At 40.9% G+C, this 64,739-nt stretch overlaps 1 protein-coding gene across 1 annotated transcript; it reads left to right on the top strand.

Annotated features, from left to right (window-relative positions):
- The first annotated feature begins 5,253 nt into the window (after positions 1 to 5,253).
- Positions 5,254 to 46,624, top strand: mrpl23 (mitochondrial ribosomal protein L23). Its single transcript, XM_075469505.1, has 5 exons — positions 5,254 to 5,366; positions 6,620 to 6,742; positions 20,723 to 20,805; positions 23,654 to 23,727; positions 45,659 to 46,624. The coding sequence occupies exons 1-5, from the start codon at positions 5,347 to 5,349 to the stop codon at positions 45,821 to 45,823; spliced, it is 465 nt and encodes a 154-aa protein (XP_075325620.1). The 5' UTR covers positions 5,254 to 5,346; the 3' UTR covers positions 45,824 to 46,624.
- Positions 46,625 to 64,739: the final 18,115 nt, after the last annotated feature.

The following is a 64,739-nucleotide window of genomic DNA, read 5'->3' as shown; positions in this document are numbered from 1 at the left end:
GGCATACTGTATATAAACTCAAGTTAACTTTCTTCCATGTTTTGGCAAAGCATCCATTGACGACCCGATTTAAGGGATAAAATGGTCCTTCTTCGAGGGCAGCTGAAGTGGCCTCAGCGAGAAACACAACAATACTAGATCTTGTTAAAGCAAAACTATTCAATATAGCTTTCAAACTCTTCCAGCTTTGTGTCTGGATCTTTAATTTACTGTTTTTTTTTCCCCCCTTCACTAGGATATTCAATACCGACTACTTCTCTGACTGCCTGAGAGTCAGAGGGGGAAAGTTTCCATGTGGCCACAGTGCCTGATCTTGGCGGGACAATCCCACTGTAGACTGAACTGTTTCCGTCTATCCACCTCTGCTGCTAGCGCTCTCCCTCCTCCACCCAAACTTTCTCCCATTTTTGCCATGTCACACAAACACTTTCCACTGCCCCAGACGTCAACCTTACTTATTTTTCGTTTACACATAGAATAAAAATGCCTGCTACATAAAAAAGATAACCATTCATCGGAATATGACTTTGGCTCTACCAATTCATGAAATGCAGCAAAATGTATTGCCATCGTTTCAGTGATGACCATCAATTAAGCTATTGTATTATAGGATTTTAAGCAGTCATTCAAAAGGCATATAAAACTGAATAATCAAGTTGGTATTCTTATGGCAAATAGTGAAATTAGATAGGTACAGGGTTACAGTTAACTTTACTGTGCTCAAATGAGCCCAGTTGTGCCCATTAATAAATAGGAGAATTGCATCTATAAATGGCAGAGTTGGACAAGAGTGTGAGACCAGACCTTTGGCTGAAAGCTGCACTGGTTCATGTTGCAGGCCCCCTGTACTCCCCCCTAAACCTGGCCTAGTCTGCACTGGCTGGTGCTTTGCTAAACTCTGGCACCCTGATGGATGCAATGGCTGCAGCTACTATGACTGCTTCTGCACCCACTGCAAGTTCCCAGTCTCAGGCCAAGGAGAGATAAGGGTTGTACATTTCAAGTAACAAATGTAGACTCACAAACAAATGTCTTTCAGTAAGATAATAATTCAAAGCTTTTCCATGGAAATCTGTGGGCTGTACCCTTAATTTATTTTTCCAATTAAATGCCACATCACATCTGGAGTTTATTCCATGTGACATTTGTACTTGGAAGCTGTTGCTGTGAACACAGAACATGCAGTTTAAGTAGCACCCGATCCAAGTGAAAAAGGCCATACTTCTGTTGCATGAATACAACAAATCTAAAACATTGTGATAAATCACAAAAAAAATCTCCTGTCGTGTGTAACATAAAAACACCTGGATTGTCCACAGTAGACACCATGGGTGAATAATCAGGTGATCCGTTTCGTGGTAAAGGAAAACACCCTCACAGCATCCCGTCAACTGATGAGTTAGAAGGAACACATCCAAGTAAACCATTAAGAGTACACCTCACCAAAGGCAACACAGAGTGTTCACCAAAAGGTGCAAACCATTCACCTCAAGAATGGAAAAGCCAGATTAGTGAAAAAAAAGCAGCGCTGGACCAGCAGTCTTTGATCAGATTAAGCAAGCATCAACCTGTATCAAGATGATAAGAAATATATAAAATCATATGTAAAACAGGTGGAAGCAGTTCGAAGGTATTAGGCTGTATGATCTCCAATGTCATTGGACGACTCGCATAAATTAAAGATGTGACAAAAAAAAACAAGTAGCTGGATGAAATTCTGTCTGCTCACATTAAACCAAAAACAGCACATTTAATTTGACAACGGTTTACACTACAGAAGGACAATGACCCAGATTGTGAGGGCTACCCAGGAGTTTTTGATGGTAACCAATACATTCTACAAAAATTAACATTGCGTCTATTTCTTATTTTAATTTTTTTAAATTATATACACAACTCCAATTCCAGAAAATTTGGGATGCTGTAACAAATAAAAATAAAAACAGATCTCAATGATTTGCAGAAATCATAAACCAACATGAATGAGTATAAAGGTAGCACCTTAGAGAGGCAGAGTCTCTCAGAAGTAAAGCTGGGCAGATGTTCAACAATCTGCAAGGAAAAGCATCCAGAAATTGTTGAGCAATTTTGAGAATTGTATTCCTTGGTGTAACAGTACATTATATTACCAAAAAATTCAGAGAATCTAGAGACATCTCTGTTTGTAACGGAAACGATTAAAATCAGTACTGGGTGGCCATGATCTTCAGGCCCTCAGACAGCACTGTATTAAAAACAGGCCCAAACCTGTTATAGAAAAATGTGCCATCAACAAATTCAGGTTAGAGCTTTATCATTCCAAGAAGATGCTATGTGGAAACATGATCCAGAAATGCATCTTCTCCATCCTCTCTGGGCCACTGGACTGAGGTGTGGAAAATTGTTCTTTGGTCAAACAAATCAAGTTTGACATAGTTTTTCAAATTTAATGATGCTGTGTTCTCTGGACCAAAGATGAGAGGGAACACGCGACTTGTCAGCGCTCAGTTCAAAATCATGCATCTCTGATGATATGGGGGTGCATCAGTGCCCATGGAACTGGCAGCTTGCACACCTGAAAAGGCTCCATCTGAAAGTGCTGAAAGCTACATACAAGTTTAATAGCAACATATGCCTCCATCCAGACTATATCTTTTTCAGGAAGCGCGTTGTATATTTCAGCAAGACATTGCTAAATCCCATATCAGAAAAGAACAGGACAACATTGCTCTCTCAAAGGTGCAACGACTGGTCTCCTCAGTTCCCGGACATTTAGACTGTTAAACAAAGGGCGGATGCTACACAGTGGTATTATTAGATCTCTCTTTCAAACCTGGTGTGACGTTATGTGTGCTTTCATTTTTCAGTCCTGAGGCAACTTGAGCATTTCATCATAATTTTCAAGACACAAGAACATTTTATCTTTTTTATATTGACAAGCATAGGAGCAAAAACAATAATTTACAATAAAGGATAAAGGTCTAACCTCCCGACTGTTTTTGCTTTAATATTTAGTGTTTTCAGAAGCTGAGAAATAAAGATTTTGGTGAACAGTTTTTCAGAAAACTATCAGGATTCGGGAGGACGTAGCCAAACAATGCCTTGTTTTAAGAATGTTTAGTCTTAGGTTTTAATATTTTGGTAATCACCTAAAATAAAAAAAATAAAAAAAAGGAAAAGTGCATGGGTCCAAATATTTATAGAACCAAACTCAACATGATCATATGCAGAAGCACCTTTACACAAATCATCTCATGCAAATAGCTCCTACTAGTGGTACTGGAGGAAAAAGTGAGTGTTGAATTTTAAACAGTTTTATTACATTACTTAAAGGTTAGTTTATTCATTATTTTTTTTTACCCCATGAGCATAATTTGAACTAGAACAAATTGTTGAGAGTTGATTTAATCCACATGGCACCTTTACAGAGCGCGGTCACATGGAAATGGTAAAAATGCCTTACAGCTACAGTATGAATGAGGTAATGCAAGTTAATTTCCAATGCGCTGCATATGACTGCCATTACATAAGGCAGTGTTTGCTGTGGGATAAATCTGAGGGGCTTTTGCATTTCCCCAGGTGAACTGAATACAAAATGTTCATCTATATTTTAGAACAGTGGTAATCAACTTGTGTTCCCTTATTCATGCTGTGAGTCTGACAATAAGCCACCGACAGTAAGGCCTGTGTTTACTGTTTATTGCATCTTGAGGCTCATTTTCCTCTTTCTGCACTCCTAACCACACCTGGTCATGGAAGTGGTTGGGGTTGTATCATAGTACTTGGCAAAGGTAATTTTCACTTTTGTGATTGCTGCATTCATATGAAAAAGTATACTGAAATTTTAGAGCAACATATCTGGCCTGACCTGTGTGCATTTTTCAACAAAATAATGCAAAACCACATTCTGTATACTATAAAGGCATTGCTGTTGAAGAAGAGGGTACTGGTACTGGTCTGGCTTGCCGGCAGTTTTGACTTGTGTCCAACAGAGAAAGTGTGTTGAAATATGAAACAATGAATGTGACAGAGGTCCACAAAGTATTGTGGGTTCACATTCTCCTTAATGAAATCAAATTCAAAGTAGATGTAACAATCGCTTTTTGTTTGTCTGTTTTTGCATTTTTCACATCGTCCCACCTTTTCCTTATTTGGAGTTGTATTGGTAATAATCTATTACTCAAGTAGATTCTATTCCTCGCTAATTCAAGTATCTGAAACTGCAACCACATCACAGCCCATAAACACTCTGTGTGAATGTACAAATACATTTATTCAGAATTCATTGTCCTTAGGATTTATGATATTCAATTCAACCTAACAGTTTGTGTTACAGAATAAACGTATGTTTTAATGTGTAATAAGCAAGGGCCATTATACATCAAAGTATATATTTTTAAAGCAACCTCCCTCCCCCCGGCTCACCATGTCCATGATTCTCCCTTGCTTTCTCATATCAGCTGTCAGATGAATCGGTTCCAGAGCAACACACAACAACAAATGGAATCAGGCATTTCCTATTCTCGAGGAAGAAAAAGCCTCATTTGGGTAACTGCTGGGATTACAGGACGTACTAATACAGTGTGACAAAATGCCTGTATCAACTGGTTGACATTACAACAACTGCATAACAATCCAAAGCCTAACTGCCCTCCACACACAAACACTTTATGGCATCTTAACTGATGGAAACTTCCCTCCCTGCACAGTGTAGGTTGTCAGTGTGGTCCATTTCCTGCCAGGTCTGAACCAGTTGAGCCAGGGATTCATGTTCCACTCAGGGGGCCTTCAATCATTCTCACCCTTCCTGCAGGTGCTCTGAGACTCTGGGGCACAGCGGCTGGAGCAGACATGGAACAAGGTCTCCCTCTGCTGCCGCAGGACCAGACTAACTCTGAGAAAACAATTCACAGCAATGGCATTCCTCAGACCTGTAATCCAAGGAAAACATCTGGGACAAAGCGGAAATAGAGTCAGAGTCAAATGGGCATTTATGGAAACCTCTACCTCTACATCCATCCAGCTGTTCTGAATAGACAATGTATGTGTTTTTTTCAAAGTGATATGTTGTGTACATGCATAAAATGCTTGAAGTTTCGTGTGTTTATCGCAAATGGTAAGCTAGTTAGCTAGCATGTAAAATAGACTTAAATTCCCTCAGGCTTTACCTAATTAATATGAGCTAACAAGTTGAGTACCCATTGAGTTCAATCCTGCAAACTTTACTTGAAGGGCACAGAGCGAATACAGTGCGCTTGCGCATTGTAATTGTCACCGGAAGCACATCCTTGCACGTGTAACGTTCGTCAACCTTGAGAAACTACAAATCAACGAGCCAGCAGCTTATGCCTCCTGACAAACCGCATCATGCCAGTAACAAGAGTGTTGTAAGTAACAAGCGCTTATATCAAGTGTACAAACAGGCTGCGACACCTCGTCTCTGCATTGTTTGTCACATGATGTTTTTGTTTTGTAACGTAGCAAACCCAGCTAAGACTAGCATGTCTCAAGTTGGTGGAACTTGTCCTCTGCATCCCAACGTGGTCCTGAGCACATGCTGTTTTTGTGGATATAATACATTGATAACACGTTTTAAATGTGTGTTTCCTCTCTCACGGTCACTTGGATTAATTTACGTGGCGAGAACGCTGTTAGCATTAGCCAGGGATGCTAAAAACAAACGCCCGTTAGCATGCAGCCTGAGCCGAAGTACACATGCCTCACGGGTCGTTATCATGGTCAGCAGAGGGAGAAGCAACTCAGCTGTATATTTTAATGAATTTGGGCCATAATGACATTATTCTATGAGTTTAAGCCTTGTGCTAAAGTAGGGATTTGATGGATTACAGTAAAGTGTGATGGCTGGGAAGATTTGTGATGCTAGGCTTTGCAGTTCTGTTAATAAATGGAGTTAACATCAGTCACTGATACTTGACTTTCTCAAGTATCAGTTTTTTCTCCACATCTCTAAATCAAGCCATTTTGTCAATTCAATCAAGCTTGACGCATGCATGATTAGATATGAACATTTAATATGTCTTCTAGGTAGAAAAGCATGGGTTTGAATCCAGTGCAGATTTCCTTCACAGTGCCGCACATTAAACAGACGTTTTGAAACACTCAATGAAGCATATATTATAGCTAAATAGCCATTTTGCTTTAATACAGCGTGGTAGGTAAATGTCACATGAAGCTGCATTGCATAGTTTGGATAGAATGTAGCAAACCAAGACAATGGTCACATCCTCTGAGTTTTTATTTCATAGTATGATGATAAGGTAAGTTCCATCTCTCCTTTCATTTTCTTCCACTTATTCGAGGTATGGGTCGTAGAGACAACAGGTCTCCCCAACGACACTCTCTAGCTCCTCCTGGGGCAACCCAAGGCGCTCTGGCACCAGAAGAGATGTGTAATCCCTCCAGCGACTTCAGGGTCTCCTCCCAGTTGGAAAAAAGAAAACTCTAAAGGGAGCAATGATTGCCTTTGTATCTCTAATGTCTTCTTATTATTAGTGTTGATCCATGAAACATTACAGGTTGTCCCACCATTCTGGAAATATTACAGGGTGTTTCAGACAACCTGTAGGTTTTGGAATGATGACTATAGATGATAAGAGTCTGCCTTCTTGTCTTTTCTCAGACACCCTCTCTACCAGTTGGGGAACCCCCAGCTGAGGATCTTTAGACCCAACTGGTTCCTGACTCTGGTGCGGCCAGGAAAAGAGCAGCCTCCTGACACTGTCCAGTTTCGTATCCCCATGGAGTAAGTCTTTGCTTACAAATGTTCTCTTTCATTGTATTGTGGCACATTAAATAATCACACTATTAGCCTACCTGGCAGATTGCTCTGTGTTGGAGATCTGCTTTTTCTCGGTTCAGAACCGATACCTAAGCTATCTGAATTTAGATATCTGCTGATAACAATACATTTCAATACCAAAGGTATTTTGCTTGAACCGTAATATTAAGATATCATCATTCCTTGTTTAGCCTTCCAGTGGGGGGCATTGCTATGTTATAGCACAAACCAGCAGCAAAAAAGTCACCTTCAAGCAGAAAAACAAGATATTTAATAAGGACAAACAGAAAGAATATTTTGAAAAGTAATAAACATGAACAAGTTCGGTTTAAAAAAAAAAAAAAAAAAATGGTTGTGCAGCTATTGAAAGATATTGCAGTTGGGGGTCGTATTTTGGAAGATTACATGTGGCTTTAGTAAACAACAATGAATGTTTACAATATTATAATGTTATCTGTTTACATTAGAAGAATGTAATGATCCTCTTTTACGGCCTTGTCAGCTACAAAACTTTGCTGTCCTTTGAGCCACACGTGATTTGGTCATGCACAATCACCATCTCTGGTAAAGTTTTCATATAAACCTACCCAGGACCTGACTACAGACTGATTTTACCACTTAACATCATTGGAGGAAGTAATGATGGAGGAAAAGACAATGGTTTTTGGGTGGTCATTTATTGTGACGAGCAAACGCAATGTTCGATGGTGATGCCCAAAAAAAAAGAAAGTGAAATTTCTTGGTCAATAGATTACCAATTTGTTAAAAAAAATAAAAAATAATTTCCACACTACATTCGGGGCTTTTAGATGTTATCCTAGCATGCATTCAGTACTTTCTTCTGCTTAAAATGGCCTTAAAAAAGTTAGTTGCTTACAGGGACACACAAAAGTACATTTTGCCCTAAAATGTCATGCAAAACCCCAGCTGGGATTTAAACCAGGGGCCTTCTTGCTGTGAGGCAGCATTGCTAACCATCACACCGCTGTGCAGCCCGCACCCCTTAGTTTTTGAGGTGAAAAACACCCTAATAGGTTGATTTTCAGCTAAACTTGTCCATCCCCTACTTTGTCCATAAATATTTTTAAAATGTCCGCCACATTGATTAACATTAACTCTACAAAACAGAAGAAACCTTCAGAACCAAACTAATTCAATTAAGAGACTTTCTGATCTAATAAGAAAATTCTACATAAGTTTCTATAAAACAACACACTGGTTTTCTTACATCAAAATCAATCAAATGTCGGATCAGGTGAGAAACAGATGGCGGAGAGCAAATGTAATGCCAGAAGTGCAGCCGCCTGGATCTCTCAATGTCTCAAACAATACCTTTGCATGTATTGTTGAAATGTCAGAGTGAGTCAGGATCAAGTTGGACACAAATCTAACTGTATGATTTATGCGCCGGTTGCCAGTGATAGATTCTACAGAGGTCTGGCTCATCTCAAATAAGCCTGGCTGCGTATGAATGCCGTGAATTATTACAGCATGTTCAAGTAATTGGATTTTACTGATTTAACCGTACTCTGCACCATGATGGCTTATGTCTTTCTGTCTTGTGTGGTTTCAAACTGTTGCCTGAATTTAAGAAATATTTTTTCCTCTTAAAAGATTTGTCTCTTGTTATATTTGACCCTAACTATTCAACATACCCTTGCATAGAGGCTAATAGATGCTTGTATTTTTTATGTGAAAATGTGAATGAAAATGCATCCCAATGGCCAATCTGTTACCTTTAACTTGTACTCCAAGTGTTTCCAGTTGAGAACCTGTAAGCTTCCTTAGACAAAGGATTATTTGCTTCAATTCTAACCAAGATGCTCAATTAGTGCATTGTGTCTTTGTTGTGTAATGCATTGCAGCACTACTACTGTGCTGATTAAGCAGATGTATAGGGAGGCAGTTAAAAAATCTCGTTGTTCTTTCAATTGTTAATAACTTGTTAAATTTGTGCACCTACACTGACACGGAAAGCCACTTGCAAATAACGACTGTAAGCCATAAATCAGCTCTGTTTTTAACTTTAAGTATGTCTAGATAAAAGAACAATTCACTTTATTAAAGGCAACTGCATCCTATTAAGGTAACATATTTATAGCCTTCTTTGTACAGTTATGATCACTCTCCAGGGACACTTAGCAGCCCAAACCGCCTGGACAACATCACGCAGTTGTGACAGCTGAGTGTTTGGGGCGCTATTGGCGGCAATGAGCGCTTATCAGTAAGAAAAAAAGCAATAGGGAGAAGAAAACCCGACTCATTGATTGGCTCGGACCCAAAATGGAAATCCATCCCATTCAGCAAGCTTGTTCACAACAAGCAAACCCCCCAAGCCACAAGCAGCCGCAATATTTAGTCTTGTGACCATACAGCAATAAACACCTGCACCTCCTCACTGCTCCACGTCTGCCCGCAGGATATTTTCCAACTGCTTCTTTGGTTTCACACTGTTGGCTTTGTTGTTGTTTTTCTATCCAAAATGCACTGCCCTCTACGTCACTTCCTCTCTTTGGTTCCCTGGATAGTCTGTGGGGTTTGTTTGCAAGTGAATTGAGACCCACGTTTTCAGGTGGACCAGAGTTGGCTTGTTTGGTCCGCACCGGAGTTCAGATTAGCTTAAACACCTGCCCAAAGAAGCAAGGAAATAAACTCTGGTCCGAACCAAACAGCGACAGTGTAAAAACACACTTAAAGAGAGTGAAACATTGTTACGCAAACCTTCCTCAGCTTTGATTTTCTTGCTGTGACAAGTCAAAAAGTCACAATGCTGTAAAAGAAAGGTTAACTACTACTTTTCATTAAAATATCATTAGTCTATCACTGGCCACCAGTGTCTTTTCGTTCGAAGTCAGGTAATTGCTCCAGTTGTGGATTTGTAAATGTTGTAACTTAAACAAAAACTGCCAATCACCTTACTTGTGTTTATCTGTCTTCTTGGAAGCCATTCTGTTTAAGGGTATGCTACACAGACCAATACCAGCTTTTCAGAGCTATAAACTCTCCACCTTCTTTCATCCCTCCACACAGGTGTTATATGACCGCTTTGGCCGAAAGCATTTTGTATTTGGGTTGACCATGGTGCATACATCCATGTGCCGTTCCACAATATTACTGGGCATGTATTGTTGTAATGTTTTAAATACTTGAACGCAGTTTTTCTAGAGAAGATAATTGCTTTGTATATGGGAGTATCGTCCATTGACTCTTTTGGGCTGTCACATGCGCGAGCATACCGACAACAGGTAAGTGACATGCTGTTTATAAAGTTGTTTTGTAACGTCCCCATGCCAGTAATGTGAGAACCATGCATATGGTTTTGATGGTAAGGCTTGTGACTTTATTGTCGGATGGTTTATAAAGTGGTGTGACGTTTCTGCAGTGTGCAAGTTGTTGTTTTACGTGGAAGGTTTAGCACTTGCCCCTTAGCCACCACGTATTTGGCTAGCATGACAGGCTGCGCAAACAGCGCAATCGCCGCACAGGGAGCGCCGATTTGCAGCAGTCTGTGTCCTACTGTAAGTATTTGACAACCTCTAGCAATGGGATTGTGCTTCAAATGCCCCGGAGTTCCCCTTTAAAGGTAGAGAGGGTGTCTGCATCCTAGACGTATACTGGCAGCTGGTTCCACAGAGAGGGGCCTGATAACTGAAGGCTCTGCCTCCCATTCTACTTTTAGACACTGTAGGAACCACAAGTAGACCCTGCAGTCTGAGAATGAAGTGCTCTGTTGGTAAAATATCTGACTATGAGATCTTTTAGGTATGATGGAGCTTGGTCATTTACAGTTTTATATGTGAAGAGCAGAATTTTAAATTCTATTCTGAATTTAACAGGTAGCCAATGAAGAGAAGTCAGTAGAATTACAGTAGTCCAATATTGAAGTAACAAGTGCATGCACATGTTTTTGATGGATGGATGAACTAACTACTAAAGATCAAGAAGATCAAGATTACTGTGATCTCACAAAATACATTTTTGGCCACAAATCAAGATTTCTTCCACTGTTTAAGCAATATGATAGAATTTCAAACAGTGTCTCATATGGTAAATGCGATTTTATGTCCAGTCTGCTTCACTGTAGCGTCATAATGTTCTTTGAAAGCGCTGTTCTAGTCATTATTCAATACCATATTTTAGGAACAGAAAGATGGATCAATGTAGATTATTCTCTGAGAGGTTGGTAGAGCCAGACAAGTGCAAGATGATCATTTTTGTTCTCATGTTGTTATATATATCACAAAAGTTTGAACCTCGAGCTCGAGAAATCACCCTCCCAGTGAGTTAAAGCAAATTGTCTGAAAACTTTACTTTAGGTTTTTGGTTTTGTTGGAGTATGGTAGACTCAGATAAACCTACGATATAATTAAATGAAAACGCATTTTTCTTCAACCATTAATATAGACCCGAGTTGGGTATCCCGGCCACCAGGTGGTGTTACAGCCTCAGGAACAGAAAACTTGCCTTGGTCCTTGGTAATGTAGACACTTTGTCATGCTTATGACTACTTTTGATACTTGTAGTTGCAGTGATGACAAATGAGAGGCCGTCATGGGGAGGGATTTAGGTAGTGATGTCCAAAGGGCTTTTATTTGGTTGTGGAGCTGAAGTTCAGACAAGGTTGTAAACGTCAAGACACTGGGGCCAACCTGGGACCAATATAGTAGTCAATACATCACACCACTTGACTACCTCAGCAATGAATGCATCTAAATAAGAACAACATTACTGAATTTCTGTATGTGGCCTTAGTTTGATGGGTTTGGACAATACATATTTAGTCCGACAGCACTTCAGAAGGCCCTTACATGTCAACACCAACAGTGATGAGCGGATTTTTGACTGTCTATCAGCCAAGGTTACTGGGGTTAGCAGTGCACCTCAGGCGAAGAGAGGCCCAGAACCCTCACTAAGGAGTAAAAAATTGAAGTTTGTAGCAGATCATCTATGTGTCTCTGGTGGGGTTTAGACCATAATCTGTTCATCCAGGTGCTTGGCCTCCCACTCTTATTTTTGCCTCTTCTCTGCCAAACTCCTAGGGTGCTTATGTAATTGTGTGCGTGTGTATGTGTGCACACTTGTCAGTGTGAATAAGTCAGTTTGTGAGAATGGTGTGTGACTTTGTGTATATATGCACAAAGGTGGGTAAGTGCAGGGTGCGTGTGTGTTTTATAAGGGTGTGTAAGGTTATTTTTTCTTGCAGTCTTTGATGCCTGCAAGAAGTGTACGGCAGATTGATAGGATGCTGGGGCCTCAGTGTGTGCTTGAAAGATTGTTTTTTTTCTCTATTCATGCAAACGATGTAGTAAGAGGACACACATGGTGAGACAATGACACAAACCAAATATCACTCCCACTCCCAGCTTATTGATAAGTCTGAGTCATAGTGGCAGTGAAAGCTGTTGTTGTAGTTATAATTCTCGAGGGTAGGCGGTGTAAGCGTGGGTAGATTCTTGAGCCAAGCAGCTGTTAATGAGAAGTGGTGATGCTGTCTTGTCAGGGAAATTACACAAGGTGGCCTTTATCTTAATGACACCTGGGAGATAGATATCCTCAGTAGCTTACCTTCTTCTTTGTTGCCGTCTTCTATTTTTCCTGATTTTCTTTCTTGTGCTCGCATTCATTTCATAGCGTCTGTTCATCTTTCTCTGTCCTTTTCTTCTCTTCCACCCCAGGCTCTGCTGTTTATTGTGCTTTTCTAAAACGCTTTGCTACACATCCACAGCCAAACCCTTTTTGGCGCTCGTTGTTAGAAACACCTGGGCAGCGTTTTCTCGTAATTCTGTTTCTACCTGCTGGAGGGAAGTATTTGTTTGTCTACAATTGTTCAAGGACTTTTAGTGCTCTGCAGGTATTTCTTCTCTGCTCTAGGACATCATCAAATTTCTAGGTTTACACCCACACATACACCTCTTGTACCTCACCTGGCATGGCTGGATGCCAATGCTGACAAACACAAAGAAAAGAACACATCCATTGAATTTTTGTGTTTGGTCTACAACTGGGTCACATTTTGTGCAATTTAGACTTGTAGCCATGAAACCAGACAATGCTGCAGTTTGTAAGTGTAATCAGACTTATGACAACTGACCCGATTACTCAGCAGCTCGCAGTGTCTTACCACACTGACAACTGTTCAGTACTTGTTGGGTAAGTGTAATAATCTTCAATCATTAGTCCTTTTCACAAAGTGTTCGTGCCATGTTGGCACGAAAAAGACCTTGCAAACCTGCTGCTGTTCCCCTTTGGTAATTCATACAGAAAAAAAAGAGGTGACTTACTGCCACATCTGTGTGTGCCTTCAAATAGCAAGTCACTGGTGCAGAATTAGCCGGATTACACTATCGTCATTGGTTAGGGTGGTATCTTCTATGAGCCTTCACAACCTTACACGCACACCTTTGTACCTGAAAAATAGCACAACAGGAATGCGCATCATTCCTGTCTTGAACATGTTGTGTGGAAAGGGCTCCTCACTGTGTCTGCTCACCAATTCCATGTGGTAAAAGTAAGGTGGAAAACCAGGTCATTGTTTAGGCTAATAAACTTTAATTAATTATAATGTGACGTAGTTATAACAACCACTAGATGAGTGTGATTAGCTTTCCTGACCTGACTCACTGTAACAAGTTAGGTGACACCTGATGACTCAGTCTTTGATCCGTTTCTGCTTTATTGTAAGGCCAAAACCCAAACAATGAAGGTAATCCTTCACACGCTGCTCCTTTACTCTCAACTTCTCAATTGTCTCTTAGCTCCCTAAATCTCAGGTTCCTTTATGGCTTCCACCGTAAAGAAAGTCTTCTATTATGATCTTGATACTTAGTGTTGAGCAACTTCAGTGCATATATCGTCTGTGTAGATGGGAGGGTTAAAGTAGTGTGCATATCTTAACCCAGCCCGACAATGGGTTGGCCAACAATGAGGAGCGGCTTTCTTTTGCCTTTCATCTGTGCAGAACACAACTCTCCTGTTTCATTCTCACCGCTAAGCCACCCTGACACAATTTACTTTGATGTTGTGTGCGTGCATGTACTGTATATGTGTATGGACTGTTTGGTGTACCCTCAACGTTTATATATGTTTGTATAGTGTGTTTACAAAGGTTGCACGTGAAGTCTGCAAGACTTATTAGAACAAACAATATTACATGTCAAAGAGACAAATTTAGCTGTTTTTTTCTTGTGTTCTTTTGAAACCACAGGTTGTATTCAAATTTTTGCTATTTATCAGTCAGTGATGGTAAAAATGTGCTGTGTGTCTTTGAAATGTTCCTGTGCTTGGCATGTACAGTTTATCATCATGGTATTTTCCACTTGTACATTTCTGGAACTTTTCAGTATTTGTGCACTTCAGACAGTGAGTTCTGTCTACAGTTTGATATCTGTGTCAACGTTGATAGGGTTTGGCAGTCACCACTGTTGTAACAGGTTTTACAGGGCAATATAGTATAAGTTGGCCAGGTTGTTTCTGATGAAGTGTTAAACGAGAGAGATCCCTCCAGAATGCAGTAACGGCCCATCGTCTGTGACTCTGCAAGTCTGTGTGTTGCTGCATCATCCTCCATGCCATTCCCTGGTCTTTCCTAAACTTAATTCACCAACCAAACAGCGCTATAAAAAGCCTCAAAGTAGATTTAGCTCATTTATATCAAACAAGAAGCCACAAAAAAGGCCTTCCAGTGGTTTTCCAAGTCAAGTTGCTAAAACAGGCAACCTTTCTAAGGGAGGAATCATGGTAGCCACAAGAGGCATGATGGTCACTGAATCATCCCTGCATGTACAAAGCAAAGTTAATCTTGAATCAAGGAAGATATAACAAGAGCAAACCTCCATTGTTGGGTACAAATGCTTGATCTTTACTTGGATCTTCATTAAGCTTTAAAACTCTAACTCTAGTTACACAGAACCTGGACCTTAGCTGACAGATGTGACCTATGTCATTGTGTGCGTTTATGTTTGTGTTGGTAGATCTTTGTTACAAAAACACTGCCAAAACACATGCTGGTGACAGGGTTTCAGTGCCATTGTTTTGATTTTTTTCATGTAATGGAAACAAGTTACTACAGCTATACAAGAACATGTATATCTTTGGAGATGGTCCGTTGACCCGATTGAATCTACACTTGGACTGGCAGAGCTATGAAAATGAGAAAGTGACCTCACATACAGAATATTGGTTGTTGTGTTTATTAAGAGCAACCTGGGTTTTATTGCAACCTATTATATATAGGAAAATGTATTTTTACAGAAGCATTATCTTTGCACAGAGCATAACATGGCGTTTGTCATGGTGTATGTGTCGTAGCAATGTGTATTTATATTTCTGGATAGGTGTATGTGCGCTACAGTATAAGATTCATTGGTGCTGTTGGTACATTGCAGTACTTTAATCAAGTAAATTAAGGAAGTATAATCCAAACTTTAGCTACCACCAAGGTGTTATTATTGTAATTAAAAATGTACAGTGACAGTGGCATTGAATTTTGTTAACTGAACAGTGGAATCCACACAACATGAATCACCATGACAAAAACATTCCACCCAAATATGAAACGAAACACCAGATCAAAATAGTGTTTCACACAATATTTATTCAGCTGCCCACTGTCCACCTGCTAAACCAATTGTTTTGTTGCTAACCAGATGATTTTTCTTTCTCTTCACATAAAATTTTAACGTGGCTTTTATGTCATTTTAAAGCATTTGACTTTAAAATTTATGGTCAAGGCTATGTTGTATGTCATACCCACTTCAGCCTCTTTGTGCAACATTAATCCTTTTACTGCCAACTGTCCAATAAAAGCCTAAATAACCTGGCATTGAGACATCTTTTTAACACCTACAAATGCTTTTCTAGACCTACAAATGTTCAACATGCAAAATCTTTTTGAGTTGGTGTATGTTACGTTTTGGGTTTGAAGATCACCGTAAGTAGATAGCTGTAAAGTCTGTCCTTTACAATACAAGGACTTCCAAAGCTGCCTCTGTCTTTTATTGTCTTTTTTTTTTTTTATACCGTGCCCTTTCACCTAGTTCTCTCATGTGCTTTCAGGTAGAAATCGACCGCCTTAAACAACTGGAAATGATATTCACAATCTTCTCCGTTCAGTGTGAATTAGCTAACATTAAAGAATAGGAAATACACAGAAGCATGTAGATTCACTGCTGCTGAGGGATTACATTTTAAGGCAATGGATATAGGTGTGTGTGTAAATGGTGGTGGTGGTGTTATACACAAACAAGCAGGGCACAACAAAGACGGTGAGTTTATTTCATCCATGTCCATTTTCTGTTACTTTAAACACACAAAGTTGAGGCGCTACACCTGCGTCTGCATTTTCCCCTTGAATAATACAGAACAATATAACTTTTAAAATTATTTTCTGACAATGAAGCTACTGTGGCTGACTTAAACCTGCTTGGCAACAACGGACCATAATTGAAACTAATCCATCGTCTGCGTCATCTCGTGCCCCTCTAGGTTTTGTGTTTGCAGTTCTTTCATCATCTTGGCCGAGGAATCTTTGTAGCATGTGTGTTTGCATATAAATATATACCAGTTGCTGAGGAACGATGCTGTTAGCGATAGCAGTTGCTTGAGACAGGTTTTCATTCTTCTTGAGAGGCAGAAGTGTGAAAGGTTAGCTGGTGGAGTCAGATGGGTGTTTATACTGGGATGATGATCATATGCAGCCTGCATCACTGTTGGAGGCACCACGCCCTTTGGCTAAGTTTAGCCTTGTTTATGTACACTCTTAACTTGACATTTTCTCCCCAGCTTTCAACCCTAGACTTTCTCTCAAAGTGGCTCATAGTTTGTTGCTAAGATGAGAGTCACTTATTGAGTCAGGTCAGAGAGAAAACAACTCTCTAACGTAATGTCTTTAAATGTTTTTCTATTGTATTGATTTGTGTTTGCAAAAATTTTACAAAGTGAGGTGCTTTGAAATATTCTATAAAATTTTTTTTTTTAAATGTATCAATTTAGCCAACCACCCCTTGTCAGCACTATCCACCATGTACCATGAGCTGCTTTTACAGCAAAGTAATTGGTAGATGTGTTGTGCCAGGTATGTGGAGAACTTCCCACAGTTTTATTTGGATTTTGGTTTTCTCAATTGCTTGTGTCTCCTCATGAAATCCCACACTGACAAGATGTAAAGATCAGGGCTCTGTGGGGGGCATTGGATTTCATGCAGAACTCCTTCTTCCTTTTTTTCACCAAGAATAATTCTTTTGAGTCCATGGCTCATGATTGAATATGCTGTTGAATAAATATGCATTGGTCAAATGTGCCCTTGATGGTATAGTGAAATACATTGAAAACTGCCTGCACTTCTCAGCATGGATAGAGATCCTAATTCTGACCAAATCTACAACTTCATTTGCAAACATGCTGTGCTAAATGTGCAAGGAGCCTCCATCAGGCCTCACTGTTGAAGACAATCATCCTTGTATTGCCCTCCAGCCCTTTCGCAAACAAACTGACCTCTGTTAGTCCAATCTTGCTAGATTTTACTTCTGTGAGACTTTAGAAAACTGGACGTTTCTTAGATAAGTTCCTTCATATTCAATAAAAAAAACTGTGCCGCATAAAATATTTTGGATTGGGATTGTGCATTTGAATGATTAATTACACATTTGTTATTTGTTATGCACGACTAAAGCCAAATACATATATTTCTAAGTCTACCTATATACAGTGTACCTTGTATACCAGTGAAACCTACCACTATGTGATAAGTTGGAAAAACAAATTAAATTCATGGAAAGACTTCTTGCTTGACTAGGATGAACTACATTGCAAGAGCTTATTGAAAGGATAACATGACAATATGAGCTGTAGTCAAAGCTAAGGACGGTCTAGTGATCCCGGGTGTGCCACTTCATTGTTATTATTTTTGTGGGCCAAGAAGGCAAATCTTTCTAGGCCAAAAGTTCAAAAGCATGTGTAGCTACCATTGGTGTTAAATTTGAGGTTAGCTAGCAGCGTAACCTACTGATAGGGTGAGTATAGGAGTTTATATGTATTTTTAACAATATATTTGAAGAAACTAGCAACAGGCCAGTCTGGTTACATTCTCAACGTATTTCTTGCTATGCAATATTGTTCCTGTTTTTGTCATGTTGAGTTTATAACACTGTGGAAAAGCCTCTCTCGAAAAGTCTTAATTTAACCCCCCCCAAAAAATTATTCCTTACGTGAAACACTAGGGGGCATAGCCTGCATATTACAGATGGAGTACGAAGCTCTATGCCAACAAGGCAGAAGACCCCGTCTAGTCAAGGATGTGTTAAGATGATTTTTTTATTTTATTTTTACTATTTTACATATTTGGAAGTGAGAAACGTGTTGTATCCAGCGTTTATTGCAAATTTACTGCTGAAAAGAATTTCTACATTCATGCTTATGGAGGAGGTTTAAATGTTGTTTAAAACCAGGTAATTGAACTTCGTATGTAAAATTATGTTTTCTTTTTTTCTCATTTCATCTGGTTTCCATTTATTTGGTTTTTCAGCTATTAGTAATAGCTGTTCACTAAGCACTGTAACAGCCGTGACCATGCCTGGGCATGCTTCATGTATACCATCTCTTGGTTTGTGGTGGCTGGATAACTGGAGTGCTAAAAACAGTGTGTATTTAAAACGCAAAACCTTCTTCTCATTAATCAGGATCAGTATTCCCTCTGCTAATGATCCACATGGGACTGCACAGTCCACAAGCTACTTTCCTCTTCTCCAGTTCCCCGCCCCTGCTTTCAAGGAAAACCTGTCTCCTAGAGCAATCAGTCTTTCCTTCTTACATGATCTCAAGTACCCGGGTCACTCCGCTCTGCTTCACTTCCCTCAGGCACACACTGCAAGACGGTGGTTATGGGGAGAGGTGGGTGCAAATGGAGCGTAAAGGTGCATTTGCATGCCACATCTTCGCAAACACATCTCTTTTCTCTTCACTTGGCAAAAGGAAACAAATAAGTTGGATTTGTGCCCTCATAAAACGAGCTGGGGTCTATGGAACCCTATTTTTAACACACATATTATTCATCATGTTAAGAATCTCAAAATAAAGACTGGCTTCTGTTATAGACACAGATCTTAATTCCCTTTTTTTTTTTACCGGGGCCAGCTGCAGCGAGGACTATAGCCTCTGTACATGGGGCGGCTGCTTAACCCACTACGCCACCGACCTCCCCCTTACTTCACTTTTAATGCAAAGAAAATAACTCAAGCCCTTTTTACGCTGGTCACAAAACCCACTTAGAACTGCTAACACTTGTCTTGTGAGTGCATTTTGAAAGTGTTTAATTGACATTCAGTCCCGTGTCAAATTACTCTGCTGGAGTTGTGGGGATTTGTCAGCTCTGATTTGGCACAGCACTGATGGAAATGCAATACACAGGTGCACATGCTAATTTTCACTGAGGATTCTGTAGTCGGGGCGATGAGGAATTGGCACAGCTGACTTTTTCTTTACAGAAAGACACGTTTACACCTCACCTGGATGCTCCTAAACTCCTAAGACAAAGACAGAAGACATTGATCAATTTTATCATCTATAGACAGTTGGCAGCTCACTTTCTATTCCACCGTTTGGAGCTAACAGAAGCGCTTCTCATGAAATTAGTAAACATACCAAATTATCTCAGAGAATCGGGTCCTAATAGTCTTTAGCTTTAGCCAAAAACAAAAATCTTAATCGGACAGAGTTTCATTGTTGGTTAATTGTGGGGTGGGGGACTTGTCAGTATTTTCCTGCCTCTGACCTTCTTCACATGTCATTTTCATGTTATAGGCGAAAAAAGATGTCTTTGTTTTTCACGTTCTGTACTGCACTTTTGCATCTTTCTTCACAGTGAGACAAAAGCCCCTTCACCCCCCCCCCCCAAAAAAGGGAGAACTTTATGAAAACAGACTTTTCTCTTCTTTTCAAAGGTCAAGTCTGAGTGTGTTTTGTAGAAAAGCCTGTCATATTCTAGGGTTACCACAACCATCCTTCGTCAGTTGTGGAAATTCTTACTCAAGTGCCATAACTGTGAGCTTACTTTGTCAGTAAACTCAACATAGAACCATTTTTGTTCTACATCACTGTCACTTTTGCCAAAGTGTTCCGTGTTATAGTGGAAAGGGCAATTGTTTGTACAGCATGGAAACATATATTACATCACTCTAGAGTACAAAGACTCTTTGTTTTCACGTATGGGATTTTCTCATGAAAATGTTTGCTACCCTTAATATTGTTACAACAACTTAAGGTATGGTGCTGTAACACTTTCCTGCTCTGTCAAAGAAACATATGAGGTGATAGAAGACACCATCTCCGAGGCACTCTTGTCAGACCACACTGTCGCTATTAAGCACTTTGTCTGACGCATTTGAGAAGTGCTTTCTACCAGGCTAATCCAATTGGCTAGATTGATTAGCAGTTAAAAGCCTTGCTTCCTCTGGGCAGAGGAATCTCTTCCAAATGCTACTCAGTGGGCTACCTTTAGCTTGGCTGCCCCGTCAGATCGGTTGGTGCCAGGTCCACTTCCTGTGTAGGGTTTCACCGGGTGCGATCAATACTCGCAGACAGCTAATTGGATGAACACTGACACTCACATTTCTCCTCTCTCCACTTTATGATCCAAATAATAAGAGCTGAATATGGTTTTGTACGTCATTGTCCTGTCCTACAGAAATGATGGGAATGCAGTTTGGAAATGGGCTGCATTATTTCTCTCTATATATGTCACTAATGTGAATGTGGTGTTTATATGATGAACAGTGATCCATCATATAACCCTGCAAGTGCTGGACCACAGCCTCAGACATGATCTCAAAGTCCACTGCCCTCCCCCACACACACTGAAATTCCTTACACCATCCAAATTCTAATGTTTGAAGCCTTGCATCACCTTAATTGTCCTCTCTTTCTCTTCTTTATCTCAACATGTTTGGGCAGAATGACCAAATATGACGTAAAGAACTACTTGGAGAAGATCTATAACGTCCCTGTTGGAGAAATCCGCACCAGGATACAGTTTGGTGAGTGTCACTGCTTTGCACTCGCTCTTACAGAGAGCTTTTAAGATTTATAGAACTTGAAGTGGTTGTTTTCATACTGATACCAGGGTTGATGCCCTCCCCGTTTGGTTTTACTGGCGTTGATTCTCATTGGGGCTTTGTGATTGGATCTGATCAGACCTCACAAGTCATAATAAAGTCCAAAAAATCTAGCAGAAATTTTTTCCTTTCGAAAACAAAACTGAATGCAGAAAAATGCATTAAATGACAGCATAAGCTATAACAAAGGCCTGGGGAATATCACAATGTAAGAAACTGAATATCTAGTAATGTGCATAGGTTCCAGACTCTTGACCTGTAAAGAATTCCCTTCAAAGTATTTAAAAAGAACATTTATCCTTAAACGGGATTTTGTAAACAAATGGTTGCAACCTTTGAAGGTCTTGTATATATTAGTTCACTCCCTTGAAATAAAGTTCAAACTGCATTTGATTTGCTTTGTGTTATGAAAATGTTGTCTCTGTCCTAATATTTCAGGTGATGTAGATAACACATTAGTCACAGCTGATTTGTGAACCTGCAGGAATAATTAGGAGGACAAAAAAAACTTTAAAAGTCATCTATGCTTTACTCCTAGATGTTTTACCCTTTTTTGGTAAAAACATTTTGGTTATGGTGTGTGGAGTTCATAGAAGGATTGTTTTGGGAAGCATAAAGTCTGACTGATTTTGTTTTGGAAGCTGTCAGCAGTGGTTAGCAGCGATTAGCAATTTCAGCTTACCATGTAGACGGTCTTCCGTTGACATGCAGCAGCGGGAGTGCTTTCCAGCGGCTAGTTGCGGTAGTGGTTAGCATGCCTGGCTCTCCTTTCTCTTTAACGCACACAGCTGCTTATCTTACAATCTGCTGCTCTAGCACTCTAGCCTCCATATGTCCCAGGACACCCCATGCTCCCTCCACACAGGCATCTACTATTCACTGGCAGCTTCAGGGCCTGAAGTGCTTCATCTCCTCAAGTTGTTTCAACCCCAAATATCTGCTCCTGCCCCCTTGTCAAGAATGATTACAGGGCCACGTATAGTGTTATATCATTGATTTGATAATCCCCTTGGCATTTTATGGGAGAAGAAACAGCTTAGGTTTGCATGGACTAGCTTGGGGGATCCTGACATTTCTGGGAATTTGCAAATTCATGGCTCAAAGGTGCTGATGTGCTGCCTGAAGGACCAAGAGGAGCCCCCGCTACCTCTGGAGGAGAGACTGAGAAGGTGTCATGGAGAGAGGGAGCGCGAGAGAGGCGCCTAGTGTAGCCTAACCTGCAGTGTGGAGAACCAATTACCATTGTTTATTAGGGTTGTGTCATTAGAGTCAAGGGGAGGAAGGAAGGAATGCCCAATGGTAAAGTCAGTTGAAAGAAAGCTGTGAGCATCAGGGGTATAGAGTGGGATGTAGAAGAAGGGGTGACCCAGGCCTCTGGTTATCCCGAGGTGCGTCACAGAAGGTATCCCTGTCTGCGTAAGGGGTTCCACTCCATTGGCAGTGTAAAAATGGGAATGGGCTGCGGAGAGTGAGGGGCGCAAAGAATCCTTTCTTCCCTGCTTGTGCGGCTGGGGTATTTTGGAAGGAGTTGCCATGGCTACCTTTCCAGTCTGGGATTTGTAACGTGATAGCTGGCTGCCAAACCGCAATCTCAAAGTGGGAGAAATTGTGCTTGCGTTTGCGAGTGTTGTATGAAAGCTCTGTCTGTGTGTCTGTATGTGTTAGGAAAGAGATACACAAAGTAAGAGAAGCACAACTTTACATCTTTTATGGTGGTTGGTGGGTTGTTTGGCATGTTTTTTTGTATTTTTCACACATGTCAAGGTCTTACCTTGCTCTTTTAAAGGTTGAAGCATTTCCCTGTGGATTTCCTCAACAACCAACAAACGCACACATGAACACACACAGGCACTTACACTTTGTTACCTCCGTCTCCCACCCACACAGGGGCCTCCACTTACCCATGGTGGCGTGGAGGGGGTGTTTTACAACCCCGCTTAGGGCTTTCCCTGAGCAGTGGTCTGCCTGGCTAGTGATTACTAGCTATGAGTAGCACACACGCATACACATATACATACATGTGCGCAAAAATGAGTCATTACAGTGGAATGTTTCCCTTGTTTTTCATTTTATAAACCGTTCCCATGGCAATAGCAGTTACTCAAAGGGCCTGTTGACTTGACCACCAGGGTCTTTTTGAGATTAGTGTCTCAAGTATAGACAAACTATTTGATTCTGAGTCATTACCTATCATTGATTCTGGTCATAACGGAAAGATTTAGATATGTGCGTCAAGTGCCTAAAAGCAAAAAAAAAAAATTAAATCCTATATAAATCAAAGCTCCAACAGCTCCAAGTCCCCTGTCTTCTAGATTCGGAGAGGTCTGACAGGAGAGAGGATGATGTAATCATCATCTCCAGCTGGGGATGAGGTTAACCTGCACTCCACAACAAGAGGGAGTCCTGCATTACCAGGCATACATACAAGTATTCTCTATTCTACAGGAAAATGAATGAAATGAACATAATGTGGAAAAAGTGTTATATGTAGAGTTTTGATTATTTACGGATTGCGCTTTAGCTTTATTGGCTTATAAATCAGTTGACTATTTCTTGCAGCTCTGATACTGATGCCCAGGGACATTTATTGCATCTACATATTTTAATAAACACGACACCTCACTAAAAACAGTAAGTGAGTTTATTATTACTTAAGTTTAAAAAACTTAAGTCTATGTCACCAACCCTCTGTTGTACTGCTCCAGTCACACATTTCTCATATTTTGTCTGCTCTTTTAGTAAAACTGTGTTTTACTTTTGTGTTTTTCAGGATCCAACAAAAAGAGGAACCACCTCTTCCAGAAAGTTAAGAAGCCAGACTATAAAGTTGCCTATGTTCAGCTGGTGAGAAGACATGAAACACACATTCTGTCATACACTTTTCAGGCATTGCTCATTCTCGCAGCTTCAGTATGATGGAAAACTATGAAGTATGTTTAATATTTGCCATTAGTCCCTGTAAATAATGTCTCACATCATAACGTGTCATACCTTACTGGCCAAGCTAGGTGTATTTGTGGTAAACATACAGGTGGTGGATGGGATCAGCTGGAAACATTACTTTTCATCTTGCTTAAGCCAATTGAACAGTTCAGTGTTATAAAGAATTCCAACTGGCTTCTTACTGTCATTTGAATCCTCTAAAGTTACACACATAACAGTTATCAGCTCAAGAAAAACAGTATGTTTCACTTTCTTCTGAGGCTGCTGTGTTCACTGCCCTCTTTGTGGTCCACTGTGTGTAAGACAGGAAAAGCTGCAGCATTTTTAGGAGAGTTTTCTTCTACTAAGTTCTGTTAAAAAATAAGGCTTAGGTGTTGCATTAAATAGTAAACAGTAAGTGAAAATACTTGGAGAAGGAAAGTTTAGTGTGCAGTTATTTATTAATGAATTTATCAGTCAGATTCCTCCGAAAAGAAGATCATATTTTAAGACCCGCCACTGTGCATGTTTACCTGCTACTGTAACTGTAGCAGTTCAAACTTTTGCTGGGTGCAAAGTCATGTTAAAAAGTGTCTAAATTGGCATGATAAGATTGCCATTGCAAAGTGTAATGGAAAAATACCAGTGTTCAAACTTCAAGACGACACATTAAGACACGTGTCTATTTTTTACAACTTCATGTCTTAATGGAATATCTGTGATACGCTTTGGTCAAAATACTGCAGGAATACAGTACGTTATGTAAGAACGTTGACTCGGTCGCCTGGGAGCTCATACTAGCACACACTCAGAATTTAGATGTAAGTGCTGATGGGAAAAGTAAGCACTGAGGAGTGTTGACTTCCCACTTTCAAGGTACAACAAAGGTGGCATGATTTGAAATTATTGAGGTCTTCTGAAGATTAACTGTAGTCTGTAATCCTCAAGGTTCTTTGAATGAGATATTTTCAGATCTAGGAATCTCCAAAAACGGTGACAGAATTGTGTCATATCAGTTTTTTTGAGTTGGTAGTCACTTCAGACACCCTAATTGACGCTCCATGTTAGGTTAAACAACAGCAGTGAATGCCTCTTGCAGTCATGCACACATTCTCCGATCCCCAGTGTCTTCTCATTGGCTTGTTGTGTGAGCAGGATTATCTTACTGACTCCTGACTAGTACACGGTGGGAGGCAGAGACCTCACTGCAATAACACTCCTGGACACCCAGCACTCCCTTCTTTTTAGATTATATGATGTTCCTTTCGCCCTCAACTTTTGGGTCTTGACCTCATTTGGAGGCGAGGTAGATTGTCAAAATTCCTCCATTAATTCCCAAAGGGCAATTGTCCTTTGGGAAGGTAAGATCTCACACTCACTCATCCAAAAAATTTAACAAGCATGTTTATTTACTTAAACAATCACATATCTCTACTTTGCATCTCTCTCCTGTGTGGCTCTTGCACGCTGGCTCCCCTCTTGAGAAAGCAGAAGTCTGGGCTCTTGTCGGGCCGGGGAGGGGTTTCTCTTTGGTTACATGCCAGACTTATTACAGAAAATATTAAGATTTGGATATCATCTGGTACGGTTCTCCTTTCTGGGTCTGCTGCTTGTTATGCCATAGATGGAATGTGAACATTCATCTGATAGTGGCATGTCAACTCAGACTCCTTCTTTGCATCACAGTTGTTGCCTTCACATCTGTGTTTGAGGTGATTTTTGTGTCAAGAGAGCCCATTCCTACACATTGTCGCTCAAGGTTAAAGCATGTCAATCTCTGAAATCACACAAACGTCTCCCCAAAACATCAAATAAGTCACTGTTTTAAGCGCCTTTGATGAAAAACAAGGGACCTTTGTTTTGGGCCTGCCGTTTTGATCTCACCCAGAAAAATCAACAGTGGTGTAGACACTTGTTTATGCTGCACTGCCCACCCAACTGGGGGCCATCAATCTTGAAACGGATGAATAATGAAAACTGTCTAAACATGACAATTTGAAGGAGGATACATAATTGAACCAACCATAAATCTTTTAAAGGGGAGACTTCCTCTTTTTTTAACACCAAGGAAGTGGCTTGTGATTTTATGTGTGTCTACATTTCCCAGCTGAGCCAGTGAGGTTTTCGTCTTATTAGATTCACACAAGAGTGATGGGTGCGAGGATGCAGAACAGCAAACACACCCACACAGACACACACCCGAGATGTGTGCATCATTCATTCATGTTGAATCCCAGAGTGCTGATGTTTTTTTATTGTGTTTCATCTGCTCCCTAGTTTCCATCATGTCACAAGTTTCTCCAGTTATGCTTATTTAACGATGAACAGCAGGCAGACATGCTGAGATGCAGGCTCTTTGTGCTTGAAATGGCTTGATGTAAAACTGAATATCCGGCCTATTTCCCTGGCAGGTTTTCAGAAAAACATGCTCCCTCAACTCCCTTTCCTACCTCACTCTCTCTTATGTACACTCACACACAGAGCCCCAGAAAACCCTCCTTTCTTTTGCAGCGGTCGGGATTGTTCCTAATTGACTCCACATGTGGTTCTGTGGAGTGTTCTGTGGGTAGATGCTCACACTGCGGTCCCCCCCCATCCAACAACCCCCCCATCAGCTAATATTGCAGCAGTAATGCATTTGTGCTCTTTCTCCTGCTCCTTACTCTTGGTTTGTGGTTGAGGGGAGGCCTCCCGATAGCAGGGTTCCGTGACGGCCATTTTCCTCAGGCTTAGGGGGACCCCACTATCAGGGGAAGAGATAGCGGCTGCATGTGTAAAATGTACTCTGTGTGCGGGAAAGTGTGTATATGTGTGTGAGGGGGGCTGAAAGGGGTATGTAGGGGAGGTGACTAAGGCCGTGATGGAGTCATGCCAGAACAGGGAGGTCCGGAGATGGGGCAAAAGCAATCAAGGGGAGAAGGAAGAGGCTGAATGTGTGAGACGGGATGTTGGTGCTGGTGTTGGGGTGACAAAAACAGCAGAGCAAAATGAAAAATCTTGAGTCTATCCTATTGCTTTTAGGTCTGACTGCTTTTCAGTGGGACCGGCGTGTTTAAGCTCGGACTGCTTTTATGCACCGCTGTGCTCAGGGTAACACTTGGTTCAGATTTTCGCAGTCAACTCATATTGTTCCATCTGTTTGATGCAGTAAAGGGTGGATGTTGGAAAATCTGATTCAAGTTGCACTTTTTGACCTCAGTTGTAGACATTACTTCATATACAGTTGGTGTAATTAGATTTCTTGTCTGGTTCGCAGTACTCTTGTGCAACAACAGTGTCATCAGGTGTTTTAAGAACTTTGGTATTTAAAAGATAACAGCACCTTTATTATCAGGACATTTTTTTCTTCCAAAGTTTACTTGGATTGACTTGAAGATGTACCCGTTGCCTAGAGAGGGTTTTTTTTTGCTGCCAAACATGTTCATAATGTATGTCAGACCCTGTATTTTACCCTTGGCCCATCTCACAGCTCATGTGTGCTGTGCTACCATTTCCAGTTAAACTTTACTTGTATTCAAAACCTTTGTAAATACAGTCTGGTGCTCCTCATACAGGAGAAAACACTTCACTTCTCAAATTATACTCATTTTTGAATGTTTTCTGTTATTGCTCTGTAACATCGTCAGCCAAACATTTACAATTGAAGCCCTCCCAACCTGGCATGTAAATGAAAAGGTTGCGGTGAGTTTTGATGGAGGTGGAGTTGTTTTTTTTTCTCTTTAAAGTGGAAGCTCATATGCAAGCAAGTTCGCTGGCTGGTGCCAGCTGAAGCACTTGAGTGGGCTGAATACTCAAAGCGCAAATTGAAAGGTATTGAAGGGTGATGCTGTGAGTTTTTTGAGCTGCATATGTGACATTATTTCATTTTATGAAAGCATTGCTTTAAATGTCAGCTAAGTCATTTTCACACAACCAGAGAATTTTTTGGTAATGTACAGAGATTTTGGTCTGGACTTGGTATAGTCTTTAGTTGCTTTTCACACATGCACATCATAGTGGGAGATTCTCTACTGCAGGTACATATACCCCAGAGTGATGCCTGAGCACAAATACGTGACATGATGCAATAACTATACAGTTAAAATGGCAGTGTTTTGCTTATAGTACATTAAATGGCAGATGGCCATACCTTTCCCTAATTTCTGTTTTTGTGTTGACATCAATACCAAGTATTTGGACATGATTGCAATATTTACAAGAGCAAATGAACATACAGGCATTCAGAAAATTGTTCAAAGCAGTAACTCTTTTTACCACACACACCTTTATAAATGCTCTATAGGATAATCTGCTGTATTAATACTCACTTGGTTTATTGCTGGAAATCTTACTAAATAGCTCACCGGGTATTGTCTGCAAGAATTCCCCAGCGTATGTTGTGGATATTTGCATTGCCACATGCAGGCTTTCTGAGGCTAAAAAAAAACAGTTTTAGGGCTGCAGTGCATTTGTAAAAAGAAGCCATAAAAAGGTCAAGATATCTCATTAGCACTTTGTCTGAAGTTGGCCAGATTGTTAATCTGACAACCTGCTGTATTCTTAAACTCTTAAGAGAATCTTGAAAGTAAATAGTTTTTTTTATTTATTAGTTGTATTTTACTTGCAGATCCTTGTAAATCCATTCAAAACAGATGTAGTTAGGATGTCCTGATCAGGATTTTTGTGGCCCTGTTTCAAAGTGTCAGCAAATACAGAATTTTAATCCTATACTTGCAGTTTCTGACAGCAAATGGTGGCAAACTGCACACTTTAAACACATTATACATTTTTATGCTTTACACCTCAGTTGCTCTGCAGTCAGAGAAAAAATACCATGTGATCCTCTTTGTCCATCCACATTGTCCAGCATAGGTTTTCTTTTCCATCTAAACCATGTGAAAATGTGGAGAACAAGTATTTATTAAAACTGGGACATTTAAAACAAAAAATCTTGAAAGAAACTTTGAAATGAGGATATAATGTCAAACGGTAATTGTTCTGTCATGACGTTGAACGCAGTATGCTCGGGATAGTAGCTTAATGGCCCCAACTGTACTCTCCGTTGGTGCCACTTCTGGATGTTATACTGTTTTGCCAGTGTCCGAGTTGAAGGCTGCTCTTTTGTGCATTAGCGCTGTTGTCCTTTAGCTCCGCTCTGCTGTAGAAAAGACAGAAGCCAAAGTGGACAAAGATCTGCTTTGTTATGGATAGTGCTGGGCGGTATGAGCAAAAATACATATCACAGGATTTTTTCACGGTTTCACGGTATATCACGGTATTTTTTTTCATGCATAATTAGGTGTTCACAGCATTTTCTACAGATTGAGAACAGAATTAAAAATTAAAATAAAAATTCTTCAAAATAATTCCTTTGTTAATAATTGGTCACACAGAACTTTATTGTATTAATATTCACATCTTCATTGTAAACAAATTAATAACATAGCTAATTACACTGGTCGGACTGTTCAGCTGTTTCAGACTGATACCTCCGGTTCAGGCTGCTCCTCATCCTCAACACGCACATCTCTTTTTCAATCGCGGAAAATATTTTTCAATACTCATCTGGATTGAAGCAGCAAACATTCAGTGTAAGAGTTAAAAAAACTACTTTATTTGATTCACAGCTGCTAGTGTTTTGACCTCGACAACCCAACTGCATTTTATTTATTTTTTTACGGTAAACTTGCGACTAGTTAACTTTATAAAGAAAGCGTAATCGCTTGTTTGCTATGGGTCGGGTCGGGACGGGACAACATTGTATTAAAAATATAAAATATTTTTATAGGACTTTTTAATGTGTGATTTTATAAAGTTGCACGTGATACCAACCTTTTGTGAATTTCGCCAGCTGTCTTCTTTCGGTTGAGCTAATCTAACGCGATGCTGAAGCTAGCAAGCTTCCAGGCATGATCTCGCTGATGGAGACACGCGGTGTGCACGGAGGGGAGAGGCTGTGTGTGTGTGTGTGTGTGTGTGTGTGTGTGTAGGCTATGTGAGAGAGACGCATGACTGACAGAGACGGAGGGAGAGCAGGGAAAGGAAATGCAGCTTAACGAATACGAGTATTTTTTAAATAGCGTTAAAAATAGACAGTAAACATGCGTGTTTAGAAGCGCAACACTGAAAAGGGTCCCGTCTCAAACAATGTCGCGCGATGCAGCGTTCCCCCGTTGTGTAATCAAATACAACGGTATGGCGGTATATTAAAAATTCATATCATAATGAAATTATAAACCGGTATTCGGTGTGAACCGGTATACCGCCCAGCAGTAGTTATGGAGTGAAACTTAGTGTTAGATAATGAAGATTGTTCAGCGCAGCTATGGTCATTGTTTTTTTTCTCCTGTGCAGCGTTGCTTTTTGCCTTTTTTTGGACGTGTCATCCTCTTGGTTGTGAAATTTGATTGACGTCAGCCCCTCGTGGCTCTAGCCGGCTCGAGTTAGCTTTCAATCAGTCAGTATTTGATCAATGCGATCATCAGCAGAGCTTGTGTGCTGTTAGCTTTTTGGTGGACTGCACGTCTGTTTGTCTGTGTTGAAAAATGGCGGTCTGAAGAGGCTGAGAGTGCCGCAGATGGATACCTCCATGAAGGAATGAATGTGTGCACTACTAACCTCACGCTGAATGTCACGGTGACAACTGAAGTGTAATCATAGACCCTACAGAGCTCAATCAAAAACTCCTTGATAGGATAATATTGTTTCTAACATTTATTTAATTGTCCCAATGTCTTAGTCTTTAGTATCATCTTTATTCTTTTCTGTACAGTGTTAGGCAGAACTACTACGTGTGGTGGTACAACTTGGGATGTTATCTCATGGATCCAGTTAGTTCCTCAAACTCTTCTAGGACGCATATCTGCATTGCATAAATTTTGCTATCTTATTCATGAAGACATTTTTGCAAGCCTCTAGTTGTTGGGCTGCTGAGGCAAAACACAAATAGCAGCCAGTTAGATAACTATGTCTCACTTGTCTGCGTTGTTTCCGCTGCCTCTCATGGGTAGGATGCTAGCAGGTTGGTCTTTGTCTTGTTTTTGCAGAGTAAGACGGCTCACAGACTGAATAAGACAGCCTTTGTCTACTACTTTACCATGTCGTGATTGTTACTCTGCCATGTCAATCAATGCATACCAAAGCATTATTTGACTCCTTTGCTAAGAAGTTAAGAGGTTAGTCAAGCATTTGGTCAGGCTTACATTGGAGAGCCCTATTTTTGATCGAAGGCAAACTACTAAACTACTTCTAGAGGTTTTAACACAACTTCCTCTTGTCTATTATCTAAAAAGCTTACGGACTAGATTTGGAATTTGTGGGGGTCATTGCTGAGTAAAGGTTCCCCACATTTGAACAGATGTTTGATTTAGAGCAAAAAGTGACAACCCAAATAATTGGCTTATGCTCGGCAGTCTTTACAGCCAGTGAAGTCAGACATAAATTTGACATCCTTGAGCATAAGCAGTCATTCTGATAGTCTGTTATCAAATTCATAATACATTATTTCATGATTGTACACTTCCCAACAAACTTTTGTACAAAAGCTGTCTTCATACAGCCAGAGGAGAAGCAGATGGAAGTCGATGAGTGAAAACTTTTCAGCTGAGGGCAGAGCTGTCACACTGAGGTATTATCACAATGTCAACCTTTACTCGTCACAAAAGAAGAAGCTGGATTTGTTTACATAAGCTAATGACATCGCTATTCCAATAATAGGCACAATCTAATCTTATCAAAAGCTGAACTGTTGGCTTTGACCGTGTGTCTGCTGATCAAATCGTCATCAAAGTAATTTAGAAGTTGTCAAAAGAAGTTGTTTCTCTCTGGGGCTTTGGTCACTGACAGCCATACAGCAGACAAGATGCTCTAGTCACGCTCGCTCTGTGTCCCAAAACAATGTCCCGACCCAACAACCACAGAATAAAACAAGATATAGGGTTGGGCCAACACGTGTAGAATAAGTGGTAGCTTCATTCAATTTGCTCATTTTCCGTGTTTCTGTCTGTACCTTTCTCCACTTCTTCTCAATTCACAGCGAAGGTTTCACTTGGAGTGAGTGAGAACAGGCAGCTAGGAAGCGAAGCAAGATGGAGACAAACAAACAGTGTTAGAGGCTGAGTGGCAAACATGGAGGAATTGTGACACAGCTGAAAAGGGAAAAAAAAGGGGGGGGGGTAGAAAAAAAACAGCTGTATTGAGAGAGATTATGAGAGGGAAGCCAAGTCTCACTCTCTTCTCTGTTTGACTGACACTAGATGGCAACGTTTTGCTTTATTACTTCTTTTACTAGCCTCCCTTCACCTCCTGTCTGTTATTGACTCCTCGTTGTTTAACAATTGACATACCAGGGTTGTGTGTATGTGTGACTGTATATCTGTCTGAGGGTAGTGATGGAGAGGGGTACGCGATAGTGGGGCCTGCGAACCTCTGTTACCACCAAAACCCCCCTTCACTCCCATTTCAGTTCTTCACACTGAGCGGAGCCTGCTCTACAGAGCCGGAGGTGCTGAATCAGGGCTGAGCGGGAAATCTTGCTTATCTGTGTGGAATTTTATTATTTTCAACTATTTGGATCGTGATCGCTTTTGCTCTCCTTCCCTCCCTCCCTCTTCCCTTTCCCTTTTCACCTTGTCACGCAAACACAGGCTTTCCTGACACAGCTTTGCCTGTCTGCCGCTTTGCTTCCTTCCCTTCTCTGTGCTGCCTCACCCTTTCTTATCACACCAATTAACATTTTTAACGTCTGCCATATTTCTGGTGCTGCCTTCCCATCAGAGTTTGTCTATTTATTTATTTTTTTCTCCTTACACTTAAGTCTGTATAATTTAATAAATAATGGATTTAAATCTTAATTCAAATGGTTCTCATACCAATTTGTCTCCTTTGTTGTAAATAGCCCACAACGTTACAGGTAACCATTCTTAATTTACTATGAAGAATTTGTAAATATACATTAAATATTGTTATTGAATCCGTCAGAATAAGTGAAGACTGTTCAGAAAGCTTGAAACTTTTTACTTAGAATAAATGACATTCCTTAGTACTGATTAAAAAGAAAAGAGACAGAAATGTCTGTCCTATTAAGAAAAACAAAACGTATTATTATTTCACTGAACCACCCAGGGCAGAAGTAATAAAAAGCACATAAACATAACTTCTCTGTCCGTAGGTCGTGTGTCTTATTAATATACACTGCATTATAACTGTTATGCCAGAGGCTTTAGGGAAAAACAAGAAAAAAATTATCTGCACTTGAATTATTATAACTTCTTATCAATTGTCTTCATATAATTAAGTGCTGAAGGCATGGCCCACTGTCAAAGCTGTCATTTAAGAAAGCCAAAAAAATGTTTTTATACTTACTGTTTAAATGGTCATTTATGTTAAATGCGCAGATCTGGAACAAACACAACAAATGAAAGGGTGGGATATCAAACCTCCAGCTGTAATAAGGGTTTTGTTTGAAAGCATATGCATTTCCTCATTATAGTGTTTATATACAAGCGGAACATTGTCATGTTCTTCGTTGACTTGTGTACCTACGTTATCCCAGATGTTCCCAGTACAGTTCAAACTGAAAGAAATTCATGACATTAATCCATTGCGATGTGGGGCTGCTTTTCATTGTTAAGATGCAACACTGCAGGGTGGACAGAGTCAAAGTAAAGAAATGAACCCAAACACATTATGTGATGTACTGCAACTGTTGCTGCTAAACTTAGAGGTTTGTTACACACAGAATGACAGAATGTTCAAAAATATAGTTGCTGTATGAAGGATGATATTAACTAACAGCATATAGCTTATATACAGTATTAGTGTTCTTATAAAAAAAACTGTCAATATAACTGCTTCTACGACTGCAGAATATTGGAAAAAATATATATTTGAAAATGTACTTCTTTGCAATTTGTTGCTATCAAAATATACAGCATTTTTCAAGAAATTAGTTTCATAAGTTCATAACTAAAGATGAATTATTCTGCAATGAGTTTGGTGATTTTAGAGTGCTCGTAAACATAATAAGAAATATTTTCTTTCACTTCTATGTTCTACAGTTATTTTTAAACCACCAAACACTGGAGAAGATAGCCCTGCTGTGCCTCTGAAGGACCGTAATCACTCGGGAGTAATGTTTCTTTGCCCAAAGATGTTTAGGAGAGCAGCTTCACTGACAGTGAAGACTCACAGCGAATATGTAGCCCTTTCTGAGAATTTTGTCTTGTAAAAAAGGCAGTCGCACAAATTCTAGGTAAGGATCAGTGACTGAGTGTGGGTAGAAGCGCATACATAGAGAGTGGATGGGCCCAGGGAGGCACAGGTGGTGGGGCCGGCAGAAGGGCAGCAAGGACTCCTGCACAAGCAGTCAGGCGGCAACTGTTTCTCTTGTTCTGCGAAAAGAAATGAGTCTGATCTAATAAATGGCAAAAAAATGTGAAAACGGCTCAATGAAAAGAGGAAAAAATAAAAAGTCTTGCACTGCAGCCTACCTTTCACTTAAATGTATGTCAGCATTCTAGGTGTGTAAATCTTAGGAAAGAAAGAACAGGCTGATACGGTAATTAGAGTGCACATATGTATATGTGTGTATGCTGGTGGTGAGGCCAATAAAAGGAGAAGCCTTTCCTGATAATCATGCTTCTCTGAAAGCCCCTCACCCCATCACTCTTCGTATCTCTTGATTTGGAAATGTTCCTCTTGAGTGTAGTGTGTGTGTGTGTGTGTGTGTGTGTGTGTGTGTGTGTGTGTGTGTGTGTGTGTGTGTGTGTGTGTGTGTGTGTGTGTGTGTGTGTGTGTGTGTGTGTGTGTGTGTGGCTCTGTTTTGAATGTATGTGTGTAGGTTTCATAAGAGCTCAGTGGAGAGAGAACATAAATTATAGAGAACAGGGCAGGGTCTTAATCATCCTGTTTTGAATCTTACATGCATTTTTTTTGAATGGCTTTAGTGGAGGCTCGCATTTGCTTTTTTTTTACACTTTTCTTTAACACTCCTTAAATTCAGTTGGGATATTTCAAATTGGAATGACAGCACCTTGTACCGGCGTTTCTGCAGCAAAACATCACACACGCAGAAAAGTATTGAAAGGCAGTTTAATGTAAGAGCACATAAGCAGCGCACTGCAGTTTGTATGAAATGGCTTTTAGGAGTCTTGCAATCTCACTGTCTCTAAGCTTTATCTTCTCCATCTTTCATTTTTGTTGTTCTTGATTGATTCTCGCATTATCTCTCGCTGCAGCATCTTTTCTCCTCACCCACATTTCCTCCCACATTTCCTCCAGTTTCCCATATACACATTTCCTCGGCACCACACATACATACACAGCAACTCAAACATGCGGACGTGAGCGTGCATGCTTGTAACCTTTTCTTGATTACCACTGACCTCTTGACCTCTTGACACTGCTGCCACTTTGATCAGCCAATCAGCATGCGGCACCACCCATGTTCTCGGCAGGGCTGCCACTGGCCTGATAAAACCCTCTGATAGGCCCCTGCTGATGCATTTCCTGTTTTGGTATGCTTCTTCGTTTTTTATTTTCTCCACCAGCTGGTCCCCGCATTCCTCCCAGAGTCGGGGAGGGGGCAGGGGCCTTGCCTGGATGTTTATGTTCATGTGCATGTAGGGGTGAGTGTGTGAGGTTTTGTGTTAGGGTCTAACAGTGTGTGTGTTTGGTCGCCTAGATGTTTGGGTCTGAAGCTGAGAGGGGGTGGGTGTAGGGGATGCTTGGAATTGGGGGGGAGGGTATGTGAGGATTGATTACTTGTGTTGGCAAGAGAAAAATGGGGTACGTCGTGGGGGTTGTGGGGCTGAATGACTTCCATGAATGGGATAATGATAGTGAACAGCTGTTTATGTATACGTTTCTCTTGTTTATGTTGTGGATTGAGTGGAAACATAGACGGGTTTGGGTGTGATTTGGCTTTTAGGTATGACGGCCGGATGGGTATTCCTGAATGTGATACGGTGTACCGTTTGTTGGTCATTACTGCTAATGTGGACAGATTTGTTCGTGTTATTATTGGCTGCTGCTGCTGTTGGTGTTGTTGTTGTCATTCCCCGAGTGTCCACTTCATGACCAGATGGATGTGAATGTCTTTGTGGGTGGCTGGGTGTGTATTTAGATGGTGATGATCTTTTCCTGCTAGCTCTGTTACCAGGGTCCAATGTCTCCAGTAGCAGGCTGGGAGCAGGCATGCCCAGACATGAAAACTACCGTATGCACATGTACACACACCCTCATGCGTTCACTTTTTCACTCACTCCCTCCATTTGTCTCCGGGCAGAAGTATGCGCCTGTGTACCACTGGACGCCCTGCACTAGTATGTCAGGGGGTTTCTGCAATAGATCATCAAGTATTTTCAGTTGAACACCAGAAGCAGTGTTTACCCCTCCCCCTAACTCCTGCTCTTTATCTCAATTATAATGTACACAATAGCATTGGGATCTTGCGGTACCTTACAGGTTGATGAAATTAAAGTGCATTTTGTGCTGTGTGACTTAATAAAGAGTAGTGTTCAATAATTGGTTCAAATTTCCACGTCATTTTCAGAAATTTAGCTGAAGATCCAAACTATCCCTTTTCTTGGGATTATTTTTTAACCAGTTGAAACTGCAAACTGAAGGACCTAGATGAAGCAATTACCTGTCTTCCCAAAGGTTAACTGGCAGTAATAGAGACTGATAGTTTCAGAATGATGGCTTTAAAACCATGTCAGTGACATGTTGCACGAAATCTTATTAGTTCACACTTTGAATTAGTTTGGTAGGATTAAATCACCCTCAAAACTCACAGTCAACCATCCTAATAAACAGTTGGACATCCATTAACGTTTGTCATGTAAAAAGACTAATATGTGTTTTTACAGCTACTTTATTTAGTTTTCTTTAGTCTAATGACAGTGTGTTTAAAAAGGCTTTATGAGGATGATCGTGTCATTCATTTAACCATGTACACATTTATTAACTTAAAATATTGTCTTTAGACGATGCCTTGCACGTTGTAATGTCATAATGTGGACAGTATCTCACCATTGATTTAAAGGGCTTGTGCTCTTTTTACTTTCCTCCAGAAAATTTGCTAACACCTGCCAACATCTGGCTTTAAGTGCAATAAGAAAGTGTTTGGCATCCAGCCCTTTGTCAAAAGTACTTGTAGGTGTTAATTGACTACTCGATTGGCATTGATGGGATCACAAAACCCCTGTGCAAATGCTAATTTTCATTGAAGATGCAGCGCTTGGGGCCGACATGTACATTTCTTGACTGAAATGTCTCATATAGACTTGAACAGACTTAACTTTTAGACATAAAGAGATTAAGTTCATCTATTTTATCAGTCGGTCGGACAACAGGCTGCTTGTTCTCACTCTGGCTTTATGGGCTGGTTTCTTCAGTCAGGTCAAAGATTATAAACTAGTCTGATTGTCTAAGAAAGTCATAATTATCAGAAAGTGTGGTTACAGTGTAATTTCATCCGTTCAGGTTGTCGTAGCTCATGGTAGTTGAAGTTCCTGGAAGTAACACCGTTCCATTGTAGCTATCAAAGTCCTGAGGGGAAGCATGCTACTATTGGCATTTGGAAAGGATTTAGTCAGCTTAAACACATGGATACATGTTTAGAAATACTATTTAAACATGTTACTATTGGTGTAAAATTGGGAGTACCCTCACACCAACATGCAGTGCAGCTTGTCAAAGCTCACCAGTAGGGATGTCGAAATTTAAAAAAAGTCTTGACCGACCACTGAGCCTCATTAGTCGATTAAAGTCGGTCACCGAAAATTCTATAAGTGCCATTTATGATATCTGTGTCCTGTCGCGCGTCTTTCTCTGCCGACTGGTTAGGCTCCCACCACACAATTAATGTTGGTTCGTGCCCTTGGTATTATACATTTTCCCCAATCATTGACCACTAGTTCTAGGCGTACTTGTGGAGGAATAAGGGTTTTGGGTAGAAAAATAATTGCTGTGCCTGCGCAGACACGCACAGCCACACATTACGCGCAACGGCGCCCTTCCAGTCACTGTACTTTTTAAACACGAATCAAACGCGGCACCGACACAAACAGAGAACGGTGCATTTGGCGGTGTTGCAGGAAAGTAGGTAAACCAATGACTTCGTAAAAAAAAAAAACTTACCGAATGCCAACAGCCTCTGTGGCGTAGCTAGGATGCTGCACAAAATCCTTTGCAATAAGTTCCTGTCGTCTTGCTATTTAAGTACAGATGAATATATCACAACAAGTAGGCTAAGTTAGTCTTGTGTCTTTTGCCATTACAGTGTTATAATTATCATTATGTTGTAGTCCACACGCAGCCACATTGGCTTTATTTAGGTTAATAGTGGCGATTTTTTTTTTTTAACTGCGCAGACAGGACCCGTCATGTACGGCGTACAAGTTGCAACCGGTGTAAGAGAGGACCTCTGAGGAGGGCGCTACGTGAGCTCTGCTGCGGTTGTTCTTCCATCGTGGGATGGCTCATGCTCACATAACATTTCTAAAGATATAGTGAGTTTTTTTTTGTTTTTTTTGTTTTTTTTAACAGACGGCAGAAAAATTCTAACCGGACGACGTTGATTCGGTCAACCATCGGTCATACGGTCATCGGTTAACATCCCTACTCACCAGTTTATTGACCACTGGCGTTATGTGGAGATGTCATTGTAATTGGAGGGAATGTTGGGGTCATGACCCTGAATGAACCCAATACCAAAATGCTCATGGTTACTGGCCTACTCTCACTGCCACGTATCTCTGTTTTTACAGGGAATGTATTCATTTTCTTTCTTTTGTGCTCTGCAGATAATATTCTAAATGATTTTCGGACCTACGTTTTATCAAAACGTTGATTGTCTCACCCTGATGTTTCAGTGTCATTGTGGCTGACTGAGCAAAGATTTGAATTAATTGTAAATAAAGTCATTTTTATCCATCACACGCTTTCCTCAGAGAACAACGGTGCAGTTTTATTTGTCCTTTGGTTCTGACATTCTTTACCCGTCCACTCGACGCTTTAGTCACTATGTCTGTCATCTCTCTGTTCCTGGAACATTCCTGGAAACTTTTTAATCAAAAGGTTAAGACAGAGGCAAAACTGGGCAGAGTGGTGTGTGTTTGTGTCCACGAGATAAGGCGAGAGTGAATGTGTGGCTCACCCTTTGGCCTGCCAGTGAAGTGGGGGCTTCTTCCAGTCATCAGGCTATGTCTCTTCTCCTCTCCTGCCCTCTTCCTCTGCCTTTCCTGCCTCTCCTTGTTTTCTTTGACTGCTGTGGGCCATCCTAGATAATGCAATATTAGGTAAAGATACTACGGAATATATGTGATCTGTATGGGCACATGTTTAGTTGTAAGTGTCAGTGAAGAAGCAAATCTTTGTATTCCGTCACTTTTTAGGTAGGACCGCAACCACAACAACTATTTATCAATTAAAATCTAATACACTAATGGTTGGCAACAGATTTTGGATTTAACCTCTAAAATCTTTTCTTTCTTTTATGTTTCTAATTCCATCAGAGGCTGACAAATATAAAGTTTTAGTGGACAGTTTCTAGTTTTCCCAGAAAACGCTTTTCAAAGGGAGAAAAACCAGCCGTATGGGTTAAATATAGACACTTTATTTGGAGAGTAAAAACTGGCAGAACACACTGACACACACTGAGATCATCCTGATAGTACAACTCCAAAGACGGTCATTAAACAGTAGTATTGAATTAGCCCTCGTCTCACGTGAAATGCCCTTTATTTTGCAATCATTGAGAAGTGCAGTGAGGTTAGTTTTGATTTTTGCCTGATATTAAATTTCACCTCAACAGGAGTTACTGGAAGCAAAACTTATAGCAGTGTTTTTATGTAGACAGAGCACAGTTTTTACACTTAACCAATCATACCCAACCTAAAAGCTCTCTGCGTTGAGGAAGGAAACCTTCTCAGTGAATATGGAAAACGCCTTCTTACCTTTATGCTGTGTTATGATATGTCGGGTAAGTACACTATAGCCAGTTAGCCATATTTGGAAGTACCATAAAAAAAACTAAGAGCAAACTGCAGCCTGAATTGATGCCGGTGGTCAGTTATATTATTCATAACTGGGATGAGTTCCAGAAATGCAAAACCCAAACTTAACTATTCATAACAACAGGGGTCCTTGGAGACCGTATCCTCTACCAAGGCCAGTGTCCTTTTTTTCAGTTTCCAAGAAAGGGTCTTCATCGGTTATAAAATGTAATGAGTTCTTTATTGTTTAACTTATGCTCCAACTCTCGCCAAAGTTTTAAGAAATTAGATTAGACCCTGTGGTTTGTGCTTTGCTCTTTCTGACAAAACAAACAAGCGGCACACTATACCTCTGAATTTCCTCTTGTCTTGCTGAAGTGATGAGCTACTCAGTACATCAGTTTTCTCTGCACGACTTGCTGAAAAGGAGCATCATTTATGATCAGACAACATAGATAAGTCGAGTATGTAAGCACACACTCACTCACAGATCTATGTCCCTCATACTCAGCAGGGGGTTACCCTCAACTCTAAACCTGGTCCCACAGTGGTTTTCTCCATGTGATCCACCATGCTCTCCTGCCATGCGGTCAAAATGGATTCTACCGCAATGTGAACACCTCTTTCTCTCTCTAACACACACACACACACACACACACACACACACACACACACACCAGAGCTCAAGATGCTCTCTGAGCTTTGTCACGGTTTACCTCACCACACCATCACACAGCTACCGCAGATGTCTCACTGCATCAGCAACACCTCTTTATCTCTTCATGCAGCCTTGGTTTAGATAAAGGGATACTCAGTTCATCCGCGTATCTTATAGGGCTACGGTGAATTACTCAGCTTGACTTTTTCAGGCATTTTGAAACCTTTAAGCTCCTCTCCTCCAATTCAGTGAGGTGTGGTTACCCAAGAAGCCAATGTTTTTGCTCCCTGTACCTCAATCTCAAATGATTTGACTCCTATGATATTTCTTGCTGCTTTCAGACAGGCTGATCTCAGGTTGTAAAAGAGTGGTAATAACGCATTACTGACAGTTTGCTTTTAAATTTAATTCAGATTGTCTGAATGGAAGTCACTGTTTGACCTGGAGAGTAGTTTTAAAGCAACTTACTTACTTAAAAGCAATAAAATATTATTCCAAGCTTTTATAATTGTGGTAAATATAAAACTTAAAAGCATGAATGCAACTTTTTGGATTAGTAGGAATTAAAAAATCTAAATTAACTTCTTACAGTGAGTGATCATCTCTGAGAGCCGCATTTAGTTTTCTGTTCTTCCCGTATAATTCCTTCCTGTATAATTTAAGGCATCTTTATAGCAATGTGTGTTTTCTCCTGATCTGGTTCTGTCTGTTTCTATTCTATATTTTCTTCTCACTTTCATAGAAACAGGTTGAATCAGCCTTTTGTGTCCTAAGCCGGTGGCTGTGTCATAATGTTCTATTCAGCCGCAGGACTGAAAAGCACAGCGCACCTTCCTGTTTTGATCAAAGACATTTTAACACGTAAACTTGAACAACTACAGCTTTCATATTTCTTACTTAAATCTACCCTTATGAGTAGTGAGAGTCACACCTTTCCATTTATCCTGTATTGATTTCACATTGCTTAGTTTGTCACAGATCAGAGGGAAAGGTCAATCAGAGCGAATACACTTGTCCTTTGTGTGTGCCTCTTTCCACATCTCACCTGGTCTTCTCTCTTTTCACTCTCATCTTTACCTCTGGGACTCCAAAGAGAATTATTTAGGTCATGTGTTTTACTCTGTTGTATGCTTTTTTTTTTTATTCCAACACATAAACAAAAGTTTACTTTGATGAAATTTCTCATTTCAAGTGCTTTTTTCCAAGGAGGCTTACACTAAACCACAGGCATGTAGTTCAGTTACTTCTGCATCTAACTGCTAAGTAAACATTATGGAGACACTAATTGTTTAGCCCTAATTCGACGGCTGTCCCCAATCAACTCATTTAAAGTCAGACAGTTGTCTCCAAATGTGACACAGGGCAGACCGACATGCTAAGTACACACTTCCTTAAACAAAACAAGACACTGAATTAGAGCTTAATAAGAAAACCCAAATATGCATTGCAGAATTATAATGTTGAAGGGATTTGAAGAGTCAATGACAACATTTGCCTTCCCTCTTTAACCCCCCATACCTCTATTCCATCACTCTTTCCCCTCCTTTTTCCTTTGAGAGGGAAATTGTGGGTGTAATGGGTTGCTCATGTGCGTAAGAGGAGTATGTTTACTTTTCTAGCAGTGTGGGGCCTCTTTCTAATATTCCTGGATAGTAGCTTGATTCAAAGGGGAGCATAGTGAAGATGATGGCAGAGTGACAGAAAGCGTCCACTCCTGGTGTTTGTCGTCTCGGATTCATAGTAGGTGACTGAAAGAAAATCTTTGCTGGCACATAAAGCCTGACTGTCTTTCTCCACTTGTTTCCTTCGTGGCGTGGGTTTGGTCTCCTCCATAAATGACTTTATATGCACTTATACGCACTCTTCATCGCACACAAAAATACTGAGAGAGGTAGAGCGACACACAAGAAAGATTGTTTTAGCCCCGGGTGCATGGGGATGGTGGGCAACATGGGCTTTGCCTCGACTGTGGTGCACTGTATACATCTCAAATAAGAATATGAATGATCTCAGCTAGCACTTTCTATCATTGTGGAAATGTTTCTAGCAAACCTTTGACACACTTACACACTTACACACACACACACACACACACACACACACACACACACACACACACACACACAACACAGGGTGCGGCTTGCTGCCAACAATAAGACTTGTTTAACAAGTCTCAGCGCTTTGTTGATTTCAGTCTCAGGCCTTTGTTGTTTTTGTGAATCGCACTCTCAGAGGGCAGAATTAATCTTCACTGAGTGTATACATAAGATTTTCAGGGCAGCTCTGTTAACTGGGAATTCTCATGCGACAATGTTCGGTTCAAATTAGGTGAAGTGTTGTTTGGTTCATTGCTCATCTTGACGGCAGATCTGTTGCTCGCAGCACTGGGGTACATCCCTCCCTCTGTGACCTACACTTTTTTCTTCTCCCAGTCACCCCCTCACACCTTCAACCATCATCTATGCCCTTGTTTCCTCCTTGTCCTTGACTCCTCCCCTTACTCCAGCAGCAAAATTTGCGTGGCCTGTTAAAGTGTTTGTGTTCTGGATTCTGGATTCCTCGATGGCTGTGTGTATAGTGCAGAGAGACAATGAGGGCCTTGGCCGTTCTGTCTTTTTCCACTGACTTCATTCGTGTTTGGCAGTTCTCTTCCGTTGCTTGACTTAGCTGTCCCCTCCTAACTGGGTCTGCCTTGTTGGCTCCTTCTTGCTAGGAAACCTCTGGTTTGAAAGGCCGGCTGAGGGATTTTCTTTTGATTGAAGGTTGTGCATGTGTTCCATGACTTGCTCTTCAAAACTGGAATCAGAGACCCAAATTACTGGGCATCGTGAAGTAACATGAATTCAAGCCCATGTAAAGTATTGTACCAAAACAGTTTTTTCATAATAGATTGTTGTAGCCTGAATGTGGTTAGATGCCAGTACAATGTTGTTAACATGTTAATAAAATTAATGTGATTTTTTTTTTGTTTGTTTGTTTTCTTTTTTTTAATGCTGAAAAATTCCAATTTAGATAAACAATGAAATGTAAGGTTATAGTAATACAGCAGAATTCCTCATGAAGATGCCCTCTTTCATATATTTTTCTATTTGGAATTTTTCTGTTTTTTGAATGAATGTGATGTTAGCAGTTGTGACTGAAAAGCAGTCTATTAACACTTAGAGTCAGTGTTTCCAGACTGTTGCTCTGCTCTAATAAAATCCTGATTTTTATAACCGCAGCATCTAATTAAATCGCCATTCAAGTAACTTAAATACAACATCTGTGCTGTGAATTCATTTAATTATACTTGCATGTACAATAATCCGGTAGAATGTCTTGAATGGTTACTCATGTGTCCACAGCATTGCGGCGCCTAACGTTCTTCAGTCAATAGTTTGATTCCCGTCCCGTACATGTACTGTATACTGAGACAAGGCCAGTAGTCTACCTAAATGGCGAAGTCGAGATGTAACCATAGCTTGATTCAACTGTGAACGTTCTGTAGGCTTCATGTTTATTTGCATGCAAAGTTGGTAAGGGAGAAATGGTCACAAGAGGTCACTCAGGATGCATCTGGGTACATATTTTACTGCCAGGTCTGAACACACAAACTTTGAACTGTCCACTTCTTGCTGAATCATCCAGGACATATGTTGGCACCAGTTGTGAGCAGGCCCTGGGGGACCATCATTATTTCTCTCGTCCTAAGGAGTGAAGCTATTTCCTCGTCCAACACTGCTCTGTCAGCAGCATCGGGAAGAGCACTGCACAGAAATCCATTCAAAGGTGGAAGCTCATGACTGTACCCCCCTCTGAGCTGTTGTATGGTCAGGGAGGGAGAAGGCTGCAGATACGCACCCTCTCTCAGTAGCTATCTGTCAGTGGGAGGGTGGGGAAAACTGGTGCACAGAGAAACGATGGGCCCAGTTGCCCAATCCCTCTTACTACTGGATGGGAGGCACTGTTGAGCCTGGCAGAAGGGCTGTAAGTACTTGAGTGAGAAAAGAGAGGCACTCTCAACAAGACATATTCATGTTTTTACGTTCTTACTTGGTCATTATCTTACCAGAAAACAAAAACACATGCCTGTCTACACCAAAACCGTCCCCCCTCTCCAGCACTTTTTCTGAGAGACAAACTCATCTCCGTCCGGCATCTTTGGCTGAGTGAGCTCCATGTTGTGTCCCCCTTTGGGAATTAAACCATGCTATGCGGTAATTATATGCATGTTTCTCTCGGTATTTTGGGGGTTGGAGACAGACAAATTAACATTCACATTAGAGCAAGACAATTCTTTAATGCCTACTCACTGACCCCAAACAAAATATTTCACATATTCAAACTCATTAGTTGATTGACAGTTGTGTTCATTAAAGCAATTTATTTTATAGTGATGGCCCTGGTGTAATAGTCAAAAAATGTACGAGTCACAGGGCATTTGAAAGTCGTTATGAAGTGGTAGCTGTTGGTGTAAACTGCAATACTAGTGAACCTTAATGATTTTGGAAATATTTGTGAGGATTATCAGTTTGCCTAAACTCCAAAAACATAAAAATGACATATGTAAGTGTACTTTATCAGAAGCTGCAAGCGGGCGAAGCATTTCAGCATGAAAATGACTTTAGTCTAATGGAGACCAATAACAGTGAGTTCTTGTTGCCAGGTGTGCATGAGAGAGGCTGAGAGGGATAGGCTATAGATATGTGCGCACGCCTGCACCCAGTGACCTTTTATATTTTATGTCTTTTTTTTTTTTCCTCTCTGTGTGTGTGTGTGCGCAAGCATGCCTGTGTGTGCACTGTACTATACTCCATAGCGGCCTGACACAGGCTACAGTTGGGCCAGTAATGCATTAGCCATGGCCAGAGATGGGTTGGTATGGAATGAATAATGGATACCATCCTTTCTATCTGAATAAATCAAGACCAGAGAAATGGAGAGATGAGAGATTAAATGTGGGAGAAATTTAATGCCAGGGAGAAAGAAAGGATTTGTGTAACGTGGAAGAGGAATTACAGAGGGAGAAACAATGTCCTGAATTCCAAATCGGTGTCGCGTTTCTCTTTGTCTTTACAAGAAACAGGAAACGTTCAAGGAAGGTGCAGCTTGATGGCTCTTTTTTATGATATTTCAGGGGAGGAAGAAAAAAAAAGACAACTGTTCAAATTGGGTGGAAAAACAAAGCTTTCCCAGCTCATTTTTCTCTTTATGCTCTCTTTTCTTGACACCCCATTAGGCACAGAGCCAGACATTTAGCTTCCCTGACATCTTCCCAGAAAAGGATCGGACCCCGGCGGAGGGCTCCATGGAGGAGATGCAGGACAAGTTCATGGAGGACGAAAAGCAGAGGCAGAAACTCGACCCCAGGAGAGGAGGGGTCACTGAGTGGTTTGGACTATGAAGCGGTCCGCTGATGGGGAATTCAGCTCGCGTATGTGTGCGTGGGTGTTACACTGGGAGCAATATGTATTGATTTAAAATGCGCCTGCTGTGATGTCACTTCTATTTCTGTAAGAAACACAAGTGTGTAGCGAAGAGAATGAGCATGTGTGTGGGAGACTGCAGACATGTGTTCGGTGTGTTTACGAGGCTTTGGTCCAGTTACCCGAGCCAGAACAGAATCGGAGGAAGAGGAGGAGAGTGGCCCTGCTCCATCTTCGATGAAACAAGCCCACCACACAAAATCTCCATCACCTCAGATGACCTCTTCTCCTTCATCTTCGCACTCTTTTCTGTTTTTTCTCCTTTCACCCCTCCTTTTTAGCACCATTGCCTCTGCACTTCTTTCTTTCTTTGTTTATTCGTTCTTTAGAATATTTCTTGTTGTTTGTCACCCCTTTTGTGCCTTTTCTCATTGTCTATCGGTTAGATTCTTCTTCCTCTGCCACATCCCTAAAAGCTTCAACTCCCAGCTAGTTGGAAATAACTACCACATCATTTCCTCTTTTATGAGTTGGCTTCGGATTAATTGACCACTTTTGGTAAACAACAATTGAGATGTTGTTTCAGGAAAGCAAGTACATGGAATTTGCAGGGGTGTCATATAACAGTATTTTGTGGTAGCCCTTCTTGCCATTACCCTGGTTTTAGACTGTACCCAGTGTTTGTCTGTATATTTTCTTAGCATGTTGGACTTGCCAGTGAATCTAATTATAAAAGCTGTTTTGATAAGAACTAATAAACGCTCACTTGTCCAGAAGTACTCTGCTTACAGTTTCTTGTGTTTTCCTTGCCTCATCTCTCACGACTTCAATGCTGTTTGCCACGCAAGCTGGCCTGCGGAAGTGCTAACTTGCTAGCTGTTTTGACAAACAAATGATCTGTGTTTGAATTGGGCTAGAGGACTGATTTCTCTCACTAATAAAGCCCTTAAAGGGGAGGGTGAGGGAGACCTCTCCTGAGCTTACTCTGTAGACCCTCCATTATGCTGAGAGGCCAATGTTACAGTAAGTGTCCCCCTGCCATGACCACTAATGCTGACTGGCTAACGTGGAGATCCAGTCCCTGACCTCAACAAGCCAACTCATCTATCACTAAGGAGAATGTCAATATTGATCCTGTTGGCCCATTGTCTGCTGCCTGGAACCACTGCCCCCCTGCATTGCTATAAAGCAATCTGATTTGGAACAAAACAAGCCTCTAGTTACACAGTCACTCATTTGCTTTTCTCTTTGCCTTGTCCACTTTCTCACTTTTTATTTTCCTCTTTCTCTGCTCCTTCTCTGTGTTGCCCAGTCTGGACCTCTGAGAAACAGCTGAATAACCAACTGAGAGGGAAACCAAATTCCTTTTGTCTCCCTGGCCTTAACAGACCCCTCATGAAAGCTGGGTAATCAAGTTGTGGTGTTTGCCAAGCAATAATCTGTCCCCGTTGTTCCCTTGTTCTCTGCGACAGGGGATACCCTGTTCCTACTAAAATCTCACACAAACACTTGTGCATATCTCCCACAATTGTTTGTCATTGAGTTAGCCTGTAAATAACAGCCTACTGACAGCGTTGGTTGTGTAGGTTTTTTTTTTTTTTGGTTTTTAAATTATAACACACACTTTGTTAATGACCTCATATATCGCTCACACAGTTAAATGTCCCTTAGTCATTTTAAGTCATCACGAGAAAAAAACAAACTGAAAGATGAACACAGAAACCTAACAGAAAACATTTGGATGCAGAAGGAGTAAAGCAAGAGTTGAAGATGGAGAAGAGTAAGACATGCAGCATAATTACTATCCACTCAGAACGGTTCCAGAATGATTTGTGGCTGTAATGTTTATGGATGATAATTATTATGAAAGTTTAACACGAGTTATTCAAGTCTATAAAAATGTTTCATGAGCTCCAGGCTCAGTAAGACATTGATATAAATTTGGGCTATCTGCAGCAAGAAGACTGGCTCAGTATTAAACATTTACGTCAAAACTCCCGAGGTAAGATGAATGCCCTTTATACAGTTTTTAAGTAAGTTCCCTTCAAAGATTCCCACACATGGGAGACAGATGATGTTGATCATCAGATGTTTTTGTTCTTGTCACATCCCTTTGAGATCTTCTTACAAAAGAACTGTCTGGCAGACTGCATGACTCTTACAATGTGATCTTAGATAAAACGTTCTCACATAATCACTGACTTATGCTGTCAATCCCCAGTCCACCTGATCGTCCATCAATCCATCCATTTTCTGTACCCACTTCTTCCTGTTCAGGGTCACGGTGGGGCTGAATCCTAACGCAGCTGTCAAAGGGCAACAGTAAGGGTGCATCCTGGCCAGTCCACCCAATTGTCCTCCGTGTTAAAAATGGTTCTATTGAACCCGGCACCGATAATGGTTTCCTTTCTGTGGGCAGTTCGCATGTTATCCTTGTGTCTGTGAGTGTTTTCTCCAGCTGTTTCCATTTCCTCCCACAATGCAAAGAAATGCATCTGAGGTTAACTGGTGATTCTAAGTTGGCTGTATGCATGAGTGCGAGTGTGATGAACTTGTGACTGGCCAGGATGTAGCCTAATATGCCTCCACCTGAAGAAGATCTAGCAAAAGGATGGATGGATGTTTCCAGAGCCCAGTCGGACCACTCCTGGCAACATCTTGAAATTACAAAATGAGGAACAGTTTCAGTTTATATTGGTCGGTCATCTCAATGTTGCTGTGATTTTGTTTAAAAGGATATTTTGGCATGTTGAAAAAAAATATCTTATCCTCCCCAGGTCTTAGAATTAAGTTAATACAACTTCAAACCAAAAGCAACATGACATATTTAACTGTGTCATTATGAATGTAATAAATATTCAGCCCAAAAGGCTGAAGCTGTGTGGGAAGATTCATCTTTGCCATATGAATTAAGAGCATAACAATCATCTAGGTGTTGCTAATCAAATGCACTTGATTAATTGATCATCTACAAGTGTGAGCACTTCTTTAGAAGCAGAAATGTTGGTATTTTTCTGTGCGTTAACACAATGCAAAGCAGGAAATTCATCAGTTGACATCAGCAGTTCTCGATGCTAATCAATCTACGAAGGCTTTTAAGACTATTTCTGAATAATGATTATGAGTCCGTCATTGAAAATGTATTCACAAGTGGAAAATATTTAAGACAGTTGTAAATTAAGCCCAGCAAGTTCACCATAAGGTCAGATTGTACAATGCTCAGAAAAACTGAGCTACACCTCAGACTTTTTAGGATGAGTAAATCAAAGTTCATAACGATACAATTAGAAAAAGACTGAACAAGTATGGCTTATTTGGGCGGCCGTGGCTCAGTCGTTACAGTCAGTCATCCAATAACCGGAAGGTTGGCGGTTTGATTCCCACTCTCGCCACTCAAAAAGATTGATGAAACTGACAGCTGTAGGGGTGTCAGTCCACCTCCTTGTCACGGCCGAGGTGCCCATGCTCCCCGGGCGCTGTGAATGGCTGCCCATCGCTCCAGTGTATGGCACCTGTCTGAGTGTGTGACCCTGAGCATGAGTGTGTCAACAGGTGCCAACCTGGATGGGTTAAAAGTGGAGGACATATATCATGTGTATGCAAGACAAATGAGGTGGCTCGGGCATCTGGTTAGGATGCCTCCTGGACGCCTCCCCGGTGAGGTGTTCCGGGCCCGTCCCACTGGGAGGACACCCCGGGGAAGACCCAGGACACGTTGGAGAGACTATGTTTCTCGGCTGGCCTGGGAACGCCTCGGGGTCCCCCAAGAAGAGCTGGAGGAAGTGGCCGGGGACAGGGACGTCTGGGTCTCTCTGCTCAGGCTGCTGCCCCCATGACCCGACCCCCGGACAAGCGGAAGATAATGGATGGATGGATGGATGGATGGATGGCATGACAATAAAAATCTGATCTGATCTTTGGAACAGTTGTCGAGAGGAAAGTTTCTTCTCTCTAAAAAGAACATGGCAAAATGGCTTAGTTCACCAAATTTGCCACTGAATAAACCACAAGACCTCTAGTCTTCATTGTCTTTTGGACAAATGAGTCAAATGTGAGGCCATCTGTCTGATCTGAATCTTCAAAAGAAAGGCTGCGAAAGAAAAGAATCAATGTCTTGCAATGGTCCGGTCAAAGTCCAGACCTGAATGTGACTGGAATGATGTGGCTGGAACTTAAGAGAGTTGCGCATAAACAAATACCTCCAACCTAAGGTAACTTTAGCAACATTATAAAAAGTAGGTCTAAATTGCTCTGCAACTATATCAGAGAATAAAGATATTTTTAGTTATTGCTGCTAAAGGCCTAAAATAAGTGGCTGTCCAAAGATTTCCCTCATTAAAATTTTTATATTGTCTTCAATCTTTATTACTGGTTATTATACTTTTTTTTTTTTTTTTAAACAACATAGGCAAATCTGCAGCCACCTTGCCACTCCTAAAGAGAAAAATACTGCTGATTAACGTCAAAGACCTTTTTAAGTGCCCTCCTCGCATCCATGTGTTGTCTCGGTGGCTCTCTCTGCATACCCAATAAAGAGATGCAAACACAGCACATCTCCCCTTCTATCCGGTTCCGTCCATTACGCTCGCAGCCATTTCCCTGTTTGTTTATACAGAGTTCTCCTTGTCTGTCAGTGTGCTGAAGAAAAGGTAGAATGGAGGTCTGTGGTGAAACAAACCCCACACTTCCTTTTTCTGTTGAACTCAGGATGACTACAGGCAGCTTCAGATTTATAGGGATCTACAGGCGCTGAACAAGATGCGTCGCATATTGTAATGCACCACACGTTGAGTAATTGCAGTGGAGGGGAAGGCGAGCCTGTGCGCGCAAGACGCAGAGAGCTCAGGAAGGCTGGGGCAAAAGAGAAGATGAAAGTGAGGGAGAAGGTGAGGACGGAGAAGTAAGAGTGAAAAAGAGATGACATCACTAAGAAAATGCTGAGCTGGATTTAAGGGCTACAGGATAAGAGGTCTGATCCCACAGTGCACCCCCTCCTTCCTTTCTCTCTTGAGATCCACAGCGCAGGTCGTGTTCTCATCCCTACACGATGAGTTAATGGAAGGGGGGTTGAATATTTTAAACAGTCTCCACTCTCCTTCTTCCCTTCTGTACACCTCTATCTCGTTTTTTTTTTTTTTGGTCTTTGTGCATTAGTGGAGTGCACACATGACCCTGTTTCTGCCACTGCAGTCCACATTTGGAATCTGCATGACATCATGCCATATTTTTGGGATGAGTAGCGGTACAGTGAGTGTCCTCTCTGCCTCTCTGTAGCCTCCCTAAGGAGCAGATCTCCTCCTTGCTTTCTGTAGTAACTGCCCACATGCAAGGGGAATCTTTGCCTGCAGATGCTCCTCAGCATCCTGTATTTTCTTAAGAAATTTAAATGAAGCATCTCTTAGTAATGCTGCTGATAAGGTAGCTTTGTCCCATTATCTAGGTAGTGATGTGAGGACGTAGCTGTGCTTCACTGTATGCAAGAGAGAAAGATTAATTTGGGCTGTAACCAGCATTTGTTTAAAATAAGTAAAAGTTTAAACTGAAAATTAGTCATATTCATTCACACATTTTATAGCCAACATTCTGTGAAATTACACATACTCATACAGTTAAACAGTTACTACACTCACCAGCCTCATGTGCAGATGCACAGACTCCCACACACTCACACTTGTGCTCACTAAGACAACCAGGGTTGCCTGCTGAGGATTCTGACGGCCTCTCTTGGACAAGCGCCATACACATTCCTCCTTCCCAAGGTTGCTGTTGTTTCATCTGAGCTCAGCCAGTGCACTCTGTTACCCCATAAATGTGTGCATATATATGTGCATGTGTGTGCTTGTTTCAGTGGGAGTACGAGTACCATATGCATCCTCACTATAAAAAGAGGTTATTTTCAATTTCTGTTTACAAAGACATGATTGTGTTCATAGCTTCACTTTCCCATACGGAACATGTACCCTGATATGGCCGTCACATCTATATGCTTGTTGGCTTAAACCCGGGAGCAAAAACTGAAGGAGTACTTTGTAGAAAACATGTTGCCTAGGACTGAAAAAAAAATATGAAAAAAGTATGTCCTGTTTGATACTGAATTTGATTGATTGAATTTGATTGAAAGACCTTGATTAATAACATTCATGGCACTGTCCCCTTCACTTTGTTTTAACTTTTTTTTATTGTGTGTGTTGTTGGTACATTTTTCAAAATGCATTACATGTATATGTTTCATGTAAACCACTATGAAATACCTTGTTGTTGAATTTTGCTAAACAAGTCATTTAACCTTTTCGTTTTGCAAGTTGTTTTTTAATAGTAAGTGAATAGGTCTGCTTTTCTGTAGATATATCACACACTGACTTCTCAACCAGACTTCTAAAACTACAATATGTACACTCTAGGATACTCTGCACCACCTCACTGTTTGAAATACAGTAATGTTTAGTCTTAAAGTTCTTGGGAGTGGTAATTTCACACTTATGAGTGAACAGCTATATCTGAATGCAATTTTAGGTATTTCATGCAGTTACTATAGCATAAGTATACATGTTTATTAAGTATAAGTTGAGATACTACATCTTTAGAATATTCAGATACAAGGTACACTTTAAATATGTTGCTAAAATGTTAAAATATTGTACCATGATGTACTTTAAGTCTTAAAGTATCTTAAAATATGTATTATGATATATATTTTATCTTTGGGTTATTATTTTGAAAGCAATTACATCAAAACATATTCAATGATATAGCTCCTGAAGAGAGACGATTTAAAAAATCTGCAACAATACATCTAAATTGGAACAAAATTTTAAAATATATCAAAACCAAATCTGTCAGTCCAATCTTGTAAAGTAAAACGCTCCACGTTCACAACCAAGTTTTTTTCCCTGTATAATATGGCATGAAATTCAAATCAGCCAGCAGAGATCCACTTTAACCAGCTGCAGCATTAAATTGCTTGTCATAAATGAGCTACCTGCTACTTGATTATATTATCGATTGTATGATAAAATTACATTTTGTGAAATACATATATTTTTCTATAAATACTTTTTCTTTTGATATTTTTACTTCCGCCGACCTGGCTCCACCCCCCCCAGTCATGCGCTGGCTTATACTGGTTTCTTCCAAGTGTTAAAAGTGCCTGATCAAAGCTAAATGCTGTTCTCCAATGTTGTGCTGCTCCAGACATCCCTCCCTGTCTTTGCTTATCACAACATCAATTACGATGAATTAAAAGTCCCGACTATAGAAAAATGCACATACCAGCTTTTGACAGAAAACAGGCATTACATGGCCTTTGATCACGAGAGATAGACTAATTAATTGAGATGATTATTTGGCATTTTGACATAATCACATTAGCCACCCACTATTTTGCAACTGGAGACTGAAAAATGATACCAGTCACATCTGCACCAAAGACAGCCATCAGTGTGGCTGCTATAAAACAATGTTTTTACATAATAGTTTGCTCAATAAATATAATTAGAAATAATATAACTAATATAGAGTAATATTACTCTATTGCTTTTCTTTTGTGTGTATAACAAAGTTTTTGAGAGATTTTTTGTGTGAAAAGCAAGGAAATATATTGATACTACATTTCAATTTATGTGTTGACAACATAATGCTTCTCAACTGAGTGGGTGGCCCCTGTTCCTGCCAGCTGTTCAACACAAATTTTCTTTTTAAACATCTTGATAACAGTGATAAATACGTGGGGAAGAGCAAAGAAATAGATGACAGCTGGTTTGATGCATACAGTATGCGTGCATATCAGAGAAAGGGAATGAGTTCAGCTCAAAAGAAATCAACTGGGGCTCGGCCACCCATCTGGACTTCTAAGTACTTAGCCTTGGTCTACACACATACACATAAGTGCACTTGTCAGTGAACCCTTAGCTGGTGGAATCATACTGACTGGAGGCTTTGCCAAGTCAATAACACAGACTGATCCTTGATGCTGAACTTCCTGGAAGTCCTGGCTGGTCTCAGTGCTTAGCGGTACCTGCATAGCAGTCCAGCTGCCGCCTGGCAGCACAGGAGGCTGAGTGGAGATCAGTGAGTCTATCACTCTGCTACACCTGCCTGCAGGTCATTCAGACTTGAAACACAGTTCAGAGGAGGAAAAAGAAAAGACCATGGGAACAAGAAGCCTTGGAGATTGGGTAAATCCTTCTCCTCCAAGCAACAAGATATTATGTACTTTAACCAAAACCTCTTCCCATCACGCACAATAACACTGGAGTCACTAATTTCTTTATATCACCCCAGGAGCAGAGTTTTTAGATTAATTATCCTGATAGAGACAAAAGAAAAATGGGGTGTGCATGTATGTGTGTAAAGTAAACACAGTACTGTACTTGCTTATAACAAATCCCAAGACAGATTGTTGAAGGTCTGAGAATGTTGTGGTTCACAGTGTAACACAGAAATGAGACTCCACCTTAGTTCTTATTGTCAAATAGACAGTGGTGATGAATCTGCTAAAACGCTGCTTGGATTTTTAGTATCCATTTAATTCTAACACCAACAGTGTTACAAAAAACTCTCTTGAATATGTTAATTTTCTTGAGCCCTGTCAATCATATTGTTCATGAACAATGTACAGGGGAGAAAAGAGAAAAGGGTTAAATCAGGGTAGTGCAGTAAGCAAGTATCAAGGGTGGTTTTGAAAATATTTGAGAGAAAAATGGGGTGAGATATAGAACATATTGGTCATGGTTTTGAAAATGAAAGGGCTTCGGTAGTGTAAAACAATTCGTCTAACTCATCTCTGGTCTGAATGGCTGCAGGCCACTGGCTTTCATTTAAAACGCCGCTCCTGTCTTACATCTCGTTTCACTTCCAGCCCTCAGCTGCGCTCCACTTACGTCAGAGAAGGACACTGTAAGTCATCACTTAGCCAACACAATGACAGAATTGCTCAGCCAGCCAAAGATAGATCAGCTTTTTTCTGGCTTGATTTCAATCAGAGTGAGGTTGACTTTTTTTGGCCTGGATTTACTCAACTGGGTTTTTTGGCCTGGATCTAATCAACAGGTTTTGACTTCCCTGGCCTAGGTTTGACCATCAGGGCTAATTAGAGTTGCTTAGGTTGAGTAGACACTGAGCTTGAAGAGTATGTCCTCGCTGGCACCATTCAACAAAAGGTAATCAACCAGTGCGACCTGGATTTGACTGTCTGGCTGCCACTAATGTGACCTGGGTTCAGTAGACAGAGCTTGACTTGTATGGCCTGAATTCATCAGATAGAGTACAACTTTCTGGGCTCAGCTTGTCAGACAAGGCTCAACCAGTGTGGCCTTGGCGGATGCAGGGCCTCCGGGTGATTGAGGATGTGTTTGTTTCCCAGGCAGCAAGCAGGCAAGGTGGCGGCATTGCTTCTGCACAGCCGAGAACTCGGTGTGGGGGCGAGGGAGCCAAAACAAACTACTGTGATTGCCTCCCATATGCCCTCCTGACCTCACTGTTTCAATTGCAAGGCTAAGAAGAGGAAAAAGGGGAGAGGGGAAGAGAGGCGAAGAGAGCAGAAAGGGGGTATGAGAGCTTGTGGTTGAGATTTGAGATGAGAAGAGGAGGGTGATTGGAGCTGTTGCTGGCAGGAGAGGTCACTTGAGTACTTCACAGGACAGAGACAGCTGGATAATGACCTTTTATCCAATTTCTGCATCATGATGAGAGACTATCTATCTATCTATCTATCTATCTATCTATCTATCTATCTATCTATCTATCTATCTATCTATCTATCTATCTATCTATCTATCTATCTATCTATCTATCTATCTATCTATCTATCTCAGGAAAAGAAGAGAAACAAAAGAAAAAAGGAAATAATGAAGGAGGAGATTGACAGAGTGGGAGAAAGGGAGTCTTGTCGTCTGAGAGGTGGTGTGGTTCGGGTTAGGTTGTGGTTGAAGCTTTGAGTGAGCGGCAGGGGAGGGAGCGGGAGGCGCAGGGGGCAGGCAAGGCAGCGCATACCCGCAGCATTCAAATGGAGCTCCCATTGGGAGGTTTTACGCTTCAAAATGGTTTCCTGTGACGTGGATTGTGTGTTTGATTTGAGCTTTGAGGGGTTTGTGTTATTCTCGAGAGGGGAGAATCTAGCACGCTCTCATTTCCGCACTACCGACAGCCAGTAGAAAGTTGGCAAGCTGAAACAGGGGGATTGTAAAGACAGATTTTTCTCTCCCTCCTAGTACGAACCACATTTTTTCTGCTTTCACTCTTTTTTTTTTGCCATGTTTTTCTGCTGAGTCTGCTCCAAGACTTAGCCTGCATATTGATGGATTGTTCTTAATAATTGGACCTGCTCAGACCTAGGTCCTTTCATAGTTTTCCCAGGCTGCCTAATTTTCTGCTGATCATAAAATGGGCAAAAGATGAGTTTATATTTCAATTTTTGGGTATGTTTGCCTGCAAAAATGATCAAGCAAGTATGCACGTATACAAGTGCGTATGCTGTCGCACACATGCTTTGGAAATAATTGCAAACAATGGATGCCAGCTGGGAAGTAGGTGAAGCAAGAGGCACAAATGGATCCAGTTTGATTGTTTTTCAGTTTTTTGTTTTCTTGTTTTTTGTGTTCTCTTCAACTAACTTGGAGGACAGAGAAAGAAAATATATGGCAGACAAGTGAATGGGAAAAAGTGCAGACTCTTCACAGATGGATGGTAGGGACATGCACTGTGGCACAAGACCTCCAAGACCATACCAGCCAGTCATACAAACCATCTGAGAACTAACTGTTCTACCCGCTACTGTACCTCACAGAGCCAAGAAAATGACAAAAATCAACACTGAATATGTTTGAGTTGGAGAGAATATCTGTGGAACCCCACTCTCTTTCCCAATCAGCAATTCCTCGTTCCTTCCCCTCTCTGCCCCTCACCACCCTGCCCGTCTTTATTTTCTTACAGTAAAGACTTCACTGCATATGAACTTTGCTTGTGTAAAAGGACAATTATTGTAACAGCGTTTCTACTGTGTGGCACAAATGGAAAAGCTAACTGCTATGGGCCAATTTTTCTCTATGGAGTTATATAAATAGTGTTGATGGAATGACTGGGCTTTCCCCAACATTTGGGGGCATAGTAAGGTCTGAGGGGTTCCACTGCCATTCTAGTTCCCACCCACTGCCTCAGTAACTGCTTTGTCAAACATGTAAATGTTGGCATTTATCTTAACAATTATGTATTTACATAGCATGGAAAATTACAGGCCAACTACCTTGGCTAATATACTTGCTATTAAACCAAATACTTCTGGATATTCTTTCAGAACATAAGTGCAAACTGATACATGATAACAACGGATGATTTGTTTGGTTTTAGAAATGAAACGATACAGATTTATGCAGATTTGCGCATACAGAGGGTGTTCTTTCTTTTTCACGTAAAAAAGACAGCAGGCCTACCACAGCATTTCAAGTAGATTGAGGTTTAGACTTTGACTGGGTCATTGCCACCGCTGTAGATTTACTGCTTTTTACTAGATTTGATGCGGTCGTAGCTCAGGAGGAAAATCTACGTCTGCAAGTTGGAAGGCCAGTGGTTTTATTCCCTGCTTCCCTGGACCACACGTCGAAGCGTCCTTGGGCAAGACAGTGAATCTCACTGATCTCGAGGAAGGCCCTAAGGCTGAAACGTTGATCAATACATTTCAATGCATATGGTTGCATACAAGTTTTCTAATGATTTGTTCTCGTAATCAGCACTTCATTGCAATTTTGGGGATGCTATATCTTTCTACTATATATACTGGTCCCCTTTGGTGAATGAAGGTGTGTTAGACAATAAGCACCTCATAGCCTGTAACACTGCATAGACTTAGAAGAGCTGTAGGGTTGTGAGCGTGTGAATAGGGTAATGTGGCTTGTGGTGTAAAAGTCTTTTGAGTGGTAAACTAGATGAAAAAAATTGCTTTATAAGTACTGTTCATTTACCATTTACTGCTGTGTTTGGGATAATTGTCCTTTTGCATGAGTCATGTCATCTGGGTTCTAATTTGCATAAAGAAAAAAGTAGGCGATGGCAGGATTAGATTTTGGAGCACCACATGTCACCATCCTGACAATGTCTTATTCAGGAAAGGGCTTGCTTAGTTCAGCAAGACAACACTACAGTTACTTTGTATATCTTGTAGAAAATACAACAAAAGGAGGCCACAAACTGTTGAGCATCTGAAATATTATATCAAGCAAGAACAGGAAACATTTCACTTTCAAAATTACAGCCCCATGTCTCCTCTGTCCTCAAATACAAGTGTGAGTACTGTTACAAGAAAAGGTGCTTCAACACTGTGGTAAAGATGTCCCTTTTTTTCCCCACCACAAAGATGGGAGTCATTAACCTGAAGACGTCGTCATGGCGTAGTTGCTATGTAGGCCTTCTTGGGTCTGTGTACCTGTGTAGGTATCCACATGTGGTGTGTGTTTTGCACTCCTCAGTGACTTCAGAGGTCATGCATTCTGTAAACGTTAGATAGTCTCAAATATCTCCATATGGTCTCTTGTGGGAGTCAATGACACACAAGAGTAAGTAAGCAGAGATAGGGGTCTCACAATTACAGAGACTCAGTGCCCGAGGAAAGACAAAGAGAAAGAACACTCTTTGGCGGATCTCCCGTTCAGCCCCTTAGCAAATTGGTTGTTGATTGTCCGCAGACATTGTTGTTGGTGCTCCCTTGTACCAATAAAGCCCAGTGTAGAGCGGCGTAGGGGCCCTCCAGGTCTTGTTATTGTAACGAGAGTGTGTTTTGGCCAGGACTCCTGTTCTCAGCACGAAAAACAACAATAACAACATCAGTGCACAAGCCTCCCAAGTCAGAGGCAGGCCAGAGGAGGGTGGATGCCCTGTTCGTGTTGCACACTGTTGTTCAATGTCAACACTTCATCTCTGCTTCTAAAGTGACTGGAACGTCCACTGGCATCACAAGTGTAAAGTTAGTGCAGGCAAATATTCTCGTGCACCAGTTTGGAATACATGTGCATGCAGGGCTCAGCACTGCCCTCCTCCCCACATTTCTGTCTTCCCTGTACATGGATTGGCAGTGTGAAAGAGATTCCTGGGTCTCCTAAAGACAAACAAAAGAAAAGGAATCCACACAAGTCTCAAAACAAAATACTGGGGAGTTTACACAGAGACCACACAACAACATCACAGTGGTTTAATCTATTTGTAATTAAAAATTTTGCTCTGTGATGTCTTCACCCAGACAACAACAGATCCATCTTGCCTTGGCCTTGTTATGATCTTGGCCTGTTTTTTTCTTGCTTCCCCTTCTGTTCTCAGTTGTTGTTCCTGTAACATAATATTTGTTTGTGCCTGTGTGTGTGTGTGTGTGTGTGTGTGTGTGTGTGTGTGTGTGCGTGAAAGATCCCTCTGTTGTGTTGATGACATCTTGAGAAGGCAGCCCATGACCCACTAAATGACTCACAAAAGAAAGACTCTATTATATTTGTTTGACCTCACTGTCAGTTTCCAAGTGTTTAAGCTGTCTAACTTAGGTGCACTAAGTAGAGAAAACCACTATAGACCCTGGCTTTTACTTCACTGTATATGTTCACTGTATACATCTGCGGCCCCCTTAATCTTTGTGTCGAAGTAGATTCTTCCCTGGGTGACATAGTGAATCAGTTAGCCCCCCCCCCCCCCCCCCAGTTTTAAAATTGCTATTCTTCATTCTATGTTTACATCCAGAGTCAGAAAAAGAGATGGAAACAAAATGATGAGATAGATGGAGAGAGTTACGGAGCAGAGGAGGGTTCAGGTGACTCAGCTTTCCACTGGAAGCAGATCGAGGGGAGCTGCGGGTTTGAACCCCCCAAAGTTTTACTAGATCACAGACTTTTTAACAGGAGGGAAAAACAATGTTATAGCAGCTTCCCGCGCCACTGAGTGTTCCCCACCAGTAAATAGAACAAAGATTGGGTCATAATGTTATGGTCTGGCATCAGGTGAATACAGTTTTTTTTTTCTCCCCAGCCACTCACCAAACCCCCTCCTATTCAACTCTTTTCCATGTGGTGGAATAGGCTCCAGCGTTAAAGAAATATCAGTCATCAGCGTTGTTATTGCGCACTCACTTGCTCCATCCATCTGCAATGCTGGCACTCAAACACACTCTTTGTGTGAGTGGACATGGTGGCTGCTCTCTCCTCACTCCTTCTTTCTGTCAGTTTCCTTTTGTGCCTGTTAAAGTCTACTTATTATTATTTCCCAACAAGACCGGGGGAAACTCTGATGTAAAGGAACAAGCTTACCTATTTACTGTCAGGAGTGTGTGATTGAGAAGATGTGTTTACTATCTTTCATTCACATATGCCATTGCACATAGTCATAAGTATTGGTAAATGTGTGAATTTGTGTGTGTGTGTTCATGAGAGTGTGGGTATATATGTGAATGTGCAGTACGGATGGTGTGTGCGTCAGCTTTAAGACACAAAGGAGCTCTGTCAAGTTCGGCAGCATGAATCAGGTTGCAGGGCAGCTGAGTGTGTGACAGTAGCAGTAAAAACAAATAAAAGTTCTCCACTCTGGAAAAATCTAACACTATGAAAATGGCAACTATGGCAATGATGGGAACCGATCCATGTGGAGTTTCCAAACTGTGTTGCATTTGGCTGAGGAGGAAAATGGCAAAGGGGTAAAATAACATAAATGCATCTGTAAAGGGATACTTGCATTTTGTAAGTGTGTGATTTAGGAACATGTGTTCTTGTGTGAAGGCTTATATTGTATTCTGTACATATGACTTGCACTACATTGCTGTCAATAGTGCTTATTGTATCTGTGCACATGTGGCAGTTGAGGAGCCAAGATCTTGCTCAAGTTAAATCCAATGTCTTTCTGAGATCATACAGATGTCGAAATGCAGGTTGTAAACACCAAATATGACAATGTTCAAGCTGCCTACTGCAACTATAAATGCTTTAATGTAAAGTAGAGTATACTTGGGATCCACTTTATTATGTCTTTCTTCACAAATTTCTTCAAGCTGTACATATATAAATCAATTGTCCCAGAAATTAAATATTACGCAATACAGTGCCGGACCATTAGCCTGTGAATATATAACTAGTTTTTATGACGGGCAACAGGATGTAGTACCCTGATTAATAACAGATAAACAACAGCTAAATAAATGAATGGATGCCTTGTATAAATTTCCTGTCCATATGCAAAGGATCACCAGCACACCACCTCATGTAATTGTTTGGGATTAGATAGACCATGCCATGGAGCTGGCTGGGGGTTGTTTGTGTACATCTGTTTTTGTGTCAGTAGTGTGTGTGTGTGCAGCTCAGCCCAAGGGGTCGTTTTGCTTTGGTCAGACAGACAGTCATCACGGGATCCACGTTATCTCATGTCTGGGGCGTCCAGATGAGAGGCGAGCTCACTGTAAACACATTTGGCTCGGTTGAGTCATACAATATGTGTGCTTGTTTGTCAATCCTTGTGAGGACTGATCGAAGCTATAAACATTTGTGGAAAATGAGGACATTTTGCAAAGCTTGAAAATCTGCGAGAGGCTTTAGGCTTTAGTTTTAGGGTTAGGGTCACAGTTTGGGATTTTGTCAGGTTTAACGTTTAGGAAAAGTGTCAGAAGGAGTTTTTGTAACAACAGAAGTTTAAACGTGTGTGTGTGTGTGTGTGTGTATTTCAGTTACTAAAATACCAGGCATATCCTCTTGCCAGAAACATGCTGACCTCATCTATGGAGGGGTCTAATAAATTCACTGCAGGTGATGAATACATAGCTGTTCTCTAAAACAGCAACACTCAAAAACAACTTTGGTTTACATTTGGTTTCATTGTACGGCTATGTTGTTGAGACCAATGGATTTACCAGTTCTTTGAATGGTTTAAACTATTATAATCATTGAAAACAAGAACATTCTGTGCAGTATGGTGTATGCACCGATGATTCATTATGCACATGATGTTATCTGGTCTGAGTTATATAGATGAAATCATCTCAGGGGGACAAAAGAGCTCCATGCTGAGAACAAGGTGCGAATGTTGAGCAACATAAGGGACTGCAGGCTCGCATCTCGATAGTTACATTTTGCAAAAGAGAACAGCCTTCCCACAAACTCATCTGAAAGTGATCTCATCTCTGTTTATTCAGAGCAGATTATCTTATTCATAGCAATGTGGCCAACTTCTACTACACAATAGTGAATGAGAGGAAGCTGTGTTACCTTGTTACAAGATACTATAACTGTAAGGACACTCACAGATATCTGAAGCCACACACAAAAACTGCTCAAACTTGCTCCTCTTCTTTTCAAAGAGTCTTCTGAGAACCAAGTTAACATATCTCATGTATTCTCTCAGGATGTATACTCATGAAAAATGTATCTAAAAGATAAAAAAAAGAAGTACAGAATTATTTAAATTCGATAATGATCAACTCCCTTGTCCAGTGCTCACCTTTAGAGGCAAAAGATTTCCTGTTTAGTGTTCATTTCTATGCGACAAAATGGTCTTGTTTTAAACATTAAAAGAGCTAAAATAAGAGTTGAACCCGTATCCTCCCCTATTTTTCTTTTGTTGATATAACATGTAAACTGTATTTAATAGGAATATGCATGACACACAATAGCTCAAAAAATGGCTGATCTTCCCAACCCCCACTTCTCAGGTCACAACAGCAAAGCCAAAACATGCAGAGCATGTCCAGGGTACAGGACCCCAGGCACAGCCTCATCCCATTCGTCATACTGCCTCCATCGGGGTGCAGTTGCACATCCCTGAAAAAAAAGCTTTGAAATAGGAACACTCTGGCAGGATATTTGTTCCTTCTGCCACAGTTTTATGGAGCCCGCATCATGGTAAATATAATTTGTAAAAGTACATGTGAATAAGTCCAGATGTATTCCTAGTGGATGTTTTTTGACAAGCAGATATGTACAAAATGCATTTTATTTAGTGTGTGTATGTGTGAGGCTCACACAGAACAATATACGACGTATGTGTCAAACATCTACTTATATCATTCGAGTAATAAAGTTATTCTTTCCATAAAATATCCAGTGAGTCTGTCTTTCTCTGTTATTACTGTCCTTGGTCATTACATCAAATAATACAAATAGAGTGTCTGCATTTTCAGTTGATCTAAATTTTGAGTCATGCCTGAGCCACAGCCTGTCATTTAAAAAATGAAAATGAAAAATCAAAACAGGGGTAATGTTAATATGGCAGAATTTTCAAGAAAAAAAAAGAATAGCTAAGCTAACACCAGCCTAAGGTAGTCAGTGTTCTTCATTAGCTAATGTTAGCTAGCCATAATTCAGGGCTGACACTCTCTCACTCACACACTTTACTTATTCTTTTGAGGCAGTGACACATCTGCTATTATGCTGAAGGGATTAAAAAAAACTTTGAGATTCAGAGATCAGCTGTGTCTCACTAGGAAGTTTTGCGAACAGTCCAAAGCTATGCTGAAGCGGTTACATGCCGCCATTCCGACATCCCGCCCTTCCGACGTGCGTCCAATTGTCAGAATAGCAACACTTCATTTTCTATCAAATGTCCCGCCATTCCGACACTTTTTTCCTCCCATTGTCGGAATGGCGGGATGCTTTATTTTTTATAAACATCCCGCCATTCCGACAATTCCTTTAATAGCCTATTAAAGCCTTTTTTTTTTTTTAGCGGAACTCCACAACCTCACAAACCAACTATAATAAATTATTACAGTGGAAATATAGTGGTCACGGATATAGTAATCAACCGCTTATATAGATCAAAAGGCTTGGGACAGAATCATTTCTATACAAATGCTGTTTAAATAATTCGCGTATAGTAATCAAGAAATCCGCTTATAATGTTCATTTTTGGCCATTTTATGAATGTAAACATGTGCAAAAGTAAACTACGTGTAGCTATTTTATTTTTTACTCCCTTGATTCCTTTCTGGACGTCTGCTTCTGCCCTATGCTTCTGCCCTATGCTTCTGCCTCGCTAGCTAACGTAACGAGTTGACTCCAGGCAGCAAGCGGGCGAATCATAGCTGGAAAAAGGAAGTCATTTTCTCTGAATGAAAAACGTAGTCTCCTCGAGGCGTATGACAAATTAACAAAAAACGAGCCAACGAGATGCTGCGGCGAAGCTTGGCATTCCTCAGGTGCTTTTCCCGGGCGCCGTCGTTTTCTTTCTCCGTCGTTAGCATTCATGACTGTCTCTCGTTGCTTCATTAGACTACACAAGGTAGCCTGAGGAATGCAAAGCTTCGCTGCAGCATCTCGGCTTGCTGCCCGGTGTCAACTCGTTACGTTAGCAAGCGAGTCAGAAGCAGACGCCCAGAAAGAAATCAAGGGAGTAAAAAATAAAATAGCAAAAAAAATTAAATAATACAAATTCGGTTTTAGTAATCAACCGCTTATTCAAATTGGCTCTGGACCAACGTGATCACTATAAGCAGTTTCCACTGTATCAAAATACAGGTATTAATGTAAATCGGGCGAGTCTGAAACATGTTAGATGAAGCAGAAATACAGTGTCAGTGATAAGGCTCTAGCATGGTTGCCGCGTCTGCTCGCGCGAGCGGTGTTGATGATGTCACGAGTTCGTGCCCGCCATAGGACCCTATATAGTGGCGCAAGTCGTTGCGCGAGTAGTTGCAATTTTCTCCGTCACAGAGGTGGCGCTGCTACGTTAAGGTTACCGCTACTCTACAACCACGAAAGTGGAGAAGAAAACAATGCCGCTGTCAAGAGCAAGAATACTGTAATTAATGATACTGCTGCAGTTTTCGGATCATTTTAATTTTTTAATTCAGTTAATAGAGGTGAAGGTTTGAAGCCCCCGGCATCAACAGAGTCTCTGCCCTCTTCTTTGCCTTCACGTATCTGTCCTGTAGCTTCCTCCACACATTCT

Source organism: Odontesthes bonariensis, chromosome 7 (assembly GCF_027942865.1).
Source record: "Odontesthes bonariensis isolate fOdoBon6 chromosome 7, fOdoBon6.hap1, whole genome shotgun sequence".
NCBI lineage: Eukaryota > Metazoa > Chordata > Actinopteri > Atheriniformes > Atherinopsidae > Odontesthes > Odontesthes bonariensis.
The sequence above is the reverse complement of the archived record's forward strand: the minus strand, read 5'-3'. Positions and strand labels throughout refer to the sequence as shown.

What these genes read in the sequence shown, in the direction of transcription:
- mrpl23 (XM_075469505.1), top strand. Translation starts at nt 5,347, where the DNA reads ATGCCAGTAACAAGAGTGTT. An exon ending in ATGCCAGTAACAAGAGTGTT is followed by an intron (nt 5,367 to 6,619) that starts GTAAGTAACAAG and finishes GTCTTTTCTCAG; the next exon opens with ACACCCTCTCTACCAGTTGG. An exon ending in CCGCACCAGGATACAGTTTG is followed by an intron (nt 20,806 to 23,653) that starts GTGAGTGTCACT and finishes TGTGTTTTTCAG; the next exon opens with GATCCAACAAAAAGAGGAAC.